Source organism: Nuphar pumila, chromosome 16 (assembly GCF_984573655.1).
Source record: "Nuphar pumila chromosome 16, dmNupPumi1.hap1.1, whole genome shotgun sequence".
Taxonomy (NCBI): Eukaryota; Viridiplantae; Streptophyta; class Magnoliopsida; order Nymphaeales; family Nymphaeaceae; genus Nuphar; species Nuphar pumila.
This window is the reverse complement of record NC_143264.1, coordinates 20,551,698-20,612,645: the sequence shown is the minus strand read 5'-3', so window position 1 is coordinate 20,612,645 and position 60,948 is coordinate 20,551,698. Positions and strand designations below refer to the sequence as shown.

The following is a 60,948-nucleotide window of genomic DNA, read 5'->3' as shown; positions in this document are numbered from 1 at the left end:
TATGAGCCATACTATACATGAACAAAGATTCAATCGACCTGACATTTGTCCATAAGCCTGGATAGTCAAGGAAATAGCATTCAGCCTGTTCCCCTTGTAATGTATAGTCCATACTCCATCAGTCAGTATCAGCCAACTGGGCAGAGCACCAATTCGTCAACTATGTGAGGGGGGACTCACAAAGTCAATACAGTTGATAGGTCCATACATGAAAATTTCTGGTGTCGACTTGAGTTGCTTGTAAAACTAAGAATAGCCAGAACCGAACCGTAATAGATCATGATGCCAAGACCCATAGTTTAACTAAATTAAGTAGTGTTAAATATGAACCATCCTTACAATGTGCAACTTGTTGTTGTTTCCGAAGTTTGCAAAAAGACATAAAAGTGACCAAATATAAATGCAGACCATGTACCTTTATATGGATATAAACTGACATCTTCAAGATTTACAACCTAAGGCAATAATGCATAGATGATGTCTTAATTGTATAAAAGAAACTTGTACTCCCAGTGCAGGAATTTAGCAGGTATTGGGCAACAGGATCTGTATTTTTCTAATGCAGAGAGAAAAAAAAACATGATATACGCGTACAATATCTGTACTTTCTACTACAAGAATGCGTAATGAGTTATGCATACCAGACCCGTACTTTCTAGTGCAGAAAAAGAAAAGACAACATGATATACATACACAGGATTTGTACATGAATTTGCATATACTCACACATGTCTGAATATGTAAGTTCAGGAACATATTTACATGAACATGCAAATAAGATCAATATGTTTATCTTTCAAACTCATGACTAATGAATGCATCAATCCCATATCACACACGCTTTTGCCATAAATCAAAAGATTAAATTTACTACACCCATAAACCACCATGAATCTACTGATTTCTCATAAGTCAAGCATAAAAGAATTCAGATTCTTATGGATTCCTTAAAAACAATACCTAAATCGAATTTAGGTTCTTTTTTCTATTCGAGCCAAAAGAAAAACCCGTACCGTTGCCTGTCGTTAGATGGCTGCTGCAGCGGCTTGCAGTTGGTCCTACCGAAACCGATTGCTCACTGAGAAGGATGTGGGCACGATCAAACACTCCTACCTTTCGATCGCCGGAGATGAGATCGACGACACCTCCTTGCCGACGAGAGAGAGAGAGACATATATATATATATATATATATATATATATATATATATATATAGAGAGAGAGAGAGAGAGAGAGAGAGAGAGAGAGAGAGAGAATAAATGGAGAAAAGGGACCAACTCGGGACCCTCTTTTGAAGGGGAAGGCCCAGCAAAATCGAAGCCTTCTTCCCTCTAGCGGCTGCACTTCAAACCCCCCTCCCTTTCTTTCATGTGACTCCAGTTAGGGTTCTCTCTCAGAACCCTAACTCCTTTCTACCGTTTCAGGTTTTATCGGGCAACCCTTAACGGGTTGCCTTATAACGCCCTCCCCCCTCTTTATCGTTTTAACGAGAGGGTCGGGTCTGCGACCTGAGCCTCGGGATCCAAACCCGGTCGCGATTCTGGACCCACGCCCCCACTCGGTATGGATCCATGGATTGGATCCAAATGGATCCAATCTTGGATCCCCTAAAAATACTCGTATAATATATATTTATTTATATATATCTAATCATTTGTACGTATATATAGGGTATTTTACCTATATTCATAAGGATCCTATCTGGGTCTGGGATTCAGAATGTGGATCCCAAACCCATTTATGCATTATATACATAGCTATCACTTGAATAATTCGTTTAATTAAATTTTTTGCACTTATATATGTGCATATAAGTTAATACGAGATAAATATATATGTAAAGACCCCTTTATGGGTCTTGGATCCGCGACTTGGATCCTAGGCCTAAATCACATTGTTATGAATTTTATATTATAATATATTTAAATAAATGCCTAAAAATTTATGGTTATTACACTATGTAACAGGCTAAGGCATATGAAAATACTCTCCTTAGAGAAGATTCGCCCCCACATACGGTGCAAAAAGGGTCTGGCATCCTTCCCCCAAGATACAATAGCCTCGACGATCTGAATCAGTGCACTCCGATGATAGATCGTCCTTCCAAGACAACCTCTCAAAACCGCTGTTGCAGAAAACCCCTTTCTAAGAAATGCAAGAGAGCGAGAGAGAAAAAGCAAAAACCTTTCACGTTCTGTGAATGTCTCTGCGGTAACCCTCTCACCATGCTCTTTTATAACCCTTGAACGGTTACAAAAGATGTGGAAGAGACCCATTACCATTCGATCCAACGGATGTGACCATTCAATAAATGTGATGATCCAACAGATCGATCCATTATCCATTCTGCTTTTTCTCTTTATTTTAATCCAAATAAAAAAAACTTAATGCGAGACAAAAAGATCATTGGACTTACAAAGAATATGACCCTAAAGGGCCAATTACCCGAACCCAGCACGGTGGGCAAGCGTGAGTGCGCGTGTGTGGTAGTCATCCCACTCCCTTGTTCTTTGGAACAAGTATTAGAATCTCCATGTAAGTTATAAAGCTAACAACTTTCTTGAGATTCTTCAATATGGGACTATTCCACATCATCAAAGTCCAAACACACTTCATAAAGGAGTGGTCCACAATGTTTTCTTTATTTGAATTCTCTCTTCTCCTCTAACTACATCTAACAACTTCTTCGGTAGTGAGTTTCAACTTTTGATCCATGGGAAATTCATTTGGTTTTGCTCTAAGAAGCGTGACATCTAATAGTATATCGAAAATATACTTTCTTTGGCTTAGGAAACTGCTAGAAAGAAGATTTAGCAACTTCAATTCTCAAGAAATATTTTAAACAAAGACTTTCCCATGGAATGGTATGTTCAAATAAGTTTTTATAAATAAAACCTCATAAACTTCATTGTCCATAATAATAATATCATTAACATAGATCAAAATGGTGATCAGTTTGGATGCACTATGTGGAACAAAAAGTGTATAATCCACAGATGTTTGGGTTAGGCCTGCTTCCTCGAGCGCTAACGTAGGCTTGGTGAACCAATTCTTAGAATAAATAGATTTAATATGATATCTTGGTGGTAATTGCATATATCGAAATATCAATCCCAGCGTATTGGGGTTGACATGAACCAAAGCCACAATATTTGGATAGGTTTTGATCTATGAGTAGGTCTGTCAATGGATCGGGTATAACCCCATGCCAACTAAATTTTGATCTAATTGGATTCAGGTAATAATGAAATAGGTCCGATTAGTTATTTAGGTCAAACACACAATGTTTGAGTAGTATGGGATACATTTTATAAAATTTCATGCCAGAATCCAGATGATGCAAGTTCTGATTAAGGTCGGTAAATCTCCAACGCTTAGACACAAAGAAAGTTATCATACTGCTTTTGGTTTATGTTATCCATATCCAGGTTTGGGTGTGTTTCCGTCTATGCTGGATCTGGTAGAACATGGACCCATGCCAATATCACCACCTCCGAGTCAGATCTGCACTCACCCAGGTCCAATGCAAGCTAGGCCCGTCCACAATCCTATCTGTGGCCCGTGTTAGATGGACCTTACTCGATCTGAGAATTTTGTATGTATTTTTAAGTACATGTTTTAACATCTCACTAAATTATACAGGTTGGGTCAGGAATCCATTTCTTGACCCAACACAAAGAGTGGGGTCCGAAAGCAAAACTTATTCTAGAACCTAGGGCGACCCACCTTCTCACCTAAACTTGAATCCGGACCCAACCAAATGTTATCGGGGCAGGTCCAGTATTCAACCGCCAGTGGCCCTAATTTAGCTAGGGAGTATTAACACGAGTGTGGGCAAATCAAAATGAATTGGATCATAAAAGAGGAACATAAGGTGGGCTCTATATTATAACCACCCATATTGCTGGATCCAGCTCAATTGGTTTAGGTATGGAACCAAATTCATAATCCAGTCTAGGCTCTGGTAGATGCTGTGTGTCAGTGGATGTCTATTCATTGTCCTTTGCAGCACTGACAGATCGTGCGCTAGCAGACAAGGCAAATTTCTGCATTCAATACGTAATGTTGGGGATTAGAATTTAGCAGGGTCAGTGGGATTGAATTGGGCCTCAACCCACTTGTAGCCCACTTTGAATGCATGTCAAATCAGAAGAGGAAAGAGAGTCTAAAATTTTTGAACCCTTTTTTGCTAATAATTAAAAAATAAATTATACATACATATATATATATATATAGAGAGAGAGAGAGAGAGATTTTTATCGGGCAATTTCTCTTTTTTCAAAAACTTGTGAGAAATTGAAAAATTTCCATAAATCTCACTTTTTTTTCAGCCAAATCTTGACAATAAAAAAATAAATTAAAAATATAAAAATTAATTTTATAAGAAAATATTAATAAAAATTATTTGAAATTAAAAATACATGATATTTTTGTGATAAAAAGTTGTTTAAAACATAAATATCGTGTTTAAATAATGGTATTTATGTTTTTTTTCCATAAATCTCACAAGAAATTGCCGTTTTAAACTTTCTGGCAATTTCTCACGATATTATCACGGGATTTTAGTAAATCTCGGGATATTTGTCCCAAGACATAGTGTAGGACCATTAGGTAAGAGTAACAATTGGGTGACCAGATTTGAACATCAAAGGATACAATGGTAATTGTCTAACGGCACACTCTAGGCATTTTTTTTAATTGAAGGTAAGCTGGGATCAGGTAGACCCCATCAGTTATTATTCACCGTACCACTGGGTTTCGAACCTGCAACGTCCCACCAAAAGGAGACGTGCAGTGACAGCTTTACCAACCACATGGAGCCCCTCGTTGGTAGCTCATGGCAATTTTGCTGAAGTCGACCCACCACCAAATTCCTCTGTGAAAAGGAAAATGGTAATTTCCAAATTAGCACAATAAGTGCTTACCAAATTCAAAAACATGGTTGGATTTTGATAATTTCACAAAAGCACCTAAACTTTGCAGTGATCAATAAAGAACATCAATGGAAAGACAACGTTTAACTCACTGATAAGCTTTAAAACAAGACATTTGAAAATTTATTAGCAACTTTTTATCTCTTCTCATCCAAAGTTCGATCTCTCTCTTTAATTTCTTTTTATTTGTCTTTATATTGAACAAATTTGGTGGTATGGAAATGATCATTCTTTCAATCAAGATCAATATATTTTAAGGTTAAATTTGGGTGTTAGACACTGGCTCAAGTACCCATTTGAGCGAAGCCTAGGCAACAATTTTGAACCTTGGCCCGATGAATGAACTCATATCATGTCAAGCCACTCACTTGAGCATGGAAGGTGGGCTTAAAATCAAGTGACTTTTTTGGCATATAAATCAACAAATTCCATTAGAATGAGCTAGTTTGTTGCTCAACCCTAATTAGATTAAAATTTTTAGAATTAAAATATAGGGAGCAAGATGTTAAATCAAAACCTACCAATTTCTTAAGCTTCTCAAACTTAGGTTCACATAAGGCCTCAATTGTTTGAGAGCAAAGCAATAAAATTTTATCCAAGCCCAAATAAATTTTGTAATAATTGCAAATAGATTTTAAAAAGCTTTGTTGTTTGATATGCATTATAATCATAAGCATCGCCAATATCGTAAAAGTACCACACGTTTAACACAATATTTTCAATGGTCAATATTATGCCAAAAATGTGATATTTTCAAAACAATGTGCAGTTTTAAAATGTCGATTCTTTAATGCAATATTAACAAAACTAATGATGTCTCTTTTGTGTAAATTTTGGGTCATTTATACATTCACAATATTTCAATCTATATTTGTATATAACAAAAAAAATTTCTTGGGATTTTCTCAAGAAGCCTAGATTCTGAAAATATCATGAGATTTTCCCTGAGGAGATTTTTTCCAAGAGCTAAATTTGTCTATTCACCACAACCAAAACTTTGATGCTTTGATAAAAATAAAATTCAACTATAGCGTACATTTGAATTATGTTAAAAAGTCAGGCGCATTTTTGAAGTTGTGTTGAAGGAAAAAAAACTATGGAAATTTCCAATAAGGAGCCAACCTTTTGGCCCTAATTTCAAATATGGGTTTAAGCTTTTTTGATTTTCCAAATATTGACCAAACTTTTCCTGACAACTCCCAAATAAAGGCCTGCTTCAACCTGCCATTAACCTCATTTGATTAACCTGGGTTAAATGTTGTCAAACAGGGAGGAGATCTGAATTTCGTGAAAAATCATCAGCATCTTTCCGTTATATATATATATATATATATATATATATATATATATATATATATATATATATATATATATATATATATATACTGTGCGCCTATCGAGCTTTGGAAAGATTTTTTTTGTTTTTTTCTATTATCTGAAGATGTGATCTACATGCTTGATTTTATGAGAACCGATTTTTAGATCGTTCCATTCCAACACCAAGTTAGGTTTTTATAAGATTAAAAAATCATTGGTCTGTAATTTAAAAAAATATCTAATACTTAAAAATCATCTTTTTCTCAAACAAAACATGATCCTGCAATTTCATAAGTAGGCACGCTATAGGAAAAAAAAAAGTCGGGCACCTACCCATTACTCGTCGTTATACATGCACTTTCAAATTCACAGCGACAAATTGACAAGCTGAAAATGAAAAGTTACTTTTCCTTCCATTTAGATGGCAGACGTTAACTTGAGGCCCTTATTTAGGAGTTATCAAGGAAAGTTTTGTCAATATTTAGAATATCATAAAATATTGATGAATATTTGGAATTAGCGGTAAAAGGTTGGCCCCTAACTGAAAATTTTCCAATTTATAAAATTGAAAAACAGACTCTCACACTCTCTCTCTCTCTCTCTCACACTCTCTCTGCTTTTCTTGCTCCCCTCTCACTAATTTACATATATTTCTATGCCTAATTTATATATTTTTGTTGCTTAGTACAATCGGATGCCCCTCACACGGTCGCACCCCTCAAAAACCCTCTACACCTACCCTCCCCTGGTTCTGTTCTACCTCGGCCGACGAGAAATCCGACTCAACCATCGATTTGCAGATTTCTCGGTACTTTTTCCTTCGGATGTCATGACCATCGATGGCCAGAAGGTGCGTTCCTTCCCTTCTGTGTTTTTCCTTTTCTTTTTTAATGAATTTGTGGTTTTTGGATATCTTTTACCGATCGTCGAGACCACCAAATTGATTAAGTTTTATTGGTTATGAATGTTATGATTGATATGCCCTTCTGACTTTTTAATTGTTCTATCTCTTTTCTGATGGTAGTTTTATAATGAAATTTCTTGATGTTGGTCTACCGGGGTTTTCTGCAACTTTTGCTCTATCGTTTGAATTTTAAATGCATCACATTCTTTGATTTGTTTTGATTTTCTGATTGATTTCTTGAGGATGATTATTGGGGCTTATCAAAAATACTTTTTTCCTTTCTCTGTAGCTTTTGTTTTTTTGTGTATGTATGTGGTTGGGTTCCATATTTGGTCTTTTTTCCCCGGCACTACATGGGGGTAATCTAAATTTTGTTTTATTTACAATTTTTTGTTTGATGGGTAAAATGCCTTTTTTATTGTTACACATTGACAGTTCTTATGTGATTTATTACATCTATGGCCTTTTTCGCTTTGGTCGCAGGTGGGGATGAACATTCACAGCTGAGAAAGTAAAAGCTGTGATTGTTGGTCACAAGGTCAATTTCGTGACCAATTTTCACAAGATTCAAGGCAGGAACAACCACAGTTGGCAATCACAATCACAACTTGTACGTTTCTCATGTTTCACTAACCTCAAGAAAGTGTTGTGATTGTGGTCTACAATAACAGTATCTTGACAAAATCCAAGAATCATAAGGCATTGCACTAGGAATATCTGTTTTCACCTTATGGAATTCTCGATAAGAAGTGCATATTGTTTTTTTGTGTTTGTTCGTTAGGATCAGATTGTGATATGTTTTCTTATGAATAATGGAGAGGTGGTAACTGATTATGTCTTTTTCCTTTTAACTGGGGCAGGTAAAATTGGAGAGCCAATATCTATTTAATTTGATATTTTGGGTGTTGAAGGCTTGAAGCTGGTGTAGTTATTGCCAGATGGGCTTCATTTGGAGAGTTCTATGTTGAAGGAGGGAGTTCTTGTCTGTAAGGAGTGGTATTTTTTTTATGACAGAGAAAGCTGGGGTTAGGCAGACCCCTACCAGTTATACAACCATACCATTTGGGGTTCAAACTTGCAACGTCTCAACACAAGGTGACGTGCACTAACTGCTGCTGCCAGACAAGCGGAGCCTCCGGTTGGTGTAAGGAGTGGTATTCGAACAGACAGTGCTCTCTCAGGCAAATATCTGGTAATTTATATTAAAATACACAGGAGAAAAGTGGAATCGTGCTTTTCCTTTTCAACACAGAAGATTCAATTCAAAGGTTTGTGTTTAGAGGAACTTTAGAAGCATTAATTTTGACTAGAAGTTTTTTGAAGAAATCAGCAGTATGGGTGCTGCATGTTGTTGTTTGCGCTCAGAGGATTTTGAGGAATTGGCATACCCTAATGGATCTGTTTACAGACATTGCATCTGCCTGAGATGTTTCGTTCAACGGCTTTTACATGTGGTATGTTTCATACAGAAAAGCATTTGTTTTACGTGGCTTTATGGATAATATTGTTTTGTGGCTCGCATGTTCAATATTCTGAATTCTGAAAAACTTGGGCATTAGGATAAATTGTTTGAAAAATCCCATTGTGCATTTTTTTGGCTATGGTTGAATCTTGCAGAAAGTACATTTCATCCTTGTTACTTCTTGAGGCATATATGTGTTTGTCACATGCATGTGGGTGGCCTGCACATGGGCTGGTGGGGGTTTGGGTCCATGCGCTACATGGATGAGCATGGGAGCATAGTGACAAATATTGCGAGATTTAGGAAAATCACTCATTTTTTTGTGAATTATATTTTGAAAGTTAAAAACGACATTTTTTGCCAGATTTACAAAATATCATGATTTTTTCGTTTGTGACAATATCTTGCAAAAATATCGCGAGATTTTGTAAATCTCACAATATATCACCACCGTTTTTGCCTTGGTTTTTTTATCTGGATCAATGTTGTGAAAAGCATTGAGGCGTAGCGAGGCACTCCACCAAAAATTGAGGCGAGGCATAAGCCTCAATTTTTTTTTTTGAAAACTTAAAAAAAAAACTATAAAAAATATCTAAAAATAAAAATAAATAAATAAATGCTTTATTGATGAAGCAACAACCAATAAGAAATAGAAAATCTCAACTAAATACTAAAAAATATGAGATTAACATGTAAAAGTAACTAAGAAACTAATTATATAACTGAGAAACTGATTATATAATTGAGAAACTAATTATATAACTTAAAAATAAATTATATAGTTGTGAAAAAAACTACACAACATAACAAGATTGTAAAAAACTATAAAAAAATATCTAAAAATATAAATAAATAAATATAATGCTTTATTGATGAAGCAACAACCAATAAGAAATAGAAAATCTCAAATAAATACTAAAAAATATGAGATTAACATGTAAAAGTAACTAAAAACTGATTATATAACTGAGGAACTGATTATATAATTGAGAAACTAATTATATAACTTAGAAACAAATTATATAGCTTTGAAAAAAACTACATAGCATAACAGGATTAACAACAAAATATAATGTCCTAACGTGTACGTATATATGATTTCCACACCCATACATAGATCTATATAATTAATTAAATATATAACATATATAATTGAGAAACTGATTATATAACTGAGAAACTATGTCACATGGGTGCGGGTGTGGGGGTGCAACACTTTCAAAAAACTTGGGTGCGGGGGTGCTGCAAAAATATAAAAAATTATAACTATATATATATATATATATATAATGTCCAAAAGTTGGACATAAATGACCCTGGGTGCATTGATTGCACCCAAGGCCAGGTTGACCGCATCAGGTGCGAGTGCGGGTGTGACGTGGGTGCGGCACCTAGTTGGCGAGTCCCTGTGACATAACTGAGAAACTGATTATATAATTGAGAAACTAATTATATAACTTAGAAACATATTATATAGCTATGAAAAAAACTACACAACATAACAAGATTGACAACAAAATATACAACATAACAGGAAAAACAAGATTAACAGGATTATGTACAGGATTGGCAGGATTAACTACACAACATAACAAGATTAACAGGATTGAAAAAAACTACACAACATAGCAGGATTGCCAGCATAATTGAAAATGGAAAAAAGAAAAAAGAAAGAAAAAAAATAAGAGGAAGAAGAAGAAAAACAAAGAGAGTGGCGGGCGAGAGTTCAAGGGAGGAGGAGAAAACATAACAAAAAAAAAAAGAAAAGGAAAGGGGAAAGAAAAAGGAGAAAAAAGAGAAGAAGAAGAAGAGGAAGAGATAAAGAGGAAAAAAAGAACAAAAATTTGCGTACCTCTCTTCTTCTTATTCTTCCTGGAGAGAGAGAGAGAGAGAGAGAGAGAGAGAGAGAGAGAGAGAGAGAGAGAGAGAGAGAGAGAGAGAGAGAGAGAGAGAGAGAGAGGCCACTGACCCTAATTAGGGACGAGGGCCTCTCTATTTGCCCCCAAAAATTGGTTAAATGGAGGTCAAACCCCCATTTAACCATTTAAAAAATGGGTGTGCATCGCCTTGAGGCGAGGCGCGCTTTTTGCGCATTGAGGAGTGTTTTTAACAACATTGATCTAGATTTTTTCGTTCATTTCTTTTTTGCAAATGGCGCCTAAGCTCTTTCTTTCTTAACTTTCTGTGAGAGCAAAGGGGATTTTGGGGAATTTTACAAAGCAAAAGGGGTTCTGGCGTGAAGGATTCTGATCCAACGGTGAGTGGTGCCTCTCTCTCTCTCTCTTTGTTTTTTCTATTTTTTTTTTGTATCAGCACCTCCTTATGAACGATCTCTCTCTCTTGTTTTTTGTGTTTTTTTTCCGTATCAACACCTCCTTATGCTTGGTGCCTCTCTCTCTGTCTTTTGTTTTCTCTATTTTTTTTTCGTATCATCACCTCCTTATGCATGGTGCCTCTCTCTCTGGCTTTTGTTTTCTCTGTTTTTTGGTATCAGCACCTCCTTATGTGGGCTTTCCATATACAACAACCTCTTAACGATACAACAACAACAACAACAACTACGCCTTCATCCCAAAACAATTGGGGTCGGCGATATGAACCAACAAAGAAAATCATTCTGGGTCTTCCACATGAATCCTTCTCCTCCATTCATTTCTATCCAATGCCATGTCCTCGGTGAGGTTCAAAGCATTCATATCCTTGCCTATCACCTCCATCCATGTCTTCCTAGGCCTACCCCGACCTCTTTTAACTAATATATTTTCCCATTTCTCCATCCTTTTAACTGGAGCATCATTAGGCCTTCGTCGAATATGTCCAAACCACCGTAAACGATTCTCTCTCATCTTATTTTCAATAGGTGCAACGCCTACCTTCTTACGTATCTCCTCGTTCCGAATCTTATCTTTTATTGTATTTCCACACATCCATCTCAGCATACGCATCTCAGCTACACTCATTTTTTGAATATGATGTCTCTTGGCAGCCCAACATTTCGTACCATATAGTAAAGCGGGCCTAATAGTCGTCCTATAAAACTTTCCCTTCAACCGCAATGACATTCTACGATCGCACAACACTCCAGTTGCACTCTTCCATTTCATCCACCCAACCTTTATCCTATGATTTACATCTCCATCAATTTCTCCATACTTTTGAATGATAGATCCCAAATATTTGAAAGAATCATCCACCGGTATTTCTTGCTCACCAAGCTTCACTACACTCCCATCTCTATTTCGTTGCTTACTAAATCGACATTCCATGTATTCTGTCTTACTCTTACTCAACTTAAAACCTCTTGCTTCCAATGTCTGTCTCCATAATTCTAACTTAGCATTAACCCCAGCTCTAGACTCATCAATCAAAACAATATCATCAGCAAACAACATACACCACAACACATTTTCTTGAATTGATCTCGTAAGCTCATCCATCACTATAGCAAATAGGAAAGGGCTTAAAGCAGATCCTTGATGTAACCCAACCGTTATAGGAAAATTGGTTGTCACCCCTTCACAAGTGTGGACATTGGTTACTACTCCTTCATACATATCTTTAATTATACTAATGTACTTGAGAGAAACACCTTTCTTCATCATTGTCCACCAGAGAACGTCCCTAGGTATCGTAAGCCTTCTCCAAATCAATAAAAACCATATGCAAATCTTTGTTCCTCTCTCTATTTCTCTCAATAAGTTGTCTAAGAAGATGTATAGCTTCCATAGTAGATCTTCCAGACATAAAACCAAATTGATTCTCCGATATCATGACAACCTTCCTCAACCTAGACTCAATCACCCTCTCCCAAAGTTTCATAGTATGACTCATGAGTTTTATACCACGATAGTTTGTGCAATCTTGTATATCACCCTTATTCTTATATAGAGGCACCAAAGTACTATTCCTCCACTCATTAGACCTCTTATTTGTCCGCCAAATCTTGTTAAAAAGATTTGTCAACCATTCTAAACCTTTCTCTCCCAAGCATTTCCAAGCCTCGATAGGTATACCATCTGGGCCAACTGCCCTTCTTGATTTCATTTTCTTCATAGCCTCTGCAATTTCTTTCTTTTGAATCTTGCTCATGAAGTCACGATTCATCTCATAAAAAGGAATGGAAAAGTCTCCAAGATCCTGAGCATGACTTTCATTAAATAGCTTATCAAAATAATCTTTCCATCTCTCCTTAATCTCCTCATCTTTGACTAAAACCCTTTGCGTTTCATCTTTGATACATCTAACCCTACCCAGATCCCTCGATTTCCTATCTCTCATTTTTGCAATCCTATAAATATCCTTCTCACCATCTTTGGTATCCAACTTGTCATAAACCTCCTTATATACCTTATCCCTCGCGTTCCGAACCACCTTTTTAGCTTCCTTCTTTGCTATCATATACTTCTCCAAATTCTCATTATCACGACTTTTACTTAGATTTCTATAACACTCTCTTTTAACCTTAATAGCTAATTTGACATCCTTGTTCCACCACGATGTATCCTTACCTAGCGGTGCACCGCCTTTAGACTCACCCAATACCTCCTTAGCCACCTTTCTCATGCCATCCGCTATCTTATTCCACATAGATTCTGAATCCTCCTCGAGACACCAATCAACTTCCTTAACTACCCGCTCTACAAACATTCCTTGTTTAGCTCCTTTCAGTGCCCACCACTTAATTCTAGGATCTATCCTATGTCTATCCCTTTTGCGGCATTGTCTAATTCTAAGATCTAAAATTAGGACTCTATGTTGTGTAGCTACACTTTCTCCCGGTATAACCTTACAATCGATGCAACAACCCCTATCTCTCTTTCTAAGTAGGAAAAAATCTATCTGACTCGTATTAACCCCACTTTTAAATGTTACTAAGTGAGACTCCCTCTTCCTAAACCAAGTGTTTGCTAAGATCATATCATAGGACAAACCAAAATCTAAAATCCTTTCTCCACTATCGTTTCTTTCTCCTATACCATAGCCTCCATGGATACTCTCAAATCCATCCCTACTAATGCCTACATGCCCATTAAGGTCACCGCCGATGAAAAGCCTTTCTCCATAAGATATCCCTTGTACTACTTCATCTAAATCTTCCCAAAAATTGACGCTTAGTGGAATCATCTAAACCTACTTGAGGTGCATAAACACTAATAATATTAATAATATCCGTACCTAATACTAATTTAATAAGTAAAATCCTCTCACCCTTCCTACGGACCTCAACTACATTATCTATAAACTCACGACTCATAACAATCCCTACTCCATTCCTATTCCTATTTATTCCTGTATACCAAATCTTATATCCCCAAGGTTCTATCACTTTTGCTTTCTCACCTACCCATTTGGTCTCTTGTAGACATAAAATATCAATCTTTCTCCTACACATAACATCTACTAACTTTACCAACTTACCAGTTAAAGACCCTATGTTCCAAGTGGCTAACCTAATTTTATGGTCTTGGACTAACTTCTTTACCCCCACCCGTCCAACAAAGTGAGGGAACCCTTGCCTATTTGACACCACACCCGGGCGCCGGTGTGACGCGTCGCTTCCGGGCGACGACCTAGCAACCCTTGCCCATTTATCACCGCCTCCGGGCCTATAGAGTACAACGCGTCGCTCAGTAGGGAACGCCCCAACGAAATTCTCATATTGGTTCATATTCATAGGGTATGACAAAGTTTTTATGCTGGCTGTCACAGGCCTACCGCAACCCTCCTCCTTTATCCGGGCTTGGGACCGGCAATGTATAACTAAACAGTTATACACAGGCGGAGTTAACAACCTCTTAACGATATAAAAAAATAGATTTTATATTTTTTTACATGTAAAATAATTGTGTAATTCGTTTATTTTTGTTTGATGTTTTTTTTAATTTTTTTGAGAAGTTATTTATTTTTTTATATTTCTCAAGATTTTGCCAAAAAAAAAACTCAAGAAATATTCAGAAAGTTGAAAATCTCCCAAGAAATTCACAACCTATGAATTTGCTGTTTTAAACTTGTCACTATGCATGGGAGACCTGTTATTCCTCTGGTGTTCCGAGTCCTTGGCATCTCAAGTAATAATCTAGCATAAGTCAATATTTAATCACAAGAGTATAACTATTTGAGTAAAAATTGCATGTACTATAGATACTTGAGCAAATATTTGAGCATTGCTGATGAAGACACCTGGTCTGGACATCTAGACAATCTTTGCTTGTGATTTGGCAGTCATTTATATCATAAGAAGAAGCTGTTAAGATATATGTAACATTCCCCTACTATTTGTCTTGCATATACCAAAGTACACCTAAGTATAATTTGGATATTTTCCTCTTTTTTTTGTGTATTTAATTTTAGTGTATTCAAGGTATACTTTAAGTATACATTTTCTTATAGTTTTTGGGATTTCCTTTTATTTTTTTCTTTATATTATTGGTAACTAGTCCAACTAGCCGTTGGACTAGCTGTTTGGATCTTCTAGCCATTAGGATAGTCTAACAGCTAGTCATACTAACCATTAGACCATCCTAACGGCTAGTCTTTTGGTGGGTTATTTATTTGAGGCATATGCCTCATTGTGTGCTTGTGTGAGAGGATGGATGTATGTAGAGTGTGTGTGCATGAGTGTTGTAGTGAGGTGTTCTTGTATATTTTTCATTAATGAAATATTTAAATTTTATGTCTTATTTTTTCTTCATACCTTAAATCTTTATATATATGGGTTTTCTTTTTTGCTTGAATTGTCTATCTCGTGCATAAGAAAACACTCATTTTTCCCATCTTTGAAAAATAGTTGTTATTTTTAAAGCTCTTTTGTTGAAATTTCCTTGTTTTGTGCTTGTTAATTAGCAAATGATTGAGCTCTTTGAACTCTCTTTGGTATATGGGGTTATTTTTAAAACCTTTAAATGTTTTTCAAATTTGTTTAAGTATTGTTGGATTTAATTGCATTCATATTTGTGCTAATTTAATTTTTTATTAAATATTTATATAAGGTTTATAATATTTATTTGATTTTGTAAAATGATATTTATATATGTGTGTGCTTCTATGAGATCTAGTTTGAATCTTAGGTTTTTGAACTCTATTTATTTAATATCTACATGTGTGATCTAATATTCTTGAGCATGTGTTTTCTTATTGCTTCTATGGCACTTAGAGCTTTATTCGAGTACCTCGTAGTTATAAATGTCAAAGTATGTCTTCTTGGTTTATGGCTTCATATTCATTTTTTTTCCTTTTGAGGGTTGTGATCTTTTGTTGAGGCTAATCCTTGTGAGCATGACTTGGAAACTTGTGGAATTTGTATGGATACATATTTCATACTCTTAAATTATCTTTTGTGTGTGAAATCTTTAATAGTCTTATTTGATAATGTATGATGTTATGAGATTTTTGAGGCGAGAGCACTTTATAAGATTTTGATATGTTTTCTTCATACATAACATGTTCATATTCTTACCTTGGCTAAATTTGTAATACATGCTCTTATATTGAGTATTAAGCACTCGTGCTTGTATCTTAACATGCATTAGATCTATAGGGTCATATTGTAATGCATGTGTTCTTTGGATATTATAATGTCTTTCTTTATGCATTATTGTGAGCTTGATAAAATAATATATATGTCTATATATATACATATATATGTGTATGTATATACATATATGCATATTGATGCAACTTTTTTTGAGGGTATATGCTACCCACAAACATCTCTCTCATGTATACATAAGAATTCAAATTCAAAAAGCATTAGGCAGTTAAGAAATTCGTCTAAACAAATATTTTATGCAATTACATTTTCACAACATATTTAGAGTTTTAACATGCCGCCGCAGAAGAAAAACTTTTTCTTTCACTTTTCTAACAAATTGCAATTATCTATGCTTTTTTCTCAGAAAATGAAGTACAATCATGCTGTTGCTCATTTATCATCACTTGTATGTTTTCTGCACAGTTTTTTCATAATTATTTCTAAGCAATGAATTTTTATTTAGCTCTTGCTATTATTCTTCTTTCTTTTTCTTTTTCAATTTTTCACACTTTTTCACTTTTTTTTTTCTTCTTCAGTTGAACACTATATCAATTTTTAGGTTTTCGTGACCAATGTAACGAGCTTTGGGTCAGTGACTCCCAGGCCAGACGACTTTAGAGCATCAGATACAGAGTATCCCTCATACTTAATTGCTCGAGTCACTAGACCTTGGATTTTCATAGTTACGTATAGTCCTCTTCTCGTCATGTGCAATGTCGACATCTCTTATGCTATTATGTCCATGTAACAGGCTTTCGGGCCGGTGGCTTCCAAACCAGATGGCTTTAGGGCATCAGGTGTAAACACTCCTCAGGCTTTACTTGCTCGAACCAAATAGGCCACAAATATTGACTAGACAAGGAAGTGGTCTCCTTCGTTGTCTTTTTCAACATGGGAAGCAAATACTTCAACTTGTGTTTGACCCCAGTTGCTAGGGAACAACCAGGACATCAAATAACTAAACGTATGCTCTTTTTCTTTTGAAGCTCTTATTTCTTTGTGTTTTCATTTGCTTAGTTTTTAAAAAAATAAAGCTGTGCATATTCATATTTGTCATTCAAAACAAACTCTAACATTCATATACAATATTTTCTTTGAAATTTACATAAATAACCACTTTTTCTATATTAGTTTTAGATTTTTTTTCACACGGGGCTTAAAAATTCTCTAACATGTCAGATTATGTAAAACATTCATATATGCTTAAAAAGAACAAATAAATAGATAGAAAAAAAATTTGGGTGTGCATACTATACCTTCTCCCATGCTTAAATGACATTGTCCTCACTTGCACTCCCCCATACTTATATGCAACTAAATGAATGCACACTATGAAATAAGATAAACACGAGAGAAAAGATAGATACCACCTGATATATGTGATAAAACCCCGCATACGCTGATTTATGCCTCATCTGTACACCACTACCACGCACACGCAGGTGCATGATTTTTTATCGAATTGGCTCTATAGTTACTCCTTGAGAGGCTCTTAGCTCTCCTATCCCCTGTAACTCATAAACACTATCCATACAGTAAAATGTATACATGATCTGTCCTTCATGCGCATAAAACAAAAGAAAGAAAAGAAAGGAATAAGCAACAAAAACTACTTAGCTACCAAAAAAAAATATACCCTATTTTACAACATCATAGGTTTCTCAGAAATCATATGGGTTGCCTCCAAAAAAGCGTTAAGTTTTACGTCTTCAGCTAGATGGATCTCAATTTACCTTTCTTCGTCCATGAGATCAATGTACTTAAGGTCATGCTCAATCGGGAGGTTTGAGATATATGGTTTCATCCTTTGCCCTGTCCACTGAGTGTCCTAAAACTATACCTACTGGTCCATGAAATGACTCTTTTCCCAGCTATGAACGCGATTAGTCTCTATGCATTTTTGAAGAACTTTTTGAAACTTATGAGACAATCCTCAACTAATGAGCCATAAACCGAAAAGTGATTCATGCAATTTTTCAATTGTAGTGGATCAGATTGCTCCCATTGAGGATTAATGTTATCCGCATGGAAACATTCATCATTTCTCGCCGATCTCATGGTAGTATCAAAGATGTTTAATCGCATTTTCTTATTGCCAAATGAGACATCCATCGTCCTAGTATGACAATTAATACCAACATTGACAGTGACCAAGAATGGTCTATCCAGAATGATGGAGGTCTGGCGAACGACATCAATGCCTTTCATATGCAGAATAATAAAATCAACAGGAAAATAAAAATTCTCAACCTTGACTAACATCCTCCAATATTTCATGAGGAATCTTGGTAGACCTGTTAGCCAATTGTAGGGTGATCGAGGTGGGTTTTATGTCCCCAATTCCAAAAGTATCATACAGAGAACCCGACAATATATTTACACTGGCCCCAAGATCGAGTAAAGCACGCTCGATGGTTATGTTTCCTATAATACAATAGATGATCGGTGCCTCAAGATCCTTGAGTTTAGGTGGAGCTTGGTGCTGAAGCATTGAGCTCACTTGCTCAGTCAAGAAGATTTTTTTGGGCAGAGATCTTGAATTTCTTTTATGTGTACAAAGTGTTTTAAGAAATTTTGCATATGCAGGCACTTGCTGGATGACATCTAATAGGGTGTGGTTTATTTGTACATGCTTGAATATCTCAAGCATCTCTTGCATTTTCACTCGTTTCTTGCCGAAGGACTTCGACTTCTCAAGTACTTCAGGAAAGGGGACTTTGGATATATAAGATCTGAAAGGCTCAGGTTGTGAAGCCCTCCCACTTTCCTGGGGTAAATCTAAGGGGACTGACTAATCACTCTTTTGTCTCTGAAACTCTTCATTAGTCTCTCTTGTACCATGAAATTCCTTCCCGCTCCTAAGGGTAGTGATCGCCTTAGCTTGCTCTTGGTGTGAGTCAGTCATCTGTAGGCCATGGACAAGTTTCTTTCTCCTAGGATTGACCATCAGTTGGCTAGGTAGCGTCCTCTCGCTACGCCTGCTTAACGTCTTGGCAAGTTGTCCCATCTGTGTCTCTAGTTTCGCTATTGACTGGGTGTGAGAGTTCAGATTTTTTTTTATGTTAGCAAAAGCCAGAAGCATTTTTTCTTTAAAGGTTTGACTTGAGGTAGGCTCTTGAGACGGAAGCTGGGCTGAGCCTGAGGGAAGTTGGGTCTCTCTGGTAGCTTGGTTGATAGCTACCTGGCCTAACCTGGGTCTGGGAAGGAGCAGGGGGTTGTTGTTGTGGATTTCTCTACGCAAAGTTGGGGCAGTTTCGCCAACCCGAATTATAAGTGGGTGCATATGGATCATACATCGGTCTGGCAAAACCTTGAGCGACATTTACCTTCTCCTGAACAAAATCTGTTATATAGTGTGCAGGGCTAGCACATAACTCACACACTTGACTCACTTGGTTTATTGTAGTTAGGTCGGCTAATTGTTGGTTCACTTTTCTAGCCAACTAGTTCACTTTGATTTGCAACTTTTGGTTGGATCCAACTTCTAAAATTTCTCCTTTTTTAGGACCACTTGGATCGGAAGTGGTCCTATCAAACCTCGAAGACATGGTGCATAGAGCTATCAGTCAATGTTTCAAAAAGTGACCATGCTTCGTCTTCGTTTTTTAGCATGAATATGCTCTCACAAGCAACATTCACCATTTGACGGTTCTTTTCAGTAAGACCGTCATAAAAATATTGCACCAATTGCTATTTAGGTACTTGGTGGTGAGGGCATCTTCTCAAGAGGTCCTTGAGCCTTTTCCATGTTTCATGGAATTGCTTTCCTTCCAACTGCAAGAAGCTAGTGATTGTTTTTTTTGTATTGATTCGTTTTACCAATGAGAAAATATTTTTTTAAAAATTCTTTTTGAAGTTGTTCCCAAGTGGTAATTTGAATCGAGTCAAAAGACTTCAACCAATGTTTCGCCTTATCTTTCAAAGAGAAATGAAAGAGCGTAAGCCTTAAGGCTTCATCGCCAAAGTTGTGAATTCAGACAATTGAGCAAATTTTTAAAAATTCATCTAGGTGGCGGTAAGGATCCTCGTTACTAAGGCCGTAGAGAGATGACAACATTTGAATAATGATGGTTTTGATCTCAATGTGTTTGCCCCTACATCCGGTCTTGTGATACAAGAGGCTGGGGTTTACTCTTTAAAAACGTACTCCCTGAGTGGGCGTGTTGGGACCTCCTTACCTATTGCTCTAGCTTGTGGCGAGCGGCTCCTAAACAATTGTTCCGGATTGAGAAGCGTGGTTTGGAGCTGGGGGTCTTGGGAGCGTCACCCTTGCATATACTGCAGTTAGACCCAGTATAACAAACATCCTAAAAATTGGTTTTCTACCTATACAAGCATGCAATCGCGATTAAACCATACCACGAAGCAAGCAAAAAAAAGTACAATAAATAAACAAACACAACTCAAATGCAAGTATAGAGCTTGAAAGCAAACTACATGCTCGGTCACCTAAAATAGTACCCTAGTAGGTGGGCCGTGCAGAAAAATTGAGTTGGCTTTATGGTTTGCACTCAACGTAGTTCTAACAGTCCTAATTAATGAACAAAAGCAAACTAAACAGTCCTACATATCAACAGAAAAGTAAACTAGGCAATCCTAAAAAAATTGCAAAAGCAAACTAACAATACTAAATATACGTGAAACAAATGCAATAGAGTACTTAGTCTTAAATCACCGTTCCCCGACAACGTCGCCAAAAATTTGATGCAACTTTTCTTGAAGATATTTTTAAAAGAGATTTTTCGATAAAAACTATCAGTGCAAACCGTGCATCAAATCTTAAATTAACTGGTTCACACTAGTGGTGAAATCTGGGTTGAACTCAGGAAACAAGTTTATAACTTTGAACTCTGCACAGAACAATTTTTATTGCCTTAAATAAAATATAAATAAAACAGTCTACCTTATTACAGAGGTTCGAGTAGAAATAAAATTATTACAACCTAATAAATTAAATGGCCAGAGGCCCAAAAAAAAAAATAAAGAAAAGTAAAAATTTGCATGGTTTTGTTCGCTCGCGATCTAACTTCCGTTGTCCGCACGTGCACGACCCTCATTGTCGTGTTCTAATCAATAAGCTTGTACCTACCTGCAAAACTCAAAACCAAAACAACTAGACTACCTAATCTAGTTAAAGTTAGTTTTCAGAAAATAACAATTAAATTAAATCTAAGTAAACTAAACCTGTATGTACCTAACTCTAAAAAAAGAAACATCTAAAAATTAAATTTACTACTAATACTTATCTTCTAAACTAATGGAAAGAGAGCCCTTAAAACACACAAGCCCAATTCAGCCATGCCCTTGCTAAAAGATGATTCGCAGCTCCGATGAGAGATTGTGATATCAGATTAGTTTGCTAGATCTGTCTAGTATGATTGGACTGGCAGGTCTGCAGGTCGGGCTGGCCAGTCAACTGATCAGGCTTGACTGATTACAAATCAGCCAGCAGATCTACTAAGCGTCAAGCTGGCCTGATCGGCTGCAAGACTTGGGCTTGCTGATCAGGCAATCTGGTCTGGCACAAAACCTGATCAGCAAGCAGGTCTGACGCTGGTCAGATCTGGTTGCAGATCGACAAATCAGATTTGGTCTGCTCTGCCAGATCTGAGTGATAGATCTGGTCGGCAGATCTAGGCTGAATGCGGCTGGTCAGATCTAGGCTGGCCTGGTCAGTCGATCGGGTCGGCTGATCAGCCTGCAATTCAGGTTGGGCTAGGCTGCAGATCGGCTAGCCCGATCTGGTTGGCTGGTTGGGGTCATCTGGTCGGGCTGGCCTGGTCTTGCTGGCTAAGAGTGATAGATCTGGTCGACCTGAACAGATATTAGAAATCAGCTCCTTCCCCATTTTTTTTATTTTTTATTTTTCCTTTAACAAAATAAAAACTTAAACTACCATGCTGAAATGACTAATAAAAATAGATTAATCTATATGCAACAATTACGAAAATGAAAACATAAACTATATGCTTTCAGAATTTCATAAAATTAATCTTATATGCAGCAGAAATAAAATAATTACGAATATAAAGAAAAGGGGGAGAAGAGGCTTACCTTGGGTTAGAGCAGCCTTCCCTCTTTGATCGCACACGTCACGCAACACCTCCGATCCAAGAAAAGAAACTCCGCACCGGCGAGGAAGAGGAAGAGAAAGGAAGAAGAAAGAGGGGAGGAAAAAGAAGAACGGGAAGGGGTCCGGTTGAGAGAGAGAGAGAGAGAGAGAGAGAGAGAGAGAGAGAGAGAGAGAAGGCATGTTTTTTCAGTAGGGAGGATGCCCCCTCTCTCTTAACATTATTATTTATAATGTTAAGTCAGGTTCGGGGGGTTTAAGAAACTTTTCTAAACAAGTTCCCTAATTTTCAATAATTTCTCAAAACCACCTCTTTCAAAAATTATTTTCTAAAAACTTGTTAGTTAAACTAAACTTTTCTAAAAAACTCAAGTGGGTCAAAACTTGTTTATTATTTAGTTCTTTAATTGAAATCAAAAGTTAACCTACATGGCCATGCACAAATATCAGTTAAACATAGGTTTTTAATGCTCCTTTTATAAAAAAATCATGCATACAAACTGTATAAATTATGCATGATCACATATATATATATATATATATATATATATATATATATATATATATATATATATATATATATATATATATATGATGCAGCGAGAGATCGAAGTTTTGACGTTAATGTTGATCTTTCAACGCACGATCAGCCGTGCAGAAACAAATGACTTAAGGGAAAACGCTGAAGCAGAGGGGGGGTGGGGTGGGGGCGGGGGGGGGGGGGGGGGTTCGGATCAATCGATCCACCTTAATGGATTATTAAAAAAAATATAAAGAACTACAATGAATAATGACAAAAAACTAGAAAATGGAACTGGCGGCTGGAAAGAAAAGAAAGGCCAAAATGAAAAGGCTGTTGTAGCCGAACGTGTCAGAGAACCGAAGACTTCGAAAGATCAATCTCTCCCCCTACGTAACCCTAAAGCAGGGTATTAGTAGGGCACAAATGGATCTGGGTCTCGGATCCAGTCCCTGGACCCGAGAAAGCTTCACGCTGCTGATGGATCTGGGATGCTGTCGAAGTGCGGTGCCACTTCAGACCTTCGCTCGCCTGGAATAGGTGCGCACATCCCTGCATCGTGGTATCGGATTCGCGATCGGATCCATCATCTGGGTCCGATCGTCCATCCCATTGGTGCCGAGATCCCTGGCCACGCCCGGGTCACTCTGTATAGGCCCGGCCCGGTCCTGCTCTGCATCAATATCTATTTTGTAATGTATTTGTAAAACCTTTTTTGTTTTATTTTTATTCTTTTTGACTAGTCAACATAGAGTTAACTATATTTGAATTAGCTGTTGGAGCTAGTCCAATGGCTACAAATATAGCTGTTGGACTAGTTCCAATGACTCTTTTGAGCCTTCTCTAGGGTATATAAAAGGGGGTGAACCCTCTCATTCATTGTATGCTTTCTTGCATATTTGGTTATTAATAAATTAATATTTTTTACATTTGTGAGCCTTCTTGTGTGTGCTCTTTGTGGGTTTTGTGAGTGTGCCCTTAGAGGCCACTTTTGTGCGTGTCCATTTCAATCCTTGGACACTTTGTTCGTGATTGAAGGCCCTTGATTCATTACATATCTTTGGGAAGAAGACTGTAATTTAGGCCTGTACAAAAGTTGAATATAGAGCTCTAGCCAATACAGTTTCAGAAATGATGTGGATCATGAGTCTTTTAAATGCCTTTGGGTTATATAGTGATCAATCCATCATCTATTGCAATAAGGAAATTACTCTGGCACTCCTGTCCTATCTAGCATTTCATGACAGATTCAAGCACATCCATATAGATTTATTGCTTTTCTCGGAAAAAAAGGAAGAAGGGTGATAAAGGCCAAATTTGTTAATTCAGAGCATCAAGTTGCTGATATCTTTACTAAAGATCCCACCAGTGAAAGCTTTAATTATTTGGGTACATGATAATACGAGATTTAGGGAGTATTAACCAATGGCGTTTGTACAATAACACAGTCTAGTGTGTAATCACACTTAAGTGGCACTCTTATAAATATCCGAAGCAGTTGGGTGATGGCAGTTTTTAATTATCACAGGCAGTGGTATACTTGTAAATATCTTCAAATGTACAGGCTGTTTGTTACAAACCCTAAATAAGGTCAATACATAAACTGATTTTAGGGTGCTGCCTCACAGGTCAAGGCATTGGAGCTGAACTTCTCCTGTTAGGGATTCCTCTATTCTTCTATTTTCTTCCTCCTTGTTCTGCAAATAATTTTTACAAGGTTCATTGATTATCAATTCATAAGGACTGAGGTAAGGGAGCAAAATTGTTTATATTATTTTGTTTGTGTTGTAAATGATGGCAGTTGTGATTCTCCTCTTCTGTGTCTCTCCTTAAACCACTTCTAAATTCAAGCTACTGTGGTTGCGCGGCAGTATCATCCTTTACTGCTTGGTTGGTTTACATTTCATAACATAGCACTTGGTTACCATGTTGCTCTGATGTATGTGTCCAGTTTGTTCCAAGATGTGGTTCCCATGTTTATTGAGCGCAATGTATTTGCACTTATATTATGACTGTAAAAGGAGTATCAGTTTCACACAACTTATTTCATGTTGGACATAGACAATACATGTGAATTGTAGTATCTGGAAACAGCTTTTCCTTTCATAAAATTTATCGATTAAATGCCATGAGTTTTTTGTGGTTTTCTATGGGATTTACCCCTGTATTTTTCCTGGTGGTATTCTTTAGAAATAAATCATAATACATCCGGGTTGTCCTATTTTTATTCAGCACGCTTCACTATTTCAGCAAGGTGAAATCCGGTCTCTTGCTTCTCAAGGGGAAACCTCTTTGGCAGTAGCTGGACTAGTCTCAGCCTCAGTTGACAATTCTTTATCTGATGTCTACCATTCTCCTCCAAGGCCGTTGCCTTATGATGCTGATTCCAGATATTCTCGTTTACAGCGTGATGGTCTGGTATCAAGGCGTGAAAAAGTCTCTAGCCATTTTCATGATGAATCTGAGCCTCTTAGAAGTAGCAGTAGTAGTGGTGTGGAATCTATACCAGAGAAGAGGAATGGGGCAGAGAATGAAGGGCATTCAAAAATTGACCGCTCAGACTCTTCTGGTAATTACTTATTGGCAAAAGTTACAAATGGGGTAGCATATTTCTTTCCATCATCTGAAGATGAGGATGTATGCCCTACATGCCTCGAAGGTAAGTCTGTAGTGGGTGGATGGTAGTGCACGTTTGGGCTTATTTTTCATTTATTGGCCTGATCTGATGTTTGTATCTTGCGCATTGCCTCCAAACTTTGCTGTTGCAGGAAATTAGATACCTATAGGCTATATGTAGGTGGGAAGACATAAATCAAGATACTTATTAGTTTATAAATTAGGTAGATACCAAGGGGAGGCCTTCTTTAATTTGTTGATAACTTGATTTATTTGTTCAGATGTATTAGGGCCTGCATGGCTTTGCAGTCTGGTTTCTAAAAGGAAATGACGCAACCCTTTCAACTATTTCTTGCTATCAATCTTGTTATGAATTTTATATGAATTTTCCAGTCATAAACAACCTGTTTCTAATTCTCTTTGTCTAATTATAAGTGTTATTTTGATTAATGATACTCAACTTGTACAGTAAATTATTTCACTGCAGATGGCCAGACCAGCATCTTTGGCTCATGTATGTTTCCATCTTATGCAATAACATTTCTGGCATTGTGTGAGCATTAACTCCTGGATGCCTTATTCATGTGTGCCACTTGACTTTTGGTCGACACAAAAGAGCTGATGCCTGTGGTTTGGGTTTTTCTCTTTCAGTGACGCTATAGACCAAAACCCTGTTTCCTAGTTGAGAATTGATTCAATGTGAATAATTTTTAAACAAAATAATTTTGGTGGAGTATCTTCAAAATATCACAATAGATTGAAGTAAATGTCATCTAGTTAATATCTCTTAAGAATGCCATGAAACATGAGAAGGTTGCAGCATCTATGACTAGGGGTGGCCATCAGGCTGGGCCGGCCCGGCCTGATCTAGACCCTATTAGGGCCCGATATAATCTTTGGGCCACCAAAAGCCCAACCCGATAATAGTCGAGTCGGTCTCGGCCCAATATCATTTAGGCTTGGAATTGGATATTAAAAGTATATCTGAAACCCGCTGAATATTTATTGGATTGGGTCGGAGCAGGCCAGCACAACCTGAAAAACCCAAACTTTAGATGGAAACAATGGGTCTGGATGCTTATTTATATTGTGGGTGTAGGCCTCACTTTTTCTCCCTAGGCGATTGATTGGGACTAAATCTCATTCAGCAAGTGTTTACTTTTTTTCTTTTACACCTTAGGAAAAGAGAGCAAGACGTAAGTGTTAAAACGTGCTGATTCATATATAATTATATATATATATAGATTCATTTATGAGTGTATATGTATATATTATATATTTTTATAACTGTTTTATTATTGTAATCGGTTTTGCCCATGTAGGGGCATTTTGGTCATTTTCACTTATGTAATAGGTACTGCCCATTAGGGGCAGTTTTGTCTTTGTACAGTTTTTTTTTTAATTTTTTGGTCTCTTTTCTCTCTTGTATGAGGGTATATTGGACAAAGTCCAATATAGTCGTTGGGATCTCCCTTGTATTGCCTATATAAAGGGGTTAAAATCCCCTCTTGGGGGTTAATGCTTTCCTAATCATTCTATCTCAATAAAGATTACTATTTTTTATGTTTTATTTGTTCTTTTGTATATGCTCTTTGGTGCCTTTTATGATGTCATGTATTTTCTATTGATTGGCTTGCGTATTGTCCTTTTGGGAGAGCATTAATATGAAATTTCAATGTTTCCCATGCCATTCATGCTATAATGTGTGAAGGAGAGTTCAAAGCTCTCCATTATTTATAAAAAGGGCCTTCCTTTGAACCTACATTTTATCCTTTTTTTTCACCCATTAGGGCCTGACTCAGGCAAGGACCCAAGCCCGAGCCTGATCTCGGCCTGACTTTTTTCTGGTGGGGTCCTCAAAATGAGGCCTGAGCCTGACCCATGTCGGGCGTACCTGGCCCGTTGGCCACCCCCCTATCTGCGACTTCATGCATGTTGATACAAATACCCTTTGACTATCTACACCAAGTTATATTAATAAATCATTCACTATTTCATAGACTATGATTTGATTTAGCACTAATGGATCTCATACGCCTGTTCACTTTCTTTTGTTTGTTGGTGATAATCATAGGTTTAATTGGCTATATTTTGTATCGAAGTGTGAGGCATGGTTTTTAGTGTGAAACTTTGTTGGGGCATTCTGTTTTATCCCTTCTTTTGGGGAGCAAACTTTGGCATTAATGTTTGTTATGCCTTGCAGAATATACTTCTGAAGACCCTAAGATAGTGACACAATGCTCTCACCATTTCCACCTTGGTTGTATATATGAGTGGATGGAAAGGAATGATAACTGTCCTGTTTGTGGAAAGGTAATTACTTTTCCTTTACGTTTCACTTTCCTTGTTTTATTTTTTTCTTGATTCTTTATAAAGATATTTTAACATTTTTATATCCCAAATTTCTCATGGTGGTTAGTTTCTTTGAGTAAAGGCTGCTGCTGCATGTTCTTTGTAGTGATTTCATGACATTCGTGGGTAAATTGTCTTGCACACCTTCAAATGAAGAGGACAGATCTGTGAAGAGCTCAGTTATTAGGAATTACTTAAATAATAGATCTAAATTGGAAGAGCCCTGATTTTTTGGTCTCAAGCTATTTAGCAACTTAACTGAGTTGCATGTTCTTCAAGCCATTAAGATTGAGGTAGTTTGATGGTGATCTATGTTTCCAGGATGTAGGTTTAGGTTGTTTGCAAAGCCCTCCTTCCCACCCTTGGCCCTGCCAGAAGGAGCATACGAGAAAGAAGAAGAAGGAAAAGAAAGAGAGAGGCAGCACGGATGGGGGTTACCAATTACCCCTTTTATAATAAAAAAGAAAAAGGAAAAAAAATCTCAAATCCCTCCCATTCTTTTTTTATTTTCTTTCTCAATTTCATTTTTCCTCTTCTTATATTTAAAATGTCATATTCTCTTCTTTCATTAATATATATAGCTGTGTTCCAATACCCACATCTTTTGAATTTGCAGTGTCATTCCCTTCGTACTCATACCTGTACCTGCACACACCTATACTCGTGTGACTTGGTTATTATTAGTTTGGAGGATATAAAATACCTTGTTTCTTATTTTGAGCACATAGGGCACGCTTGGAAGCAAGAAAAACTCATAGGAAAAAAAATGCCTATGAGAAGTTTTGATATAATTTTTCTAAAATGAAAAGTTTTCACTTGTTTGGGTAGCATGAAAAAAATAAAATGAAAAAATCTTAAAAAAATGAGAGAGAAGAGGAGGGGGTGGTGGTGGAGCTTTTCTAGTGCGGTTTTACGGCGTGATGGTGGGTGCTGGTGAGATGGATGGTGGTGGTGGAAAATCATCGTGAGGTAGTGGTGGTGGATCTTCTCCGGTGCTGTTTTTTGGGATGTGGGTGATGGTGGGTGGTCATGGATGGTAGTGATTGATGGTGGGGAGGGAGGTTTTCTGAGAGGTGGGTGGTGGTGAGATGGATGGTGGTGGTGAAAATTCATCGTGGGTGGTGGGGATGGTGGAGCTTCTCCAACCCCATTTTTCGGGAGGTGGGTGATAGTGGTAGTGGTGAGATGGATGGTGATGATGGATAGTGAAAAGTCATCATGGAGAGGGCAGTTTTTTTCGAGAGGTGAGTGATGATGGGTAGTGGTGGTGGGTAGTGGTCGTGGTCTATGTAGTCAAAAGCCCCGACTAGGCACCGACTAATATGTCTAGTTGGTCTAGGCGTAAGTAAAATGCCTAGGCTTTGCAAATCCAGGTTGGGTACCTTAAAAGGTACCAATTTTGCCAACTAGGCACCGATTAAGGCACCTAGTCGACGACTAAGCTGCTTCTACCTAGGAATGAAGGTAGTTTAGACATTTATTATATATATATATATATATATATATATATATATATATATATATATATATATATATATATATATATATATATATATATATATATATATATATGTGTGTGTGTGTGTGTGTGTGTGTGCTACTTTGCTTTTGGGATTTTTTCTCTGAAACATTGAAAGCATACATAGTTAATTTTAATTGATTATGTTTTTATGTGTGTTTGTTTATGATGATTTTTTCTATAAAATCCTAAAAGCATGTTTAGTATTATGAATTATGTAATATGTTATTTATATATGTGTGTTATTGTGCTTCTGTGAAAGGTTGAACGCATATTTTGTTGATTATACTGAATATAGTATGAATAATTGAAATATATATATATATATATATATATATATATATTTGTGCATGTACAAATATATATATATATATATATATATATATATGTATATTCTGGTTATTTATATTAATATATTTTGTTAAAGAATTAAACAAATTTTTATATATATTTTGTGTACTTTTTTATATTTTAATTGGGGTACCAACTAGTCCCGCCTAACCCTCGACTAGTATTTTTAGGGGTCTACCGACTAGGCACCGCCTAGCGCTTTTGACTACATATGTGGTGGTGAGATCGATGGTGGCTGGTGGTGGTGGTTAGATGTGGTGAGATGGGTGGTGTGTAACGACCCCAACTCATCCCCTTAGAAAATGCGGATTTTTTTTTTTTAAAACAATGCGGAAAACTTCCCAGAGACCCGGGGTCCTCACAGTCCCAATTCCAACTGGATAGCCACAAACCACAAAAGAACTTGCAATTAACATCCATCACTAACCAATACCTTTATTCATGAATTAAGAACTGGTCTCAAAACAAAATGGTTGACTCAACAGAACGTAACGTAAACACTGGTGACAATAAGCAAATAACAAGAACACTAGACTGAAAGACCAAAATAAAGAGCCACGCTGTCCACAAAGGAAACTGTCAAAACTCATTGTGACTCCCTCGCCCTCGCAGTAGCTGTCGACTTCACTGATCACCTGTTCCTGCGAAAAACCAATGAAGTAGGGTGTCAGAATCGAAATCCTGAGCACAACTACTTCTTAATGAAACAAGTGAGATAACGAGTCAAGATGAGATATCATGCAACAATTGAGGGAAATGCATACAAGACAGTTTATAACATTTGAGAAATTTATTCAGGAAACAATCATAAATACTAAACACGCAGAGACAGTAAAGCAACAGCATGTACTATAACTTCACCATGCAACAAGAAATAAACATTCAACACTTACCATCATATAATGATTAAGGAAACCATTAAAGTATGCGTGCTCTAATGCATAACAGGAACATGCATGTCTTTGGTGCAATGCATGAATCATTTTATTATCTTCCATTTAAGTCTTTTATTTCCTTATGCATGCCCTATTAAATGCATACAACTTTAAGATTCTCTTTTTAATTACCGTTGCCCGCGGATACACCAAACGGGTACAAACCCCGAGGTTAAGTTAGGTTCCCAGGGTAGTTTAACACACAATTTATATTTTATTACTGGGTCCCAACTTAGCCCTCGACCGAATCACTTTCGGAACATTAGACCTTCACATCTAATGTCGGGGACACCCCACGCCCACAAGTGCCACTTCCTTGGTATCAAAACAACAGCTGTGTCAAACACACCACTCCCGGGTAAAGTGACGGACTCTCCCTAAAACCGTGGCCAGGAGAAGGAACCTCAATATCGGGTTCAGGGGACCAAAATTAAGCACACGGAGTTTTGTATCCTCAGAGTCTCCCCAAGACCGGATTTCTAAGATCCCCATTCTCCCGAGTTGGGTCTACGCCTGTTTCTCAACGAAAATGGGTCCACAAGTTGGATCCAAATGGATCCAACTGTGGATCCGCGAGTTCGCCATACATATCTCGCTTTATTACAAATGTTAATATTTTTTTTTTAAAAGCCCTAAACTATGCATCAATACCTATTTATGGGTCCGAGATCCGAAATATGGATCTTAGGTCCAAATTGCATGTTTCCCGAAAAATTTAAATGGCAAAACTTACGGTTTTTACATCCTTACCCCCTTAAAAGAATTTCGTCCCCGAAATTAGCACGTACCAAATAAAAGAGGGTAATGATGACGCATGTCTGACTCAGGCTCCCAAGTGCATTCATCTAGCCCATGATGCTGCCATCGCACCTTTACGAACGGAATCGTCCTACTGCGTAGTACCCTTTCCTGGCGTTCTACAATCTCTATCGGCTTCTCGTCCGTAGTTAAGTCAGGTTGTACCTCGATCGCCTCATAATGAATTACGTGTGAAGGGTCAGGTACGTACTTTCTCAACATCGAGACATGAAAAACATCGTGAATCTGCGAGAACTGAGGAGGAAGTGCTACCCGATATGCCGTCTCTCCGACACGTCCAAGGACTTCGAAAGGTCCGACGTACCTAGGACTCAACTTTCCTTTCTTTCCAAACCGGAAGATACTTTTCGTAGGCGAGATTCGAACAAACACGTGATCGCCTACTTCAAAACTGAGCTCTCTACGCCGCTGATCGGCATAACTCTTTTGCCTACTTTGAGCTGCAATCAACCTTTGCCGAATTAAACGCACCTGATCCGCATAGTGCTGGACGATTTCTGGAGACTCTACTGCTCTCACTCCAACCTCATCCCAACAAACCGGAGATCTACACGGTCGGCCATACAGTGCCTCATATGGAGCCATACCAATACTAGCATGAAAGCTATTGTTATATGAAAACTCTGCAAGCTTCATATCTTTGTCCCAATCACCTGCCCAATCCAAAGCACATGCTCTCAACATATCCTCGAGCGTTTGAATCGTCCGTTCTGACTGCCCGTATGTCTGTGGATGAAAAGCAGTACTAAACTTCAAGGTAGTGCCAAGGGCTTTCTGAAGCTGGCGCCAGAATCGAGATGTGAACCTCGGATCCCGATCTGACACTATCGAACGAGGCACTCCGTGAAGCCTAACAATCTCCTCTACGTAGAGTTCGGCCAAGCTCTCCAAGCTTTGACTAATCCTGATCGGAAGAAAATGAGCACTCTTTGTCAAACGATCCACAATCACCCATATGGCATCTTGTTGTCGTCGGGTCTTAGGCAGCCCTACGATGAAGTCCATTGAGATATCATCCCACTTCCATTCTGGAATCTCAAGAGGCTGCAAAAGTCCACCCGGTCTCTGGTGTTCAATCTTCACTTGCTGGCAAGTAAGACACCGAGATACGAACTCCGCGATGTCCCGTTTCATCCCATTCCACCAATAAGTCCTTTGAAGATCTTTGAACATCTTGGTGGAACCAGGGTGAACGGAATACTTCGACCTGTGAGCTTCACTCATCAACTCTTCCCGTAATGCTTTTGGAACCCACCATCGGTCTCCGAACATAATGGTTCCGCCCTCCTCCCGGCGAAACTGCGCTTCTGGCTTCTGAGCACTTTCGCACAACTTTTCGAAGTCCGGATCTTCTGATTGGAGTTCCTCAATTCGCTCTATGATCTCTGGTCGTGCCTGCATCCCGGCACAAAGGATGCGCTCGGAGTCGTCAGAAAAAGGTTGCCATCGTACGAACTCCTCGACCAGATTCCAACTGCGTCCAATCAAGCTAGCTGCTGTGACTGACGCCTTTCTACTAAGTGCATCAGCCACCACATTCGTCTTACCCGGATGGTAAGCGATGGAGAAGTCGTAATCCTTTAGGAATTCCAACCACCTACGTTGCCTCAAATTCAAGTCCCTCTGGGTGAAGATATATTTGAGGCTCTTGTGGTCAGACATGACCTCAAACGTTTCCCCATAAAGGTAGTGGCGCCAAATCTTCAGCGCGTACACTACTGCCGCTAACTCCAAGTTATGTGTGGGATAATTCTTCTCATGCACCTTTAGCTGTCGGGAAGCGTATGCTATGACCTTTCCATGCTGCATAAGAACGCAACCCAGTCCAGTCCCCGACGCATCACTGTATACCACAAAACCACCCGTACCGGAAGGCAATGTCAAAACCGGCGCTGTGGTAAACCTCTTCTTTAACTCTTGGAAACTGTCTTCGCAGCGAGAGGACCACTCGAACTTCACTCCTTTCTGCAACAACCGAGTCATCGGAGCCGCTATACGTGAGAAATCTTGAATGAAGCGACAATAATAACCCGCCAATCCCAAGAAACTCCTAATGTCTGTCACCGTCTTCGGCTGTTCCCATGACAAAACGGCTTCCACCTTGGTTGGATCAACCTCTACACCTCTCTCGGATATCACGTGACCAAGAAACATCACCCTATCGATCCAAAACTCACACTTTGAGAATTTAGCGTAAAGTTGGTGTTCTCTCAGTGTCTGCAGCACGAGTCGCAAATGCTCTCGGTGATCTTCCACACTCTCCGAATATATTAGAATGTCATCTATGAACACGATGACAAAAGAATCCAGCCACAACCTGAAAACCCGGTTCATCAGATCCATAAATGCCGCAGGGCATTTGTAAGTCCAAAGGACATCACTAGAAACTCATAATGCCCATATCTGGACCTGAACGCTGTCTTAGGAATATCTTCGGTTTTAATTCTCAGCTGATGATATCCCGAACGAAGATCGATTTTCGAGAACACCTTGGCCCTTCTCAACTGATCAAACAAATCATCGATCCTAGGCAAAGGGTACTTGTTCTTCACCGTTACTTGATTCAACATGCGGTAGTCAATACAAAGTCGCATTGAACCATCCTTCTTCTTAACAAAGAGGACCGGGGCACCCCAAGGGGATACACTCGGTCTAATAAATCCTTTGTCAAGAAGCTCCTGCAAACTGCTTTTTCAGTTCCCCTAGTTCAGCAGGTGCCATGCGATACGGAGGGCGAGAAACTGGTGCCGTACCAGGCACTAGCTCGATCGAGAACTCAATTTCTCGATGCGGAGGCAAACCCGGCAAATCCTCGGGAAAAACATCCTGGAATTCGCGGACAACATCTAACTGATCCAAGGACGTCGCCTGACTGTCTTGAGCAGAAACACTGGCCAAGAATACCATGCAACCCTTCTTATGGTACTTGGAGACCTTCAAAGCTGACACGATCCTCACCCCATCGGTCGGTCTCGTCGAATGACACAACACTGCAGACAATTTGGGGTGCTCCAAGATTACCTTCTTGCCCCGACACTGGAGGGTCGCATTATGCTTGGACAACCAGTCCATACCCAAGATGACATCATAAAATGTCATATCCAAAATGACCAAATCGGCGGACAACTCATGGCCTTCTATCACCACGCATACGGATGGAAAATACTTCCCGCAGGAAGAGGATGCACCCATAGGTGACATCACATCAAGAGCCCGAGGCTAGATGGAACTAAATCAAGCAACTTTGCAAATGAAGAAGAAATAAAGCTGTGTGTTGCACCCGAATCAAACATAACACGTGCAAAGTGTTCGGCGACTAAGAATATACCTTCGATCAGATCAGCCTGATCATCCTGGGAGGTTGCTGTCACTGCGTAGACCCGTCCATTGGTCTTGCGCTGACCCTGCTGCTGTTGACGCTTCTGCTGCTGAGGTTGCTGCGGCTGTCCACCCGGAACCGCAGGCTTGTTCGGACAGAAGGGGGCAATGTGCCCTGGCTGCTGGCACTGGTAGCAAACCCCCTTGAACGATGGGCAAAAACCTAGTGGATGATTCTTGCCGCACCTGCGACATGCCGGCTGGGCCTTCCCCTGTTGTCTCCGCGGCTGAGGTCGGCCCTGTTGCGCGGCTCGCTGTCGCCCGTCACGGGTCCGCTGCTTCTTCCCGTTCTGCACTCCCCCTCCTGTTGGAGGATTCTTCTTGGTCCCGCCTGAAGAACCCCCTCCGTTGCCACCCTTCTTCTGAAAGCCGCCTTTGGATCGTTCCCAGTCCTCGGTCAGTACGGTGGCTGACTCTATCGCCTCGGCCAGGGTAGAAGGACGACCCCCGAGCACACGAGTCCGTAACCCATCCTTCAGTCCACGCACGAATCTAGCCGCCCTTGCCTTCTCATTCTTGAAGAGGTTTGGGCTATACTTCTCAAGACTCCGGAACTTAGTAGTGTATTCCACGAGACTCATGGTTCACTGAGTCAAATCGAGGAACTTTTGTTGCATCTGCTCCTCGGCGTAAGGGGGAAAGTAGGCGTCCAGAAACTCTTCCTTGAACGTCTCCCAAGGAATCTCATCCCAATCGGCAAATTTCACCCTTCGCAGGGTGTCCCACCAGTTCTTGGCATCGCCCTTCAAGCGGTACGTGCCAAAGAGTGTCTTTCTTTCCTCAGGGACAAGTAAGACGTCAAACACCCTCTCAATCTCCTCGACCCATCTCTCGGCAGCCTCTGGGTCTGCCTTTCCTGAAAAGGAAGGCGGGTCCAACTTCAGAAACCGCTCGAACGAAACGGTGCCTGCGTTTGGAACAATATTGACCGGTGGGTCACGAGTCGCTGCCTGCGCGACTGCCTGTGCAGCCTGTGCCGCTTGAGCCGTTTGTGCAGCCTGTGCCGCCTGGAGGTTCTGGGCCGCTTGCAGCGCCTGCGCTGTCTGTGTCGCCTGAGCCGTCATAGTCTCCGTCAAGGTGTGGATGGCCTCCATCATGAAATCTCTTTGCTCCTGCCAGTTCGTGGGAGCAGCAGTAGAAGACGAAGCGCCTCTACGGGTATAGTGCGACATCTACAATGCACATCCTTTTACAAATTAGACTGTTATTCATACAATCCCCTTAGGGTTGAGCACGAACTATAATCGTTCCCGTAATCACACCAGACTTTTAAATTCACACCAAAGAACATGTAATTATAATTACTATAATCACACAGAACTTATATAAATTAAGTAAAAGTATTAAACAACCATACCAGTGAAGAAGACTACTCTGGAGGACGAGTCACAACTTGTTGACGCTTCAGGACAAGGCTCATATACCAATAATAAAAATTAAACACTCAAAGACGATAAAATTGCAAGTATTTGTGGTGGCTCTAATACCAAACCTGTAACGACCCCAACTCATCCCCTTAGAAAATGCAGAAATTTTCTTTTTTTTTTTTTAAAAACAATGCGGAAAACTTCCCAGAGACCCGGGGTCCTCACAGTCCCAATTCCAACTGGATAGCCACAAACCACAAAAGAACTTGCAATTAACATCCATCACTAACCAATACCTTTATTCATGAATTAAGAACTGGTCTCAAAACAAAATGTTTGACTCAACAGAACGTAACGTAAACACTGGTGACAATAAGCAAATAACAAGAACACTAGACTGAAAGACCAAAATAAAGAGCCACGCTGTCCACAAAGGAAACTGTCAAAACTCATTGTGACTCCCTCGCCCTCGCAGTAGCTGTCGACTTCACTGATCACCTGTTCCTGCGAAAAACCAATGAAGTAGGGTGTCAGAATCGAAATCCTGAGCACAGCTACTTCTTAATGAAACAAGTGAGATAACGAGTCAAGATGAGATATCATGCAACAATTGAGGGAAATGCATACAAGACAGTTTATAACATTTGAGAAATTTATTCAGGAAACAATCATAAATACTAAACACGCAGAGACAGTAAAGCAACAGCATGTACTATAACTTCACCATGCAACAAGAAATAAACATTCAACACTTACCATCATATAATGATTAAGGAAACCATTAAAGTATGCGTGCTCTAATGCATAACAGGAACATGCATGTCTTTGGTGCAATGCATGAATCATTTTATTATCTTCCATTTAAGTCTTTTATTTCCTTATGCATGCCCTATTAAATGCATACAACTTTAAGATTCTCTTTTTAATTACCGTTGCCCGCGGATACACCAAACGGGTACAAACCCCGAGGTTAAGTTAGGTTCCCAGGGTAGTTTAACACACAATTTATATTTTATTACTGGGTCCCAACTTAGCCCTCGACCGAATCACTTTCGGAACATTAGACCTCCACATCTAATGTCGGGGACACAAGGGACACCCCACGCCCACAAGTGCCACTTTATTGGTATCAAAACAACAGCTGTGTCAAACACACCACTCCCGGGTAAAGTGACGGACTCTCCCTAAAACCGTGGCCAGGAGAAGGAACCTCAATATCGGGTTCAGGGGACCAAAATTAAGCACACGGAGTTTTGTATATTCAGAGTCTCCCCAAGACCGGATTTCTAAGATCCCCATTCTCCAGATGAGTGATCCCAGAAGGTATATTACACTGTGCTTTATTATTACTTTTTTTTATTAAAAATTAATTTCTTAAGTTTTGCAAAGTCATATGCAAAAAGAAAGATAAAAGCTCGCATCTACCTCGCGAGAGCCATCACAGGACTCCGGCCTGTGGAAACATATAGAACAGTGCAATAAAGCTGAAATATTTATAAAGCATGATCTTTGAAATGCATTGAGATGAGTAAGGGAAAACCTTTCCACAGCTCGGGTTTACCAAACCCTCGATGATTCATTTTGATCACCGGAACACTAATGCAGGAATCACAATCATATGTAATGTAACAACACACCTCAAGTACATCAATGTGTAAACATGTTCCAACAGTCATGTAAACCACCTCAACTACTAACATAAAGAGAAATGAGACTGTAAGTACATAATTCATGCTCAAGATTTATCATGCATCACAAGATTAGAATTCTTAACTTTATCAATCACGTAACCAGGCCCTGTTTTCATATGCTAACAACCTATGTTACTAACATGGCATGGTTCCCAGCATAAGAGAAGTTTTGAAATTAGCAGCTCAGCCCAGCCGACCCTATCGGCTGGGTGTGACAGCATATACACAGGCCCAAAACAGGGGCTGTGTATGCTGTCCGGAAACGTACCAAAAAGGGAAGCCATATGCTAATATCCCTGTTTACATATATACATATATATACATATATATATGTATATATATATATATATATACAGACAGACCTATATATATATGTATGTGAAAAGACTGGACCCAGCCCAGCCAATCCCATTGGCTGGGTCTGGCAGCATATTCACAGGTCCAGTATGGACCTGTGTATGCTGTCAAAACGACAGCATATCCCATTTCGAAAACCACCATTGAATTACTTTATATATATCTCTTTTTTTTTTTTGAAAGAAACACGTCCCGCCCCAGCCGACCCTGTCGGCTGGGTCCAACAGCACGTACACAGGTCCAGTTTGGACCCGTGTATGCTGTCAAAAACAGCAGCACTACAGATTTCAAGGAACTGATTTTTTTTATTACGCATATACCTTTTTTTTTTTTTTTAAAACAACTAGGCCCAATCCCTTTTTGTCTCAGGTTTTCCTAAATGTCCAGCTGGTTAAGCTTTAACAGTTTCTAAGCAACGATCACAAATGCAATACATTATTTAATTTCTAAGACATATCAGAATTAAACAATGGATGAATTATCATCTCATTCTAACCATTCAAGTTCAAATAAAAGATGCCTATCCTCATAATAAATCTGATGCAAAACTTCATTAAACAATATCAGCTCATTCTAACCATTCAGGTTCAAATAAAAGATGCCTATCAACATAATAATTCTGATGCAAAACTTCATTAAACAATATCAACCCATTCTAACCATTCAAGTTAAAATAAAAATGCCTATTAGCTTGATAAATCTGATGCCAACTTCGTTAAACCATATCAACTCATTCTAACCATTCAAGTTAAAATAAAAATGCCTATCAGCTTGATAAATCTGATGCCAACTTCATTAAACCATATCAACTCATTCTAACCATTCAAGTTCAAATAAAAGAGGCCTATCAACATAATAATTCTGATGCAAAACTTCATTAAACAATATCAACTCATTCTAACCATTCAGGTTCAAATAAAAGATGCCTATCAACATAAAAATTCTGATGCAAAACTTCATTAAACAATATCAACCCATTCTAACCATTCAAGTTAAAATAAAAATGCCTATCAGCTTGATAAATCTGATGCCAACTTCGTTAAACCATATCAACTCATTCTAACCATTCAAGTTAAAATACAAATGTCTATCAGCTTGATAAATCTGATGCCAACTTCGTTAAACCATATCAACTCATTCTAACCATTCAAGTTAAAATAAAAATGCCTATCAGCTTGATAAATCTGATGCCAACTTCATTAAACCATATCAACTCATTCTAACCATTCAAGTTCAATTAAAAGATTTCGAACAAAAGACTCAGCTAAAACTGGGTCTAGCACCCAGCCAGACCCACCCAACCGACCCAGTTGGCTGGGTCTGGTACACAGCCCAACCGACTGCATACCTGGGCCCAAATCATGAAGGTAAAAGCTTATAGTTTTTTTTTTTCAAAACAACAAGAGCACAGAAGGTGCAAGGGAGTAACAGTGGAAACTGTTCTCCATGAGATTCCATCAATTGTTGCATGGAGATCCAATCTCCACCGATGCCCCATTAGAATCAAAAAGAGGTACCCGTACCTCGTTTCGCAAATCCGGATGATCGGAGGCAGCTTAACTAGAGAGAGATCGGCTGAGGTCGATCCCACCCCCACTATCGAGCTCCGGTTGAAGGGAAACAACGAGGAGGAGGAAGGACCGTCGCTTGCCAAGGGTGGTGCGCACGCCTGCCGCAGTTGGGGAGTTGCCGGTGGTGTGGCTCCAGCAACGTGCACTAAAACGAGGAGAGTGAGAGAGATTTGGGGCAAGAATAGAGAGGTAAAGGGGAAGGGGATACCAACCTGCCATTTTAAAGGAGGAAGCCTTCCGAATTTGGCGGAGGTCGTTCCCCTTTCGCCGGAGGCTGCGGCCCACCTTTCCCTTTTTCCCCTCACACGATAGGGGTTAGGGTTTTCTCTCAGCACCCTAACCCTCCCCCTTCTTACTTTCCCCTTTTCAGAAAAAATCGGGCAACCCCTTATCGGGTTACCCCCCCCCCCCCCCCTTTTCTTTTACTCGATACACAGGGGCGACCCGGGTCCGGACCCGGGACCCGGTAACCGACCCCGAGTTGGGTCTACGCCTGTTTCTCAACGAAAATGGGTCCACAAGTTGGATCCAAATGGATCCAACTGTGGATCCGCGAGTTCGCCATACATATCTCGCTTTATTACAAATGTTAATATATATATTTTTTTTAAAAGCCCTAAGCTATGCATCAATACCCATTTATGGGTCCGAGATCCGAAATATGGATCTTAGGTCCAAATTGCATGTTTCCCGAAAAATTTAAATGGCAAAACTTACGGTTTTTACATGGTGGGGAGTGAACCTCACCATTTTCTCTTGGTAGGAAACATTCCTCCACGTCCTCCCATGGAGGAATGTTTTCTATCAAAGTGTACCTTTTAGAAAAACTCTCTACGAGAGAAAATTTCTCTCGTATGGAAGGGTCGGAAAAATTGTAAGGATTTTTCATTTTGTATCACTTTTCCTACATCTTCCCCACTTTCAAACATGCCCATAAAGTAAACCGGAGTTGTAGGCAAGTTTACTAGGGGTCAAGATCTGGCAATCTTGTTTTTGAAATCAATTATAATTGAAAATGATGCTGTGTCTGTTCATTGACCCAATAAACATGATTCAACCCTTCTATCTTATCTTGGAGTCCAAAACTAAACCTATTAATGGAAGCCCCATAATATGAGTTATTTCTCTCTCTCTCTCTCTCATATGAAAAGACAAATTCTTTGTGATTATATCATCTGGAATTGTTGGGCATGCTTTGGCCTTGACTTCCTCCCTTTTGTCAGTTTCACAAATGAAAATGGAGATTGACAAATCACCCGTTGACTCGGGAAAGATAGACCTTCCAAAGAGAGAAGACTGCATATCCAGGAAAAGTCGAGATAAGCCTAACAGAACCAGAGTCAATTAACCTCTCAAAAAGAAATGAGAGAACATGGCTAGAGAACTTAAGCAAGCTCAGGATTTCCTGTTTGGATGGTGGGGGGAGAAAGGCTTGGTGCTTTGGGAAGGGAGGTTGTTTGTTGTTGTCTATGAGTATTCCATCTATTAGAAATGTTAGGACTTCATATTGTGAGATGCCGAAAGGCAACTTCAAATTATCACCTAATGCAGCATATATATACAAAGAGGAAAGAAATGGCACCAAACTTTCAGAAAGAGGGAATGGTCTTCAGTATTCAGATTTCACATGGTGTAACACTAGACTTGCTTACACTAAAAGATAAATAACATAACATCTATAAGACTAGATAACATGGGGTAGCACTATGGCACTGTCAGGCCTGTGATGTTGAATATTCTCATATGCAACCTTTCATTCATGCCTGTTGTGGGTAGGTTGCACTAACTCAGATAGCGTCATCACCAATCGGATGTGGAACATGAGTCGCCTCCCTCAGTCAAATTTATTCTAGGCAAAAAAATCTTAAAAATAGCCTGTTGATTATGCTTGCAGGTTGAAACTGTTAAACTCCTTAGAAAAGTGATATAACATTATGCTAGAGGATGTGTCACACACACACACAGACACACATGCAACATAAATCATACACGCACATGATTGTTCATGCATACAGACGCATTCAATGCATCCCAACAATGCGAAATTATGGATGTTTTTGAGTGCCTTATTCTAGTTATTTGACTGCATTTAGCCCCCACTTTACTGTAGTTCTCTTTCTTTGTTTCCCTTTCAGGAAATGGTTTTCAGTGAAAGCCCATGATCTATTCTTTGGTTGTTATCATTCACTATGAGAGTGTTTGGAAGCTGGAAAATATTTGTGCATAACTTGGTGAAGTATGCCCACGAGATCTAGGGATTAACTTTTTCTGTTTCTGAATTGTGCATGCCCTTGTAAGTAGTGCCCATATTTCACTTTTTTATTCCATTTACTGGTATAGTTTTAGCATATGAATTAATATATGAGGCTGCTTGTTGCCAGATGAGGAGATGGATATACATGTCCACTCCCTTTTGTGGTATATATAAGAAATCTCTTTTACATACAAATGATTTTACAGTGAGAACTCTGAATCTTCTATTGGTGCCAAGACCAGATGCTACTGTACATATTTTTCATATAATGGAGACATTTTCTATCACTCATATTTTGTTGGATGGCCAGAATGGCTATGTTCGCAACAAAAAGGAAAATGGATTTTGGACTGCAGGGGTTTGCGAAGAACTAAGTTCATGGGATTATTGTCCATTTGTGTGATGGCTTAACTGTCAGGATTAGTTGTACCATGAATATCGTTTGGAAGGTTGCCTGTCTATCGTTGATGCACAAACATGCAAAACTTGCATTGTCAGGAATTATCCATTTAGATCAACAGGATAGAAACTAGCATTTCCTTTTTCACTTCTCTCAATTGTGCTCATTTTATTACAACTTTATGATACAGTTCCATTTGGCAAAAGGGGACTTTGGGTCATTGGGATGTGATCTGGGTTGAGAATCCATAAGAAATGATCCAATTCTCGAGTCTGGGTGAGAACAAAGATCTTGAATGGCCATTTGTCAGAACAACTGAAAAGATAAAAAGTATCATCAATTTCTTCGTGCTTGTTCCAGTCTTCCAAGTTCAAAGTACCATTTAGAAATCATGGCAGGTTGAGGTATGTTTTTTTTGGGCAGATTCGTTACATTACCATATGAATAAGGTGAGCATCTGGTCTTTCAGTTCAATCCATACGCTCGCAAGGGTGCCTTTGGGGAGAAGGGATGGGGGGATGTAGGCCAAGGCAGCAATAGCTAGATCTCCCAGCCTGTTTCTTTCAAGGTATATCTCATTCCTTTCTCTCACAGATTCACATCCCAAATAGACTCTAAATAGCCTTCTTTTCTATAGAGATTTCTTCTTAGAAACAGGATACTAAGTGCCAGTTTCTAAGGTCCCCACCTCTCTATAAGCATTGCCCTTCACTTTAGTCGCTTTAGAATGTGACTTGAGTTCATTAGCTCCAATGGTGCTGTTATTGCAAAAGGTACAACACCAGCCTGATACCCTAGGAGTGTAAGTGGGTCGGGCAGTCCTGATTCGAACCTATGACCAGAGGTCAGATAGATAAGATGTTCTGACCCAGATCTCCATTTTTTTTTCAATATTTTCATCTTCATTTTTTTCCCTTTTGTGTTAGTGGCAGATGATGAAAATCCGATCAACTTGTCTATCTGTCAAATAATTTTAGTAAGAAACAATCTTGTTTTGTGTTTGTGTTAAGTGGGAAACTCACAAGGTGGGCCCCACATGCAAAAAGTAACATTTTTGCATCTGTTATGACTTTGTACAGTAAGGGGTGGTTTCATTTTGAGTGAGTGAAAAAGTTAAATGAGTCCCACATGCAAAACAGGAGGTTTTGCATTTATGAAAGGAGCCCATTATCAGAAAAAAGATGGTGGGGAATTTGTTCCCGAGGGTTGTGGGAGTAGGGTGTCAATGGATCAGGTATGACCCTATCTCAACCCATACCAGATCCTATAGGGTTAGGATTTGATTACAAATAAGGTTACAAAGAAGGGGTCCGATTAACTATCCAGGTAGGACTCATGAGGTCTGATTATTAAATGGGTCAGGTATGGTTTATGAAATTTTATATCAAACCTGTGTCCAACCTGAGTTTCAATTAAGATCTACAAACTTTCAATGTAAAAAACTTAAAAAAATAGTATTTTACCGGGCAGGGACCGAGTTTGGTTCATGTAATTCATATCGGATCTGGGTATGGTTTTTCTCATAAAAATCTGGTTGGACCTGAATCTGGTACCCACATCACTTAGTTGGATCCGGGTTTAGACCCATACATTTTAGTGGGGGTCTGACCCGTTGACACTAGGGGTTGGGTTTACATGGACCGACCCGAATCAAACCCTATAGGGTAGGTATGGTGATAAATAACAAGACCTGATTAAGACCTGGGTCCGGACCCAAAGGTTTGATTAATACATGGATCATGTATAGTTTGTGAAATTTTATACCAGACCCAGACCTGATCCAAGTTCCTATTAAGACCTGCAAAATTTTAATGTAAAAATGATAAAAAATATGGTTTTACCGGGTATGGTTCATCTGGGTCTGGTTTTTCTTATAGTGGACCCGATTAGATCCGGTTTCAGACTTGATACCATACTAAAACCGGGTTCGAGTTGGGTATCACCTGGATCCGAACCAAACCCAACTTGTTGACACCCCTAGTGTGTGTGATGGAATGGATTTCATACGAAACACACACAGTCAGTTGTATTCTTCAGCGTGTTTGTTTCACCCCCTCAAAAAATGTTCATTTCATATGAACGACCCGTAGGGTCCGGTTGCGTGCCATGGAGAGGGGTGGGTTTATGCTAAAAAGCACAAAGGCCCACTTCCTTTTTTCATGGGGTCCGCCGGTGCATGCAAATACTCCACCTGCTGTTCGCGAGGAAAGTGAGGGCCAAAACCAACATGATCCAATTCAATGGGGAGGGGTGAGGCAGAGGGATTTGGACTCATTTCAGTGAAGGGGATCCCACAATGAAAGCTGATCAGAGTCTCCTTCTCCGTGACGCGAACAGGCTCTTAAGTTTTGGGTAGGCCATAGTGACCAAAGATGACATTTATTTATTTATTTATTTTCAAATAATTTGTCATCGATCTGTCTATCGTTTCTAAGCTGCTATTAGGTTCTCAATTTGTTTAGAAAAGAAACAAGAGACAATAAAGCATTTCTCAAACAATCTCAAACGGGGCGAGACAAAATTTAGGATATTTTTTTTTGATATTTACATGGAGAAACCGCCTCCAGGAACATAAACCTAGTCACACTGGCTCTATCTGCCATACTTATTATCACTGTGCTCCGTGGGCACACTATTTACACTTGGGGAGTTGCCACACTTCAGCTTGTGCAAGAGGTGACACCCATGAGGTTTGAATCTAGACCGCTTGCCTAGCGGCCTAGGCCCCAACCCCACGCCCATGTCATCACTCTGTGACACAGACTACTGATCGACCTTCCTGAAACTCTGGAGGTGGCGTCTGAGCAATAAGTTATATAAAACTGCATAGATGGTGGATGAGAAAGAGAAAATGTTCACGAGAGTAGATGCTAAAATACTAAAACTAAAATGTGATTCTATAACAAGAAAACAAAACAAATTCTCAATTAATAACACCTGACATTCAAGAGGTTAACCTGTTAAAGATTTTCTCTTTATTAAATATAATAAAGAATATGTGGGGAATAGCATAGAGGTCAGCCTGTTAACCATTTTTTTTTATTAAACTCAATATGGATTTACAGTAATTTTCTGGACCTAACATAGGCTCAGGTTGTATATGCAGGTCAGGGTTCTCAAGACCTTGTCCCAGCTCAGACATGATCGGGTTCTTGAAATGATCCGTACAATCCTTCTTTTGAACTATGATATGGGATCTATTAACAAATAATTGCCCCACACAAATCACACAACACATAGATCAAGTTTTTGAAAACCAAGTTTCCTAAGTCTCCTCAAATGCTCTACGAATTTGTGAGGCAACTTCAAATAGATAGGAGTTCCTTCTTACCGCACCTTTCGTTATATACCTAAGCTATGACTCATGGTATGTGCGAGCGAGTTCTCGGTATTAGTGGTAGGATCTGAAGATCCAAAATATGGGACATGATGGGGGGTTTTGAAGAATCCAAGCACAAAAACAATGACTCTACAATGAAAGTCCTAAAAAAATGAAAATAAAATGAGAGAGAGCAAATGCAAAGCAATCAAGGTCCCACACAAAATGTAATCCTAGTTTGTTGGAGATTAATAAATTTTTATAAGAAAATCTATGCGACACGAATTTTTAAGTTATACCCTTAAACTAAAACAAATATACACCAAATCTTCCTACGGTATCTACCTACCAAGCAAAAAAACACTGGTTTTTAAGGAAAATGATTTTCATAGGAAATTAAATTCTTAATTGGATCATATATGGATTAAAAAGAAACCTTTATCCCAAGATTTCTTTGGATCCACACGCAGCACACAAGCAAACATGAAATGTAAATGGACAATGGGTAATAGAATCACGGGATTTCTGGACATGAAAATGCAAATCCGTTCTGAAACTTGAGTTTTTGCAGGGATTTTCTGAAATCCATTATTTGTGCTAGACTTTAACACCGATTTTAGACAGGGAAAGAGAGGAAGTATGAGAAAACTCCAAAACAATAGAGAAACTAGACTCCAAGAGATTTCCAATAGTACTTTATACGTCCGAAAATGACAAACGAACATTGAGATACAACCCTGATAGAGTTTCTAAAGCAGGAGAAAAACAAACACTGAAGCACTCATTCCGAATGTTCTAAACTATTTTCTAGCCATCTGCACTAAAAATCTAGAAAACAAAAAAAAAGTTCAAATAAATCAAAATGTCATTTTTCTAATGCCACAAAGATCACCCTGTTGTGATGAGTTAGCAAAGATAAATGACTTTTAAAAAATGGACTATTCAGTTGTCATTGTCTGTATGGCAGATTTCTGTTGTAATCATTGAAACCTAGAAACGAGGACCTGGGTTTTTTTTTGGTTCTGACCCAAAACTTTCCCATAAATATAAAAGCAGTAATTTTCAATGTCGGAGTGCTGAGATACAACCCAAAAAACAGAGACTGCTTTGCAGAAAATAATAAAAAAATGATTATTTTCTCTATTTTTATGCATTTTCAGAGACTTTAAACTCGAAATCTGAACTCATGCCGAAGATGAGAACGATAGAGCTGAACGTCTATTTTCCAACGAGCCCTAGAATGCAAAAAAATGACCTACAGATAGGAAGATACGTCTCTATCAACGAGACATGGTCAAACAAGATAAAAAACCGAAAATGGGATTTTGGATCTAGAGTGGATCCAACAATAAAAAAATAAATAAAATAAATAAATACTAATATCGCAGCACTGATTTTTCAAAAATGCCAATTTCAGGGTCTAGATGAACAATCCCACAGTGATTGCCATTCTATGGATCCCAAATTTTTAAAAACAAGAAGAAGGGGTTTTACGAGAAAAAAAAAAGATAAAAAAACTGTATCCGAATTTGAAAGTTATGAGGTCCATTTTGCAAGGTTGCGTGCCTTTCCTTCTCTATTGAGTAGGGATCAACTACACCAAGAGCTCAAAATCTTTATTTGTAGATTTTTAGCTTGAAATGAATGATAAAAATACACTAAATCTCACACTAAGCTTAAGTAGCCATTTCTACGTTGTTGATGAGTGCGAGAGAACTCAAGCAGTACTTCGACTAAGCATAGACTATGAAAGAAAAGTGAGACAGAGGATTTGGGTCCTAGGCTAGGCTAGGTGGGCTCAACTAAGCTAGGTATGCTACATCAAGTTGTATAGGGACTTCAACAGGGTAAGGGTGCAACTAGGACTTGAATATTAGATTTCCAGATGTTGGAATAGGGGGAGAGGGACCACCTATTTATAGTTTTTCTAACAAATCTGACCATATTTTCAAAGGTCTCCGCATCTTCAGATCTATTCGAAGTTGACATGGAAGGCTCGTATTGGTTGACTTTCTAGGTGGCTAAGCATAATTGGTGAGAGCAACTCTAGGGGTGAGATTAGTTAGGTGGTTTGGGATTGAGAATATTCATATCTCGGTTTGAAAAGGTGTTGAGATTAGATCCTGCGTGGTTTCTCAACTTGGGATTGGCGGCAAATGCTGATCACAAACATTGCTGACTACAAATAGGGCTGACGGCACATAGTGTTGACGACACTCCCCCAAAAATGCTAGCTACAATCCTAAAAATGCTAACGACAATCTCATTGTCGTCAGCATTTTCCTAATGACAATCTTGGATTGTTGTCAGAAAACTAACCAAAATAGGTTGAACAAGTTAATTTGTTTCAATCAGAACATCCTATCTAAATGTCATTTTGAGGCATGATTTGGTGCGTTGAAAAGCTAACATCCTTAACTTTAATTCATCTTTTAAAAAGAAAACCAAATTTGATAGTTTTGGTGGTTCAAAATGCACTCAAAGTGGGATCTATGTGAAAAACATGATTTTTACTAAATAAGTCACATTTTTTTTGTCATAACTTTCTACTCTAATATCGTATGGACCTAATTTTTGACTTGTTTGAAAGTTGGGATCCTTTAGTTTAATTGATCTTGTGGAAAAAAAAACTTGAGAATGCCGTTTTGGAGGCAAAAAATGAAATTAAAATTAGCAAAACTTTGAAATTGACAAAACATTAGATTTTGGTATGCGACTCCTATCAAAATTGGGTTGTCTACAACATGCCTAAATTCTGGTTGCATGATGTGAAGCCAACAAAAATAGGTCAATATCCTGAAGTCCTGGTCATTTAATGAAGACTCATGTAACCTTTAAATATGATTTATTAATTATCGTATGCCAAGAAAATGCCATCATTTCTAAGAACTAGTTTTCCTAATATGGCAGTTGCTAAGGAGAGATGAAGGCGTACATAAAATTGATTTTTGATTGCAATAATTGTTTGTGGATTTTACTGCTGCATATCATAGCAATCATCCACATCAATATTTGACAGAATTAATGTAATCCAGCGAACAAAAACATCATTGCAGTAATTAAATAATATGAAAATTAGCCTGCATGAGTCTTTGTAATGGCTATCATTGACAAGCATAAAAAGAACAGAAATTGCAGCTACCTGTCTCCTATATATTTTCTCTCACAAAAATAGCTGAGAAACAACTCTTCCACAAGTGCCTTATGCTTATCAAGGCCTTGATGTCCAGCAAACTCTATTAGCCTGTGACTGTCAAGCGTACTCCCACTGGAATGTCAGTTAAACTTGTTATGTTCTGAAAGTCAATACAAAACTTTGCAAAAAAAATAAGAAAATTTGAAAAAAATGCAGACTAACGAAGTCCAGAAGTATCATATTCAAGTCCAAGATCCCGAAATACCTGCATGACATGTTCATCAACTCCATCTTATATCTATACAAGGGAAATTACAGACATATTGTAGTAAAAAAGTGCATTGCAACAAACCTTGGTCACGTGAGATAGCCTTTGTTTTAATTGATCTTCCCCAAACTTCAGTTTGTAATACTCAGCTTTTTACACCTTTAGGTGCAGAAGGGTTCAAAAGATATGGATGCCACCGGACCTGAAAATAACAGATTTTTTTTTTAGTCAGGAAGTAGCCACCACAAAGATATCATCTGGCTTACAAAATCAAAAGGCACAGACCTCAAAAGCGTACAGATCCTTTGATGTGTTCATGGCTTTCTCTAGTTTTTTCTTGCCCACAAAACACCATGGACAAACTGTATCAGAAATTGGACAAACTGCATCAGAAATTATGTCTATCTTAATGAGCTTCTTTGATGAGTTTGAGATGGCCAATTGAGCCATGTGATAGAGCCGATATATCTGCAGCCAAGAAAGATTTGAGGCATTTGATCATGTTTAAAACTAGCCCATACTTTTAAATTCAAATGAAGTTTTCTTTCCACTATTAGTACTAACAGTATAACTACTGTTATTATTAAGCCCATCCAAAAGGGTTAGCAAAACCACATGCAACAGAAAATATGTAACAAAAGAATCTATGAAGAAATTTAAGAAACACAAGCTTCTGATCAGGTGACAAATTTAGTTGCCTTGTGTTGAATCAGTATTGGTATGGATAACTTGTTAGGAAAGTTTTAAAATATTAATGATTACTACCAAAAGAGTTTTGAAAAAGTTTAGTCCCATATCTAAGAGAGAAAAGTTTTTCAAAAGGTTTAAATAGAGAATTTGTTATCTATTCTTTACTTTGGTAAGCCTTGATTCTTTAGGTGGATTGCGGAGGTTGCATCATGCAACAACGGACGCGACGTTCGCGTGCGCGCGTGCGTGCGCAAGGGCGCTTGAGGCGCAATGTGGCGTTTTGATGGTGCACTTTGCACTAATGTAGCATTGTGACTGTTGGGCGGTTTTGGAGGCCTTTGATTGAAAGTCAAAGGTGGGTGACCGTTCAGGTACTTTTTCGTCCTATTTTCAAACCGTCAGATTTATGGCCATTAATCTCATTTATCGCAAAACGTTTTGACTTCTCTAAAAGTCTATAAATATTTTCTATTTTCGTCTTTTGAAAAGACAAGAATTTTCCGACTCTCCAAAATCTTCTTCTTCCTTCTCGATTTGGCTTGCAGAGTACAAGTGTGGTAGAGATCATCTGTCCTTGCGAAGCAGTGACTCTTTGGAGGTTCAAGCCTAGTTGTATCCTGGGAACTCAGTCGCATCAAACCCCTTTTCGCATCTTCGGTCTTCCCGGAGTGGCGCGATTGAAGTTCTAAAGATAACGATCTTAAGAATGTGCCTCTAGGCTTGAGATCTCTTTTCTGAAATCCATTTTTACAAGGTTGGTGTAACAATTTTAGAACTTCAATATGGCCTCTGGTTCGACATCCAACTCCATCAATCTGCTTAGCCATGACCTTGAAAAACTCGATCGATTTGATGGGTCAAACTTCAAGCGGTGGCAATCAAAGGTCTCTTTCTTGCTATCCGAGCTGCATATTGACTATGTTCTCAAAAAGCCTTGTCCCACTGTCGCTGCTGGAGAAGTTGAGACAGAAGAACCGAAGAAAGAGCGAGAGAAGTGGTTTATTGACAACTACCGATGCAAAGGGCATATCCTGAACACTTTAGCCGATTCTCTCTTTGACTTGTATTCACCATTGGAGTCGGCTGGAGAGTTGTGGAATGCTCTCGAGATCAAGTACAATGCAGAAGATGCTGGTAACAAAAGGTTTATCGTAGATCAGTATGTTAATTTTTTCTATTGTTGATGATAAGCCTATACTTGCTCAAATTCATGAGATGCAAATACTGTCCTATAAGATCAAAGGAGAAGGTATGTATCTTGATGATGACTTCCAAGTTGCTGTCATCATTGGGAAGCTGCCGGATTCCTGGAAAGAATATAGGAATCACCTAAAACATAAAAATAAGAAAATCACTTTAGATGGCCTTCTTAAGGACATCTGAATTGAGGAAGAGACTCGTCTTCGTGACAAAAAGAATTCGAGTCCTAAAGAAGGTTATCCTAAAGTGAATTTTGTTAGTAACAAGGGTGGCAAAATCATGAAAACCCAGAAAATCAAAAAGAATTTTGTGAAAGAGAAAAAGCCAACTGATAAAAAGAAAATTAGTTGCTATGTTTGTGGCAAGTTTGACCATTTTGCTAGAGAATGCAGAGAACGGAAGAGGACTGGTCCTAAGCCAAATGAGTCAGAGGAGAGGCTGGTTGCTGTAATCTCTGAAACCTTTATGGTGGCTGCAAATAAGGACTGGTACCTGGACACTGGAAGCACTGTTCATGCGGCAAACGACAGGAACTTGTTCAAGTTGTATGAAGTAGTGGGGGAGGGATGCAATCTCTTTATGGGAAACTCTTCCTCAACTAAAGTGCTGGGAAAAGGGAGTGTGGAAATTAAGTTCACCTCCGGGAAAGTCCTAACACTTGAGAATGTCCACTATGCTCCAGAAGTTCGAAAAAATTTAATCTCTGCAGATCTCCTGTCACGAAATGGTTTTAAGATTGTTATTGAGTCTGGGATTGTAACTGTGACCAAAGGAAAAGTCTTTGTAGGAAAAGGGTTTGCCACTGGTGGTATGTTCAAGATGAGCATAAATGAAGCTACTACTTCTGTTTATATGGTTGACTCCTATTTTCTTTGGCATTCACGATTAGGACATATAAATTCTCGTTGCATTCATAATATGAATAACTTTGGTCTTCTTCCGTGTCATGTGAGAATAAAACATAAACATAAGTGTGAGACATGCATTCAAACTAAGCTAACTAGACTCCCGTTTCCTAGTGTAGAAAAGGATTATAAATTGTTTGAATTAGTGCATTCTGATGTGTGTACGATGGATAATGTTTTGAGTCGTGGTGGCAATAGGTACTTTATTACCTTTATAGATGATTACTCAAAATTTTGTTATGTTTATTTGTTGAAACATAAATCTGAAGCATTTTCCAAATTTCTTCTTTATCTAGCTGAAGTACAAAATAGGTTTAAAACAAAAATTGTACATTTAAGAACATATAGAGGAGGTGGATACTTAGGTGGAGAATTTGATAAATTCTGTGAAGATAATGGTATTATCCATCAAACGTCAGCTCCTAGAACTCCTGAACAGAATGGAGTAGCAGAAAGGAAAAACAGAGCACTTGTAGAAATGATGAATGCTATGCTGCTTAATACAGCTTTGCATTCCAACTTATGGGGAGAGGCTATACTTTCTGCTTGTTATATTCTTAATCGAGTTCCTTATTCCAAATCTGATAAATCACCTTATGAATTGTGTTTTGGTAAGAAACCTAATCTTAGTTATTTTCGTGTTTGGGGTTGTTTAGCATATGTTAAAATTCCAGAAAATAAAAGGAAGAAGGTTGGACCTAAAGCATTTAAATGTGCATTTGTTGGGTATGCTGAACATAGTAAAGCATATAGATTTTTGGATATTGTTAATGATGTTATTGTAGAATCTAGAGATGCATCTTTCATAGAACATAAAAATGCATTTGATTCTCTTCTTGATGGCAGCCGGATTATAGTAGATGAACTTCCTGTAAATGACATGATTGAATATTCTAATGATTGTGTTGATGAACCAGAAACTGAAGTTAAACTCAGTAAACGCATTAGAAAACCAACTAATTTTGGTTCTGACTTTTATACATTTCTAATTGAGAATGATCCTGTCTTTTCAAGAGGCTATGTCTTCTCAAGATGCTGCCTTTTGGAGAGAAGCTATTAATGATGAAATAAAATCAATTATGTCTAATAATGTTTGGAAATGAGTGGATTTACCTGTTGGTTGCAAAACTATTGGTTGCAAATAAATTTTCAAAAAAAAATTAAAAGCTGATGGTACAATCGATAAATTTAAAGCACGTTTGGTTGCAAAAGGCTTTAAACAAAAAGAAGGTATTGATTATTTTGATACTTTTGCTCATGTAACCAGAATATCTACTATTAAAATTCTGATTGCCATGGCTGCCATATATAAGCTGCAAATCCATCAAATGGAAGTGAAAACGATCTTTTTGAATGGAGAGTTAGATGAAGAGATATATATGGAGCAACCTGAAGGTTTTGTAGTGCTAGGGCAAGAGCGCAAAGTTTGCAAACTTGAGAAATCCTTATATGGATTAAAGCAAGCCCCTAAGCAATGGCATGAAAAGTTTGATAGTTCTCTGGTGCATAATGGTTTTAAAATTCATGATGCGGACAAATGTGTCTACAGTAAAGTAGATAGTAGCTCAATTATTATTATTTGTTTATATGTTGATGATATGCTTATTTTGGGTAACAATAGTGAATGTATAAATCAAACAAAAAGATTTTTATCTTCCTTGTTTTGTATGAAAGACTTGGGTGTTGCAGATGTTATTTTAGGAATCAAAATTATAAGAAATAAAAATGGCATTGTATTATGTCAATCACATTATATTGAGAAAATTCTTACAAAGTATGGATATCTTAATAGTTCACCAGTATGCACCCCATATGATCCAAATATGAAATTGACTCCTAATGATGGTGCTAGTGTTCAACAATTAAAATATGCCAGTGTTGTAGGTAGCCTTATGTATGCAATGAACTGCACAAGGCCTGACATTGCCTATGCAATGAGTAAAGTATGTAGATATACACTAATAATCCTGGTCATCAACACTGGAATGCAGTGAACAAGATTCTTAGATATCTAAAGCATACTTTAGACTATGGAATTCACTATACCGAGTTTCCTGTTATTGAAGTGTATAGTGATGCAAGTTGGAATACTGACTTTGAAGATTCCAAGTCTACGAGTGGTTGGGTTTTTACCCTTGGAGGAGGAGCAGTTGCATGGGGGTATAAGAAACAGACCTGTATAACTCATTCTACAATGGAACCTGAGTTTATTGCTTTGGCATCTGCTTGTAGAGAAGCTGAATGGCTTAAGAATATGCTAGTGGATATTCCACTAGGTGAGAAGCCTATACCTGCTATTTCAATGTTTTGTGATAGCCAATCAACTATATGTAAAGCAGGTAATATGAAATACAATGGGAAGTCTAGACATATTAGTCTAAGACACAGTTTTATAAGACAAATGATTGATGACAATATTATTTCATTGAAATATGTGAAGTCATGTCAAAATTTGGCAGACCCATTTACGAAAGGCCTTTCGAGAGATGTCATCAATAAAACAACGAGGGGAATAGGAATTAAGCCAATTAAGTCATCACCTAAGGATACCCAACCTAGAGCGCTGGAGATCCCACATGCATAGGTTCAATGGGAAACGAATTGGTGAATGACAGATATTGAGCATATTTATGTAAGCCCATTACTGATGTGTGCTCATGAGCTGTAACTAATATGAGGGTTGAGCTAATAGCTCTTAATGAGTTTGTAGGCCTTAAGGCTAAGGTGTGTGTTACAGTACACCTAGACAAACTCAACTATATGAGTGTAGAAATGTTAGCCGTTTCTTATGAGAATTGACAATTCTCTACAACACTCATGAATCCAGGAAAGCACAAGGCTCTAAATGTGCCAACATGAAATCCACACAATCGAACTTTTGGAAACCTATGTATGATTGAAAACTCCGTTAACAATATAAGGAGCTAAGTTTAAGGTAAGTCCACTTAGCACCTTGGTTAATTTAGGTTTTCTTTCAAATAGTGGGGGTTCAAGTCATGCAGACACTCTCACTAATGCTTAAGTTTCTATGCAAGCCAAATATATTTAAAAACTAGTGGGGGATTGTTAGGAAAGTTTTAAAATATTAATGATTACTACCAAAAGAGTTTTGAAAAAGTTTAGTCCCATATCTAAGAGAGAAAAGTTTTTCAAGAGGTTTAAATAGAGAATTTGTTATCTATTCTTTACTTTGGTAAGCCTTGATTCTTTAGGTGGATTGCGGACGTTGCTGCGCATCGTGCAGCAACGAACGCGCCGTTCGCGCACATGCGCACGCGCGTGCGTGCGCAAGGGCGCTTGAGGCGCAATGTGGCATTTTGATGGCGCACTTTGCACTAATGTAGCATTGTGACTGTTGGGCGGTTTTGGAGGCCTTTGATTGAAAGTCAAAGGTGGGTGACCGTTTAGGTACTTTTTCATCCTATTTTCAAATCGTCAGATTTATGGCCATTAATCTCATTTATCGCAAAACGTTTTGGCTTCTCTAAAAGTCTATAAATATCTTCTATTTTCGTCTTTTGAAAAGACAAGAATTTTCTGACTCTCCAAAATCTTCTTCTTCCTTCTTCTCGATTTGGCTTGCATAGTACAAGTGTGGTAGAGATCATCTGTCCTTGCGAAACAGTGACTCTCTGGAGGTTCAAGCCTAGTTGTATCCTGGGAACTCAGTCGCATCAATCCCTTTTCGCATCTTCGGTCTTCCCAGAGTGGGGCGATTGAAGTTCTAAAGATAGCGATCTTAAGAACGTGCCTCTAGGCTTGAGATCTCTTTTCTAAAATCCATTTTCACAAGGTTGGTGTAACATAACTATGACAATTTTTCAATGCGGGGAAAGCAGAAGGGGCTAAATTGATCATGTCACCATGCAAAACCATATAAGGCAATGATAATCACTATCGATTGAGGCTCTAGACCTGCCACTCGGCCAAGTCAATTGAGATGAGCATGTTCTACGATGGTGTCAAGAACCCTTGTTCGTTGGTAGTAAACTGATAGCATCCCGACCCAGTTAGCTTAGGTGTTTGGATCTGGACATCCTAGTTAGATAAATGGGTCTGCTGATCCATATAGGTGTAAGCAGAATTTTGGATTAAGATAGGGGATAAGCCATCTTCTTGGCATTATCACCCAGGGGCAAATCAGTCATTCTTCAAATAAAACGTCCATTTGGTAGGTTTGAGAGGGTTTTTCCATTGGGGAGGTTTTCAAAATAAAGTTCGAACAGGGCCGCACCAGGTCTGAACCGACCCGTTTTATAGGAAAACATGTATACCTGACTCGTTTTCTGCAAATCCAATGTCAATATCGAGTTTGTTTTTGATGTGAAAATGAAGCACCTAGGGCTGTCAATGGGTCAGGTTTATTTCGGGTACTCGATCAACCCAACCTGAACCTGAATTTTTGGGTATGGGCATAAAAAGTTCGGAGCTTAACCCAACCTGAGCGATATGCGGGTCCGAGTTTGAGACGTGATTTTTTTCCAGATATCTTACCCGACCCAAGTGTTTTTTATATGCAATTTTAGTAAAAATAAACTTGAATTTATATGGATCTGGGTTTGGGATTTTATTTTTATGACCCAGCAAACCCAAACCTGAGGGTGGGTTCAGGTACACCTTGATGGGTTGGGTACCCGACCCATTGACATTTAGGCACCTGCATCTATTATGTGGGTCATATATCTCCTATCCTGCGGGCGTGTGGGTTTCGGCATTCATGAGAGCCTCCCTTTCACACGAAAGGTGGTCCCTTTCATATGAAAGGGGATGAAAACAAGCATCTCTAAGGTAGCTTTTGATATCTAAATTAAGAATGGAAACCATCAGACCCTCATTTTCTGAATCTTCTGCACCTAGTGAAGATAAGGATTGGATCACAGCCCAGCAAGTCTGGGACCGGACCAAGTGCATTGGGACCAAGACACCATTTGAGTATTTGCATCCAGAACTGAATCAAACAACTTTATACATAAGGTCAGATTGAGTCGAGCCCTGTTGAACATGCACTTGGCTATGTCCGTGAACGCCTTCAAACTGGACCGGACCCACCTAAGGTCCTACTTTGACTAGCATGCCAAAAACATACAATGAAGACTTGAAGAGTTTTGCGGGTAGGTCAGTCTGTGTTTGTGTCGGTACCCGACCTTTTGACTGCCAGCGATGATAAACTGAAAAACTCAAAACCGCTACAAATATTTAGTTAAGTAATTTTGTGTCATCTACGTTGAGATGGCCGAGTTGGTCTAAGGCGCCAGATTAAGGTTCTGGTCCGAAAGGGCGTGGGTTCAAATCCCACTCTCAACAAGTTCTATAACAATTTTTGGTTTTGTCTCGTATTATACCTTTTTTAACGAGTCAACTCTTTTTTTTTTTTCAACTTTTTCTCAAAGGGCTGGAATATAGGAGCTTCATCTATTCAGATTTTGGTGATGGTTCATATGTGTACAGGCATTTTAATTTTTATTATTCTGCAAAAAATTGCTGAAAAAAACGAAAAAACCAAATTTCCACGACAGGCTGGACCATGTGAGCCTTATAATGGTTACATGCTATGTCACAAAGATGCATGGACTCGAAACCACAGGATGCGGGTACGACTCACAAGTTCGATTTTTTTTTTTCAAAATCGGGGCACAAGAACATGAGATTTGTTATATTCAGTTTAATTATATAGAAATGTTTTACACTGAAGTAGGTTCCTGGTATGTTTAGCATGTCTGGTCAGATCCTTCTCCAAAAAAAAAAAAGTCAGATTCTCAGACAAGGTGGATCAAGATTGACCCCAGTTTGATGATTTCAAATTTTCAATTGGACCCAGATTAAAAAAAATCAGCTCATTTTTTACTAGAAAACTGAAAAGGAGGGCTCCTATTGACATTTATGGATCTGGATCCTACAAATTGGACTGGTTTGTATCCTTCTGGTTTAGGAGATGCTATCTTGCTTTGATTCATTTATGGCCATGAAGAGGAATGTTTTTATGTGGTGCTAACGATTTAATAACTATCTTTGTAGCTCCAGAATGTTTCAGTTTATGCTCCTACCTATTATCTGGATATACCAAGAGAGATGTACGAGGCTACTATGAAATATTTACTCATGGGTGGGGCAAGCTCTTCTATTCTGGTTTATGGTTTCTCTTGGCTATATGGTTCATCCGGGGGAGAGATCGAGGGTACACTAAATGGACCATCAGAAGTACTAATCATGCTGGACTTAAGTTGGTGAAAGGATTACTATTGGATTGGTTTGAAGTTGCATCAGATGCAACTGAGTCCAGCTCTATTACCAATACAAACAACAGTTTTTTATTTTCATTCTTCGTTTTTTGTTTTCTTCAAAGCGTGGGCAGCAGTTTAAGCCAAAATGCAACATCTGGAAAGGAGAATTAGACTATCCTAGCCAATGGGTCTTGGGTCCAAATCCATTAGCTTGCCTAGCAACAGAAGAAAAGAGTTTTTCAGCTCAGTGATGCCATAACAAGGTCAAGGGAGTTTCAATTAAAAAAGGACAGTAAGTTCATGAGCCAGGATCAGGTGCAAACAGTAAGTTCATGGTGAGAAATGATATTCAAACTTTTTCCACTATGAGTTCTCCATTCATACTCCATTGGTATTATAGCAGAAAAAATGCATAGAGCGCCTTTTTCATAATGGTTTTTGTGTTGGGACTTTCCTGTTGATCGGCTGGCCTGCACAAAAAACACTGAAGAAACCAGATTCTGTGTAAAAAAAAAAAAGCAGTTGCAGGGGACAGATATACCTGATGCCGCCATTGCTGTGGCGACCAGAGCGGGGGAAGCCGCTGGTGGTGGCTGGAGCAGAGGATGCGGTTTCTCCTCAGTCGGACTGCGGCCCTCCACAAGTGCAGGCTGCCGGATGCAGTCGATGAGCATGATCGATTCTCGCGACCTGATGGAAATACTCTGAAAGGAGACGTAAGATTCTAAACCCTCTCTTGTATTTTCCTGTATGTGATCTGTATCTTGTTTTTACACATATTGGGGTTGCTCATGAAACCCCCTTTTATAAGCACAGAGTAGGAATGGTTGTGTAACCGTTCCCCTTTGATTCTGTGTGGGTTTAATGGAAGAAACACCTTCCGTGGGTGAGGTTATCTACATCGTGGGTAACCATCACCAACGTGGTGGTTTAACCCAACATTCTCTTACTTGTTCTGATGATAAACCCTTTAACTAGAAAACTTTATGAGAATGTTCTTAATGAATAGATTGGCCTTTATAATATATTCTATAGGTCCTTAGTTGAATCTCTAATCCTTATGAGATTAACAACAAAAAAATAATGAGAATCATGAACTGAAAGTGATCACTTTATTTATATGCATATGTCAAAAAGAGTTTAACAAGCCCATCCTCATTACATGTTCGGAATATAATCTCGGTGCTAGCACTTTAGTAAGAGGATCAACGATCATCTCTTTGGTACCAATATTAACAATATGCACTAAATGATTATCCGTCATTTCTTTAACAACAAAATACTTCAATTCCATATGCTTACATGACGTAGTACTTTTGTTGTTGTTCAAAAATGACACCACAACTTCATTATCACAGTAGACCTTCAGTGACTTCCCAATGAAATCAATCACCTTTAACTGTGATACAAAGTTCTTTAACCATATAGCCTACGAGGTAGTCTTGTACAGTGTTATGAATTCTGTTTCCATGGTGTGGGCAACAGTGATCGTCTACTTCCCACTGCTCCAAGAGTACCCCCAGCAAGTAAGAAGACATACCCAATAATAGACTTTCTACTATCATGGTATCCTCCTAAGTCTGCATTTGAGTAGCCAATGACCTCGAGGTGATCAACTTTATGATACATCAACATATGGTCTTTTGTCCCTTGCAAGTATCGCAAGACTTTCTTGGCAACCTTCCAATGGGGTAAACCTGGGTTAAACTGAAATCTGCCAAACACCCCTACTGCAAAAGAAATATCTGGTCGAGAACATGTCTACACGTACTGCAAGCTGCCAACACCTGATGCATACAGATAAGCACTTATCTGTGCTTTGTCAATATCATCCTGTGAACAATCCTTTAGGCTCAACTTGTCACCTTTTGATATGAGTGTTAAACTAGGAGAACAATTCTCTATCCCATATCGCTTTAACACCTTATCTATATAGGATCTTTGAGAGAGGCCTAGAAAACCTTTTGCTCTATCTCAACGAATCTCAATGCCAAGAACATAAGCAGCCTCACCCATATCTTTCATATCAAAATGTGATGTATGAAAATGTTTTGTCTCTGAAAGCAACTTTATATCATTTGTTGCAAGTAAAATGTCATCCACATACAACACCAATATAATGAACTTACTCCCACTTTCCTTAAGGTATATACATTGATCAATAATATTTTCTGTGAACCCGAAAGTCACAATGACTTGGAAAAATTTAATCTACCACTGTCAGGAAAGTTGTTTAAGTCCATATATTGATTTGTTGAGCTTACAAACCAGTTGATCATTTTCAGAGAAACCAAGAGATTGATCCATATATACCTTTTCATTCAGATCCCCGTTGAGAAACATTGTTTTCACATCCATCTAGTGTAGCTCCAAGTCATAATGAGCTACAAGGGCCAAAATTATCCTCATTGACTCTTTAGTTGAGACAGGAAAAAATGTCTCATTGTAGTCAAAGCCCTACATCTGGTTGAATCCTTTAGCAACCAATCTTGCTTTATGTCTCTCTATGTTACCTTTGGAGTACTTGATCTTAAAGACCCATTTACACCCTACAGGCTTTACCCTCTTAGGTAGCTCGACAAGATCCTACACTTGATTTTTAGCCAGAGTTTAACTCTTCTTTCATGACTTCTATCCAGTGTGTAGATTGTTTGCTTTCCACAACTTTCATAAAAGTCAACGGGTCATCATCCATATCTATGAAATCACTAGGCTCTTGAAGGTACACCACATAATTAGGATGTATGGCAGATCTCCTATTCCTTGTGGATCTCCAAACAGGTTGTTGTTCAAGTTTAGATTGAACCTGATCATCCTGTTCATGCTTTTTCGCATTGTCCACAATATGTTCACTTTGGATT

At 38.6% G+C, this 60,948-nt stretch overlaps 1 protein-coding gene and 1 non-coding gene across 2 annotated transcripts; both read left to right on the top strand.

The window, feature by feature from the left end:
* Positions 1–6,897: 6,897 nt before the first annotated feature.
* Positions 6,898–42,171, top strand: LOC149813067 (E3 ubiquitin-protein ligase At3g02290-like). The gene is made up of 6 exons (XM_089990877.1): positions 6,898–7,101; positions 7,639–7,765; positions 8,016–8,609; positions 24,971–25,397; positions 27,558–27,667; positions 41,830–42,171. The coding sequence occupies exons 3-6, from the start codon at positions 8,490–8,492 to the stop codon at positions 41,854–41,856; spliced, it is 684 nt and encodes a 227-aa protein (XP_089847003.1). The 5' UTR covers positions 6,898–7,101; positions 7,639–7,765; positions 8,016–8,489; the 3' UTR covers positions 41,857–42,171.
* A 14,918-nt stretch (positions 42,172–57,089) lies between these two features.
* On the top strand, positions 57,090–57,170 carry TRNAL-AAG (transfer RNA leucine (anticodon AAG)). The gene has a single exon. It is a non-coding gene; the product is annotated as a tRNA-Leu (tRNA).
* Positions 57,171–60,948: the final 3,778 nt, after the last annotated feature.

What these genes read in the sequence shown, in the direction of transcription:
- LOC149813067 (XM_089990877.1), top strand. Translation starts at nt 8,490, where the DNA reads ATGGGTGCTGCATGTTGTTGTTTGCGCTCAGAGGATTTTGAGGAATTG. An exon ending in ATGCCCTACATGCCTCGAAG is followed by an intron (nt 25,398 to 27,557) that starts GTAAGTCTGTAG and finishes TATGCCTTGCAG; the next exon opens with AATATACTTCTGAAGACCCT. An exon ending in ACTGTCCTGTTTGTGGAAAG is followed by an intron (nt 27,668 to 41,829) that starts GTAATTACTTTT and finishes TTTCCCTTTCAG; the next exon opens with GAAATGGTTTTCAGTGAAAG.